The following is a 71,784-nucleotide window of genomic DNA, read 5'->3' on the forward strand; positions in this document are numbered from 1 at the left end:
CCTAGGTAGCCAAACCCTCTTTTCTGGCTATTTAGGGTCTCTGTCTCTGGGGAAACTTTAGATAACGAATGCATGAGCTCAGCCGAGTTCCTCTGCATCTCTCTCTTCACCTTCTGATAAGGAATCGACCGCTGACCGCGCTGGAAGCCTGCAAACCTGCAACATAGTAGCAAAGACGACTACTGCAACTCTGTAACGCTGATCCTGCCGCCTTCTCGACTGTTTTCCTGCTTGTGCATGCTGTGGGGGTAGTCCGCCTCCTCTCTGCACCAGAAGCTCCGAAGAAATCTCCTGTGGGTCGACGGAATCTTCCCCCTGCAACCGCAGGCACCAAAAAGCTGCATTACCGGTCCCTTGGGTCTCCACTCAGCACAACGAGCGAGGTCCCTCGAATCCAGCGACGCTGTCCAAGTGACCCGCACAGTCCAGTGACTCTTCAGCCCAAGTTTGGTGGAGGTAAGTCCTTGCCTCACCTCGCTGGGCTGCATTGCTGGGAACCGCGACTTTGCAAGCTACTCCGGCCCCTGTGCACTTCCGGCGGAAATCCTTCGTGCACAGCCAAGCCTGGGTCCACGGCACTCTAACCTGCATTGCACGACTTTCTAAGTTGGTCTCCGGCGACGTGGGACTCCTTTGTGCAACTTCGGCGAGCACCGTTTCACGCATCCTTGTAGTGCCTGTTTCTGGCACTTCTCCGGGTGCTATCTGCTTCAGTGAGGACTCTTTGTCTTGCTCGACGTCCCCTCTCTCTTCAGGTCCAATTTGCGACCTCCTGGTCCCTCCTGGGCCCCAGCAGCGTCCAAAAACGCTAAACGCACGATTTGCGTGTAGCAAGGCTTGTTGGCGTCCTTCCGGCGGGAAAACACTTCTGCACGACTCTCCAAGGCGAGAGGGATCCGTCCACCAAAGGGGAAGTCTCTAGCCCTTTTTGTTCCTGCAGAAACCTCAGCTTCTTCTGTCCAGTCGAAGCTTCTTTGCACCCGCAGCTGGCATTTCCTGGGCATCTGCCCATCTCCGACTTGCTTGTGACTTTTGGACTTGGTCCCCTTGTTCCACAGGTACCCTAGATTGGAAATCCACAGTTGTTGCATTGCTGGTTTGTGTCTTTCCTGCATTATTCCTCTAACACGACTATTTTGTCCTTAGGGGAACTTTAGTGCACTTTGCACTCACTTTTCAGGGTCTTGGGGAGGGTTATTCTCCTAACTCTCACTATTTTCTAATAGTCCCAGCGACCCTCTACAAGGTCACATAGGTTTGGGGTCCATTCGTGGTTCGCATTCCACTTTTGGAGTATATGGTTTGTGTTGCCCCTATCCCTATGTTTCCCCATTGCATCCTATTGTAACTATACATTGTTTGCACTGTTTTCTAAGACTATACTGCATATTTTTGCTATTGTGTATATATATCTTGTGTATATTTCCTATCCTCTCACTGAGGGTACACTCTAAGATACTTTGGCATATTGTCATAAAAATAAAGTACCTTTATTTTTAGTATAACTGTGTATTGTATTTTCTTATGATATTGTGCATATGACACTAAGTGGTACTGTAGTAGCTTCACACGTCTCCTAGTTCAGCCTAAGCTGCTCTGCTAAGCTACCATTATCTATCAGCCTAAGCTGCTAGACACCCTATACACTAATAAGGGATAACTGGGCCTGGTGCAAGGTGCAAGTACCCCTTGGTACTCACTACAAGCCAGTCCAGCCTCCTACATTGGTTGTGCAGTGGTGGGATAAGTGCTTGAGACTACTTACCACTCTTGTCATTGTACTTTTCATAAGAGAAAAATATACAAAACAAGGTCAGTGTATATACACATAGCCAAAAAGTTTTGCATTTCCTCTTTTCACTCTTTTCTAAGTGCTGAAAAGTACCTCTAAACTTTCACAAAGTTCTTAAAAGTTTAAAAAGTTTTTTTTCTGTCTTTCCAAAAAAAATTCTGAAAACTTTTTTCTTTTTTTTCTATCACTTTAACTCTCTCTAAAAATGTCTGGCACAGGCTAAAATGTTGAACTGTCCAAACTTGCATATGATCACCTTAGCTGGAAAGGAGCAAGGAGTCTCTGCATAGAGAGAGGTTTGAGTGTAGGGAAGAATCCTTCCTTAGAACTGTTAATTAACATGCTTAGAGTACAGGATAAGGCCATAAGTGCCCAATCTGGTGAAAAAGTAGCTAATGGTTCTCAATCTGATCCAGGGGCTCCCCCAGGAAAAGATTCAGGAAAGAAACTTCTCAGCCTGCCCATTACTAGACAGTCTAGCATAGTTGGTACAGAGGTTGAATCACACCATACTGATGGTGTGCTCTCACATTATACTGTTAGCCAAGCTGTTAGGGTGCCCTCTGTAAGGGACAGGTCTCCTTCTGTTCATTCCCATCATACCTCTGTATCTAGAAATGTCCCTCCCACCCACCCTGATGACAGATTGTTAGAAAGGGAGCTCAATAGATTGAGAGTGGAACAAACCAGACTGAAGCTCAAGAAGCAACAGCTGGATTTGGATAGACAGTCTTTAGAATTAGAGAAGGAAAGACAGAAGTTGGGTTTAGATACCCATGGTGGCAGCAGCAGTATTCCCCATAGTCATCCTGCAAAAGAGCATGATTCCAGGAATCTGCACAAGATAGTTCCCCCTTATAAGGAGGGGGATGACATTAACAAGTGGTTTGCTGCACTTGAGAGGGCCTGTGCTGTACAGGATGTCCCTCAAAAGCAGTGGGCTGCTATCCTATGGCTATCATTTAGTGGAAAAGGTAGGGATAGGCTCCTTACTGTAAAAGAAAATGATGCTAATAATTTCCAAGTTCTTAAGAATGCACTCCTGGATGGTTATGGCTTAACCACTGAACAGTACAGGATAAAGTTCAGAGAGACCAAAAAGGAGTCTTCACAAGACTGGGTTGATTTCATTGACCAGGCAGTGAAGGCCTTGGAGGGGTGGTTACATGGCAGTAAAGTTACTGATTATGACAGCCTGTATAACTTGATCCTGAGAGAGCATATTCTTAATAATTGTGTGTCTGATTTGTTGCACCAGTACTTGGTGGACTCTGATCTGACCTCTCCCCAAGAATTGGGAAAGAAGGCAGACAAATGGGTCAGAACAAGAGTGAACAGAAAAGTTCATACAGGGGGTGACAAAGATGGCAACAAAAAGAAGGATGGTATGTCTTCTGACAAGGGTGGGGACAAATCTAAAAATGAGTCTTCATCAGGCCCACAAAAACACTCTGGTGGGGGTGGTGGGTCCAAATCCTCCTTTAATCAGAACAAGGAAAAGAAACCATGGTGCTATTTATGTAAAATAAAAGGCCATTGGACAACAGATCCCAGTTGTCCAAAGAAAGGCACCGCAGCTCCTACCACTACAACCCCTACTGCTACACCTAGTGTCCCTACTAATAGCAGTGGTGGTGGGAGCAAAGCTACTAATAGCCAATCCAAGGGAGTAGCTGGGCTCACTTTTGGTAATTTAGTTGGGGTTGGTCTAATTAGGGAGACCACAGAGGCTACTTTAGTCTCTGAAGGGGCTATTGATTTAGCCACTTTGGTTGCTTGCCCCCATAACTTGGAGAAGTACAAGCAACTAACCCTAATAAATGGTGTTGAGGTCCAGGCCTACAGGGACACCGGTGCCAGTGTCACAATGGTGATTGAGAAACTGGTGCACCCTGAACAACACATACTTGGACACCAGTACCAAGTAACCGATGCTCACAACATAACACAAAGCCACCCCATGGCTGTTGTGAATCTCAACTGGGGGGGGTAACTGGTCCAAAGAAAGTTGTGGTAGCTTCAGATTTACCTGTAGACTGTCTATTAGGGAATGATTTGGAGACATCAGCTTGGTCAGATGTGGAGTTGGAGGCCCATGCAGCAATGCTGGGCATCCCAGGGCATATTTTTGCTTTGACAAGGGCTCAGGCCAAAAAGCAAAAAGGACAGGGAAGCTTGGATCCTGGAACAATGGACCAAGTGCTCCCTAAAGCTAGGGCTAGTAGAAGCAACCCACTTCCTACTATCCCTCCCTCTACAGTGGATTCTAATTCTGAGGAAGAAGAATTCCCTCCCTGTGCATAACCTACACCAGAGGAGCTGGAAGCAGACACTGCTGAGCTTTTGGGTGAAGGGGGGCCTGCCAGAGAGGAGCTGAGTGTGGCACAGCAAACCTGTCCCACATTAGAGGGTCTCAGACAGCAAGCTGTCAAACAGGCTAATGGGGATGTCAGTGACTCTCACAGAGTTTACTGGGAGGACAACCTCTTGTACACTGAGCATAGGGATCCTAAACCTGGAGCTGCCAGGAGATTAGTGATTCCTCAGGAGTACAGAAAGTTCCTCCTAACACTGGCACATGACATTCCCTTAGCTGGGCATCTAGGACAAATGAAAACTTGGGACAGGCTTGTTCCCCTGTTTCATTGGCCTAGGATGTCTGAGGACACAAAGGAATTTTGTAAGTCCTGTGAAACCTGTCAAGCCAGTGGCAAGACAGGTGGCACTCCAAAGGCACCCCTTATTCCACTGCCTGTGGTTGGGGTTCCCTTTGAAAGGGTAGGGGTTGACATAGTTGCCCCCCTTGACCCTCCTACTGCTTCAGGCAATAGGTTTATCTTGGTGGTAGTGGACCATGCCACAAGATATCCTGAAGCTATTCCTTTAAGGACCACTACAGCTCCTGCAGTGGCAAAGGCCCTCCTGGGAATATTTTCCAGGGTGGGCTTCCCAAAGGAAGTAGTATCAGACAGAGGAAGCAATTTCATGTCTGCATACTTAAAGGCCATGTGGAAGGAGTGTGGTGTAACTTACAAGTTCACAACACCCTATCATCCACAAACAAATGGACTGGTGGAGAGATTTAATAAAACTCTCAAAGGCATGATTATGGGACTCCCTGAAAAACTCCGCAGGAGATGGGATATCCTTCTACCATGCCTCCTTTTTGCCTACAGGGAGGTACCCCAGAAAGGAGTGGGCTTCAGCCCCTTTGAACTTCTTTTTGGACACCCTGTTAGGGGTCCACTCACACTTGTAAAGGAGGGTTGGGAACAACCTTTAAAAGCTCCTAAGCAGGAAATTGTGGATTATGTACTTGGCCTCAGATCAAGGATGGCTGAGTACATGAAAAAGGCCAGTAAAAACCTTCAGGCCAGCCAAGAGCTCCAGAAGCAATGGCATGATCAGAAGGCTGTTTTGGTTCAGTACCAACCAGGGCAGAAAGTGTGGGTCTTGGAGCCTGTGGCCCCAAGAGCACTCCAAGATAAATGGAGTGGACCCCACACAATTGTTGAAAAGAAGGGTGAAGTCACCTACTTGGTTGACTTAGGCACTGCCAGGAGTCCCCTTAGGGTGCTCCATGTCAACCGCCTGAAACCCTACTATGACAGGGCTGATCTCACCCTGCTCATGGCAACAGATGAGGGACAGGAAGAAGACAGTGATCCTCTACCTGATCTCTTCTCTTCCACAGAACAAGATGCTCTTGTGGAAGGGGTAGTTTTGGCTGATTGTCTTACTGCTGAGCAGAAAGATAATTGCATAAATCTCCTAGGACAATTTTCAGAACTCTTCTCTACTGTGCCAGGCACCACTTCTTGGTGTGAGCACACTATAGATACTGGAGACAGTTTACCTGTCAAAAGTAAGATCTATAGGCAGCCTGACCATGTCAGGGACTGCATAAAGCAAGAAGTTCAGAAAATGTTGGAACTAGGAGTGGTTGAGCACTCTGACAGTCCATGGGCTTCTACTGTGGTACTGGTACCAAAACCCAATTCTAAAGATGGAAAGAAGGAAATTAGGTTTTGTGTAGACTATAGAGGTCTCAACTTGGTAACCAAAACTGATGCTCACCATATTCCCAGGGCAGATGAGCTTATAGATACACTGGCATCTGCCAAGTATCTAAGCACTTTTGATTTGACTGCAGGGTATTGGCAGATCAAATTATCAGAAGATGCTAAATCTAAGACTGCATTTTCTACCATTGGAGGACATTACCAGTTTACTGTAATGCCTTTTGGTTTGAAAAATGCACCTGCCACTTTTCAGAGGTTGGTGAACACAGTCCTGCAAGGGCTGGAAGCTTTCAGTGCAGCATATTTGGACGATATAGCTGTCTTTAGCTCCAGCTGGGATGATCACCTGGTCCACCTTTGGAAAGTTTTGGAGGCCCTGCAAAAGGCAGGCCTCACTATCAAGGCTTCAAAGTGCCAGATAGGGCAGGGTAAGGTGGTTTATCTGGGACACCTTGTTGGTGGAGAACAGATTGCACCACTTCAGGGGAAAATCCAAACTATTATTGATTGGGTTCCCCCTACCACTCAGACTCAGGTGAGAGCCTTCCTAGGCCTCACTGGGTATTACAGGAGGTTCATTAAGAACTATGGCTCCATTGCAGCCCCTCTTAATGACCTCACATCCAAGAAAATGCCTAAAAAGGTATTATGGACAGCAAACTGTCAGAAAGCTTTTGAGGAGCTGAAGCAGGCCATGTGCTCTGCACCTGTCCTGAAAAGCCCTTGTTACTCTAAAAAATTCTATGTCCAAACTGATGCATCTGAATTAGGAGTAGGGGCAGTCCTATCACAACTTAATTCTGAAGGCCAGGATCAACCTGTTGCTTTTATTAGTAGAAGGTTGACCCCTAGAGAAAAGCGTTGGTCTGCCATTGAGAGGGAGGCCTTTGCTGTGGTCTGGGCTCTGAAGAAGTTGAGGCCATACCTGTTTGGCACTCACTTCATTGTTCAGACAGACCACAAACCTCTACTTTGGCTAAAACAAATGAAAGGTGAAAATCCTAAATTGTTGAGGTGGTCCATATCCCTACAGGGAATGGACTATACAGTGGAACATAGACCTGGGAGTAGCCACTCCAATGCAGATGGACTCTCCAGATATTTCCACTTAGACAATGAAGACTCATCAGGTCATGGCTAGTCTTATTGTCCGTCGTTTGGGGGGGGGTTGTGTAGGAAAGTACCATCTTGCCTGGCATGTTACCCCCATTTATCACTGTATATATGTTGTTTTAGTTGTATGGGTCACTGGGACCCTGGTAACCCAGGGCCCCAGTGCTCATAAGTGTGCCTGAATGTGTTACCTGTGTAGTGACTAACTGTCTCACTGAGGCTCTGCTAATCAGAACCTCAGTGGTTATGCTCTCTCATTTCTTTCCAAATTGTCACTAACAGGCTAGTGACCATTTTTACCAATTTACATTGGCTTACTGGAACACCCTTATAATTCCCTAGTATATGGTACTGAGGTACCCAGGGTATTGGGGTTCCAGGAGATCCCTATGGGCTGCAGCATTTCTTGTGCCACCCATAGGGAGCTCTGACAATTCTTACACAGGCCTGCCACTGCAGCCTGAGTGAAATAACGTCCACGTTATTTCACAGCCATTTTACACTGCACTTAAGTAACTTATAAGTCACCTATATGTCTAACCTTTACCTGGTAAAGGTTAGGTGCAAAGTTACTTAGTGTGAGGGCACCCTGGCACTAGCCAAGGTGCCCCCACATTGTTCAGAGCCAATTCACTGAACTTTGTGAGTGCGGGGACACCATTACACGCGTGCACTACATATAGGTCACTACCTATATGTAGCTTCACCATGGTAACTCCGAATATGGCCATGTAACATGTCTATGATCATGGAATTGCCCCCTCTATGCCATCCTGGCATTGTTGGTACAATTCCATGATCCCAGTGGTCTGTAGCACAGACCCTGGTACTGCCAGACTGCCCTTCCTGGGGTTTCACTGCAGCTGCTGCTGCTGCCAACCCCTCAGACAGGCAGCTGCCCTCCTGGGGTCCAGCCAGGCCTGGCCCAGGATGGCAGAACAAAGAACTTCCTCTGAGAGAGGGTGTGACACCCTCTCCCTTTGGAAAATGGTGTGAAGGCAGGGGAGGAGTAGCCTCCCCCAGCCTCTAGAAATGCTTTGTTGGGCACAGATGTGCCCAATTCTGCATAAGCCAGTCTACACCGGTTCAGGGACCCCTTAGCCCCTGCTCTGGCGCGAAACTGGACAAAGGAAAGGGGAGTGACCACTCCCCTGACCTGCACCTCCCCTGGGAGGTGTCCAGAGCTCCTCCAGTGTGCTCCAGACCTCTGCCATCTTGGAAACAGAGGTGCTGCTGGCACACTGGACTGCTCTGAGTGGCCAGTGCCACCAGGTGACGTCAGAGACTCCTGCTGATAGGCTCCTTCAGGTGTTAGTAGCCTTTCCTCTCTCCTAGGTAGCCAAACCCTCTTTTCTGGCTATTTAGGGTCTCTGTCTCTGGGGAAACTTTAGATAACGAATGCATGAGCTCAGCCGAGTTCCTCTGCATCTCTCTCTTCACCTTCTGATAAGGAATCGACCGCTGACCGCGCTGGAAGCCTGCAAACCTGCAACATAGTAGCAAAGACGACTACTGCAACTCTGTAACGCTGATCCTGCCGCCTTCTCGACTGTTTTCCTGCTTGTGCATGCTGTGGGGGTAGTCCGCCTCCTCTCTGCACCAGAAGCTCCGAAGAAATCTCCCGTGGGTCGACGGAATCTTCCCCCTGCAACCGCAGGCACCAAAAAGCTGCATTACCGGTCCCTTGGGTCTCCTCTCAGCACGACGAGCGAGGTCCCTCGAATCCAGCGACACTGTCCAAGTGACCCCCACAGTCCAGTGACTCTTCAGCCCAAGTTTGGTGGAGGTAAGTCCTTGCCTCACCTCGCTGGGCTGCATTGCTGGGAACCGCGACTTTGCAAGCTACTCCGGCCCCTGTGCACTTCCGGCGGAAATCCTTCGTGCACAGCCAAGCCTGGGTCCACGGCACTCTAACCTGCATTGCACGACTTTCTAAGTTGGTCTCCGGCGACGTGGGACTCCTTTGTGCAACTTCGGTGAGCACCGTTTCACGCATCCTCGTAGTGCCTGTTTCTGGCATTTGTCCGGGTGCTACCTGCTTCAGTGAGGGCTCTTTGTCTTGCTCGACGTCCCCTCTCTCTTCAGGTCCAATTTGCGACCTCCTGGTCCCTCCTGAGCCCCAGCAGCGTCCAAAAACGCCAAACGCACGATTTGCGTGTAGCAAGGTTTGTTGGCGTCCTTCCAGCGGGAAAACACTTCTGCACGACTCTCCAAGGCAAGAGGGATCCGTCCACCAAAGGGAAAGTCTCTAGCCCTTTTCGTTCCTGCAGAAACCTCAGCTTCTTCTGTCCAGTCGAAGCTTCTTTGCACCCGCAGCTGGCATTTCCTGGGCATCTGCCCATCTCCGACTTGCTTGTGACTTTTGGACTTGGTCCCCTTGTTCCACAGGTACCCTAGATTGGAAATCCACAGTTGTTGCATTGCTGGTTTGTGTCTTTCCTGCATTATTCCTCTAACACGACTATTTTGTCCTTAGGGGAACTTTAGTGCACTTTGCACTCACTTTTCAGGGTCTTGGGGAGGGTTATTCTCCTAACTCTCACTATTTTCTAATAGTCCGAGCGACCCTCTACAAGGTCACATAGGTTTGGGGTCCATTCGTGGTTCGCATTCCACTTTTGGAGTATATGGTTTGTGTTGCCCCTATCCCTATGTTTCCCCATTGCATCCTATTGTAACTATACATTGTTTGCACTGTTTTCTAAGACTATTCTGCATATTTTTGCTATTGTGTATATATATCTTGTGTATATTTCCTATCCTCTCACTGAGGGTACACTCTAAGATACTTTGGCATATTGTCATAAAAATAAAGTACCTTTATTTTTAGTATAACTGTGTATTGTGTTTTCTTATGATATTGTGCATATGACACTAAGTGGTACTGTAGTAGCTTCACACGTCTCCTAGTTCAGCCTAAGCTGCTCTGCTAAGCTACCATTATCTATCAGCCTAAGCTGCTAGACACCCTATACACTAATAAGGGATAACTGGGCCTGGTGCAAGGTGCAAGTACCCCTTGGTACTCACTACAAGCCAGTCCAGCCTCCTACAGTCACCCTACTAGGTCAGCGCCCACCAGAAGAGGGCACATTGGCATGCCATCGCCCAGGAGGTACGGACCCTGGGGGTCTACAACCGGTGGAGCACCCACTGTCGAAAGAAGGCGGAGGACCTGCGGCGCTGGGCGCAGAAGATCACTGAGGCCCAGCTGGGGAAGTCCTCCCAACTTGGAAGGGGTGCCCGTCGGGCACTGACCCCCCTCCTGCGAAGGATCCTGGCAGTGGTGTACCCAGACCTGGATGGGTGCTTGAAGGCTGCACAGCAGTCACAAGGGGGTGAGTACTCACAGCCCATACTTCAGTCTGGAAGGATGAGTGTGTGTGCGATAGGGCTCATGGTGCTTAGAGCAGGGAATTTGACTGGTGTCCAGCTACTGTCTGCTCCCCAAAGGGTGTAGGGATGTCCCTGTCAGGTTTCACCTACCGCAGCTCCAATACAATTTCAGGATATGGGTGTAGGTCAGTATACTGCTCATTAGTCAGGGTCATGGCCATGGGCATAATGCACAGTGCTTTCTGTTGGGCGTGTCTGCCTGGTAGGTGTATGTCTGGCCATTGTGTATCAGCATTCAGCTACTTACAAGTGTCTCTCCTGTTTTGTCTCCCCATCCCTGTTCTCTTGTGTTTGTCTGGTACGGCATCAACATCAGGCGAGGGAGCTGAGGCACCAGCATGTGGGGAGGCAGCAGGCCACGGATCCTCCAAGGCAGAGACAACGGACGCCCAGGGGACCAGTGGGTGGGAGGGTGAGGGGATTTCCACGGGGGAGGCTATTACCAAAGGAGGTAGTGACTCTGAGACCTCCTCCAATGGGGGTCCTCCGGCGGTGGCGGACCCTAGTGGACAAACCACTACCGTGATATCTTCTGCCACCACCCATACCACCAGCGCCCTCCCTTCTGCTTCCCACCGAGTTGCCCGTGCCCGCCCACCCAGAAAGGTGGGTGTCTCCTTCGACCCATGCACCTCCTCCTCTGCCCCAGTCAGCCCTGCTGCCCTCACAGAGGAGGCTATTGACCTACTGAGAACCATCTCTGTAGGGCAGACAACCATCGGCAATGCCATCCAGGGTCTGGCTTCTGAGGTGCAGCAGACCAATGCCTATCTGGATGGCATTCACGGTACCGTGTCTGCCCCACAGAGATCTTTTCAGGCTCTGGCCTCCTTTTGGACGGCAGCCAGTTTCCCTGGCCCAGCACCCCACTCCCTTCACCCGTCCAAAGCACACAATCAGACCCGCTTACAGGCACATCAACACACAAGAAGCACACTTCCAAACACAAGCACCACACCTCCCACCACAAGCATTCACACAGCCAACATACACCTGCACACACAACAACGTCCACTTCCCCCAGTGTGCCTGCCTCTTCCGCCTCCTTGTCTGTCCCCTCTACATGAGCACCCTCATGCACTGCACCTTCACTCACTGTTACTGCTCCTCTTCCTGCACTCACCACAATAGCAGACAGCCATACATGCACCCCATACATCACATCTGCACTCACCACCTTCACTGTAGTTGACACATGCAGCACACTCACCAGACTTGCAGACACCCACCCAACATACATCCACACTAGCTGTCTGTCTTCTCCGACTGTGTCCACCCCCACTTCCCAAAGCACTCAAACGCACCAAGACACCCACCCATCAGACATCCACCACACCACAGCATACTGAGCAGTCACCTGCACCCACTACACACACACCTACACCCCATACATCAACTCCCTCTGCCTCCACTCCCTCGTCCTCATCCACGACCACCCCAATTGACCCCAAAAAACTTTTCCTCTCCTGTGCAGACCTATTTGAACCCACTGGCCCACCCCGTCTTGTCCCGAAACGTGCCCACCCCCTTGCCCTTTCTGCTCCTTCCACATCACAGCCCACCCCGGTCCAGCCTTCCCATTCCCGTGCCCCTTCTCCGGTGAAGAAGAAGTTCCGCTCAGAGCCTAAGGCATCCAGCTCCACCCAAGCTAAACAGCCCCCACCCCCTTCAAAGGAGAAGCCCACCCCCTCATACCTCCTCACGCAAGTCTAAGTCCCACCCCCATCGGAAATCCCCACCCCCATCCCCTTCCGTGAGGTGCGTGGATCCCCATATAGTGCCCCGTTCAGTGGAGTACCCAGCACTTGGGAGGGTCAGGTGTGGCCACTTGTGGCCAAGGATAAAATACTTTTTATGGACTGGCCATTGGCCCTGTTGGCACTGTTTTGCTCACTGAGCTACATATTGCAGTTTTGGTGTGGCCTCTGTTTGGGCTGCACACAGCTGCACTCTGGTGTTTGTTTTAATTATTTGTTGGTGTGGGGCTATTGTATGTACTATGGCCAAGTTGAAGTGGCCTTCAGTCGGGTACGCCCCTCTTGGTGTGGGGTATCTGACTTGTGCTGCTCGGAAGGTTTGGGGGGCATTGCAGTGTGGGTGGAGTGGGTGGGTATGTAACTTTGCCCTTTCCTCCCTTGTGTCGTAGGTTGCGGTACTTACCGTCATTGTCTTCGTCGGCGGTCTCGGTCGTGTAGATATATGGCAAGGAGCAAGGATGGCATGATCTGCAGCTCTCTGTCCATGGCTGCCGCTGCACATTTTGTGGAACTCCGGTGAATGTTTCCTTCTATTTGTTTCTTTTCCGCCTGGCTTTGTGTGGTGGTGGTTCCCGCCCCGGAACTGGCGGCGGAATGGTGGTTCATAATTTGATGGGCGGGTTGGTCCTTTCCGACGGCCTGTGGGTGGACTCTGCCGTCGTCAGCGGGACTCCTGGCAGTGGGTGATTCGCTGGATGCATGTGTTTCGTTTGCTTCATTATTGTGCAGTCTGGCCTGCACCTCTGTTGGTGGTACGGAACGGACCGCCATGTTCATTATGAGGGCCATAATCTTTGAAAATTCATATCTTTTATGTGTATGTTGGATTTTTGTCATTCTGGTCGTTTTACTCAGATAACTATTTTCTTTTTCCTAAACTGGTGTTGTAGTGTAGCCATAGTTTAATGTAGCCTTTGCGCGTTTGCTTAAAGTATTAGGCCTCTGTGCACTTTGTCCTAGATGCATTTTATTTAGCCTCACACTGTTATTTTACAATAACCAGTTTCACGGTCTTGTTTTATTTTCTTCTGTCACACTGTTTAGCTTACTTCAGCACTGAAGTTCTCAAACAATACATTCTTGCTCGCTCTGTGCTTCAGTCAAGGATACAGTCTGGTACATTGCCGATAGATGTGGTAGAAGTTTAGTCTTTAGGGTTCGTAGAAAGTACGCATTCTTACGTAGGGACGTTTCGTAGAACATTGGCGTGTTAGTTATAAAAACACTTCCTAGTCCTGGTACACGTAAGAGGGAGATTCCGACCAGGAACCCATAACTAGACGCTGACTGCCCTGTTGCAGATGCTGATCCCGATCACAGGCCTTTGCTCAGGTATGAGGGTCGATGTCCTCCCAGGGGAACCTGAAAGGCAGGCTTAGAGCTTAACATCCTGTGCTCAAAATAGGACTTAGGAGATAGAACGTAATCTAGCTGCATTATGATAGCGTTATTCTTATGTTTCACCCTCCTCGTTACTATTTCAATCCTACTGTGTTGTATGGTTCTTGTTATTGCGGCTCACGCCTTGTTATCTAAAATGCAGTTGTTTTATTAAACCAATCTTTAAAACTCAAACTGCCTTTGTCATTTATATATGAGACCACACTGTGTATGAGAGAACTGGTTGGGATCTGAGTGACCACGACTTCCCTGGGAAGCACTAAGATGTCATGCGCTCGGCTGCCCAATTGTCTCTTCCATTTGGGAGAGAGGAGGCACTGCTAGTTAGCAGGAGCTCCACCCGGATTTGGGGTGACAAGGGTCCTTCGCCGTGGGTTAGGCTTAGTCCCCCACACTGTGAACGATCTTGCCGCCCAAAAATCCAGTTGTCTCATTAGCATAATGAGAGCCTACGTGACATGGCGCCGCCAACGTTTGGTGTGGCTCTAATTTTCGCGTCCGCCTGTCTCTCTCGGTCTCATATATGACGATGATCCCTCAGTTCCTTTAACGGAGATGTCCGTGGCACTGAGGACTTCCACCACCGCGATATAGGTAACCCTAAATATAGCGGATGGTTGTTCGAGCTTGAACCTTAAAAGGAAAGACCCCGTTTTGGTGTGCCCTATCTGAACCAGTGCTGTTTTTTTTAATGGAGAATCCCCAGGTAATACAAATAGCTCTTAATATGAGACAGCCGCTCTCAGCACATTTACTTGCACATGGTCTTACGATCCAAGGTGGTCCAGTCACGTTTGTGGTGGCTGCCCATGCAGCCTATAGAACAGAACTTATCTACTCCTGGGTTACATACCCAGCAGTTGAAGGGAATACAAATGCATTTCACACATATACGGTTGCGAACGCGCCTGGCCAGTACAGGGCGTACCCATACCTAGAGATACCTCTATCTTATCAAGAACATAATAATTGGCTTGATGGCGCCCTACCCCATACTATATTGCCAGTAAGGTTAGGTCCACTGAGTAATGATGGTCCGACCTGGCCTTTATTGGCCACATATACACCACATCCCGAGGTTGCAAATATGCCGGTGGCTGAAGTTCGTCGTTTATATACAGACTTAACGGCTACATATAGATGCTTAGTACAATTTGTGATGCAGACACTAACTACAAACCCAGCGCGTGCTGCTCCAGCAGAACAACATGCAGTAGCTCCAGGTATAAACCCGGCGACTGTACACTCTATCATGGGTAAAATACCAGCAAAACGGGAAGAGACTCAATTTTGGCTGGCACAGAAAATTAATACGCTGGAGGCGGTGTTTCCCCATACGGGACCTCAGGACAAACATAGAATATTAACTATGTGTTTACCATTTGGCATGGTTCCCACAGTGGAACATTTTAATACATGGGGCACGGTGTTTGCCGCACTCTATACAACGGCACACGGTACACCGACATTAGCGAACCTACCGGAAGTGCTTAAACAGATTCAGGATGAATACGAGGCTGCCCCAGCCTTAGATTTAGGAATGCAACTGATGGGCAACTTCGCCACGGTTTCTTCAATAATACTAAGTAATCTTAAAGGGGAGGCAGTTGCACTTGCAGTGCGTATGCATCTTCGTGACGTCCCACAACTAGATCAGGAGCGGGAACTGCCTAAAATAATAGCGGAAACATATTCCAGTATCAGTCGAGATAGCCTAGGGGCTAGACTGCAAGAAGCGCTGGGAGAAAAAACAACAGACACATAAAAAAGAAAGGGGAGAATCTCCTCATACGGAGACCCCGTAGAATAGGTATAATCTCAGAAATAGGGATACTTTGAAAACGCCTGATAGATATCAATACACTGATACACGCCAATCTCGTTCCTTTCAGGACTCATCGGAATAGAGAAATGAGAGAGGTGGGCGGTCAGAGCGGAGAACAGAGTACGTGAAACCAAGACAGGAATCACAACGCTCTTCGGAGGTTTCTGTCAAGAAGGAAGAGAAACCGATACAACAAAAACACCAGTTTAAAAAGAAAAAGGTGGCGGCAGTCTAAGTTAGACATGCCACACAGGAAGAGAGTTCTCTTGAAGAACAGGACATGGGCACTAGCACTGCTAGACAGCGCGGCAGAGGTCGCAATAGTTCGCCGGAATCTTCTAGAGCATCTGGAGGTGAAAGCAACTGATGACTTCATACAAGTAGAAACAGCAGATATGCGTGTCTCCGAACCCGATAGGGTGTATACAGTGACTTTACAATTGGAAGGAGACATTGAACGCACTATAAACGCAATCTTTTGGGATCATGTAGTCAAGATATATGACATTTTGCTGGCTGAGCATGATTGGCCGCCTGACTTTGTTCGCACTTGCACAGTTGGGGAGGAGGTTATTAAACCTTCGTTCTCACCACTTGTTCCAGGGGAACTCGCTGAGTCCTATTGCATCAAATGGGCTCTAGCACAAACACCTGCCTTATATAGAAATCACTTAGGGTGGGATAGGGATTCTCCATATCATGTAATTCCGAATAAAGGTGAACCTCAGCCACAATAGCAGTATACTATAAAACATGAAGCAAGGGCACCGGTGAGGGAAATACTTACACAACTAGAATACCAGGGAGTAATTGAACCCTGTGTCTCACCGATGAATAATCCCTTATTTCCTGTAGCTAAACCGGACCATTCATATAGAATAGTCTTAGACTACAGACATTTGAACGGACATACACGTACATATGCTATACAAAATTCACAAAGCGCCGCACTGATGAACATTGTGCGGAAAAAATGCAAAACAACTTTAGACATCTCAAATGGTTTCTTCTGCCAGAATATAGCACCCGAAAGCAGGGATTTGACAAGCTTTAGCGCGTTTGGCTCCCAGAAAAAATTGTGTTGTTTGCCTCAGGGGTATAAGAATAGCCCAGGACTGTTTGTGGCTCGTGTGACTGCAATTTTACATGAGTTGGACTCTGAAGCATTGTCATATGTAGATGATATATATCTCACGGATGACTAGTTACTGCAACATTTAAGACGGGTAGCCCGCATTGTTGTAGGGTTTGCCAAAATTGGCTACAAATTTAACTTAAAAAAATCTAAAATTGCCTTCCTCACTGTCATATTCCTGGGATATGAGCTGTCGAATGAAGGTAAGAGCCTAGCGCCACAAGTTTTAGAAAAAATTGCGCAATTGAAACCACCTAATATGCTTAAGAAAGTTCAATCATTGTTGGGCTTTCTACATTTTGGCAGAACATACATTCTTGATTATGCTACACGCATAAAACCTTTATACGAATTATTCCGTCCTGATTTTTCAAGCAAATTTTGGACAATTGAACATACGTATACTCTTCGGGAGTTACAGATAGACCTTCTTGCTGCAAAACATTTACATACACAGGACAATACGACGCATTTGGTTATCAGGGTGATAGCGGGGGCCATTGGGTTTACGTATGTCACATTTAATGAAGGTGAGACAGTCCCGATTGGATACAAGTCCCACTTGTATTCAGCTGCTGAACAACGATTCGCACCAACAGAGAAAATTCTCACTGCAGTACAGATGGCTGTTATGAAGGAACGACCTCTTGCCCAGGGTAAACGCATTATAGTCGTTTCCCTTATTCCGGCCCTGGAGGCCGTTACAAAAACGAGCGTTCCTAATGCAAAAGCACTACACCTGCGATAGATACAATGGGCTACGTCTTTAACAGCCACTGATGTAGATTACATTTTTGAACCAAAATTACAAACTCAGGAATTTCTGCAATATGAAGTCGAATATCCAGTTCCCGCTGACACGTTGCCTATTGATTAATATCAAGTAGTCATGTACACCGATGGCTCTGCGCACCCGGCAGTGGGGACAAGACACCAATATTCTACTGCATGCGCTGTAGTGAGCGGCCATATGGAGGGGGAAAAATTCTGCCCCCAACATACTTATATGCAAAGCTTAGGGGACTGTACAGCACAATTGGCTGAGCTGAAAGCTCTACTGATGGCATTAGAACATACGAATCCGACACAGTTCACACTGATTGTTTGTGATTCGTATTATTGTGTCCAGTCTTTTAAAGAATACCTACATTACTGGCACTTGAATGGGTTCAGAGATTCAAAGGGTTACACCATAAAACACAGACTGCTGTGGGGGAAGGTAGCGGACCTGAAAGAGATGCTACCCAAAGTCCATATTGTACATACTCTTGGACACCAGCGTGTTGGAATACATGTTGCTGGGAATACTTTGGCTGATGAAGCCACGAAATCGGCAGTGGCTTTGCATTTCTTTTTCGATCACGTGGGGGAGGCCCAGAGAGGCTTCAAAGGGAAAGAAATGTATTTCCTTCCCTTTGAAGTCTCTCTGAGCATTTCAAAAGCCAGATTGCTTGCAATCCGGCTTTTGAAACGCCCACTAGACACCAGGGATTTTCTTTTTTTGTGAAACTGGCATGAGGGGAGCGACCCCTTGGGCAAGGATCACTCCCAATGGGGGGCATTTTTTTGGAAGGCCTTTTCTGCCCCCAGGGGGGGACAGAAACCTCTAGGCACCAGGGATCATTATTTATTATTATTTTTCTTTTGGAGGTGGGGAGCGAACCCTTAGGCAAGGGTTGCTCCCCTAGGGGGCAAATTATATTTAGGCCATTTCTGCCCCCCTTGGGGGCAGATTGGCCTATCTTTATGAGGCCAATCTGCCCCCAAGGGGGACAGAAACCACTAGACACCAGTGAGTTTTTTTTTTTTACATGAATTTCACACAAGGGGAGCGACCACTTAGGCAAGGGTCGCTCCCCTGGGGGGAACATTTATTTTAGGCCATTTCTGCCCCCCTGGGGGGCAGATCAGCCGCCTATTTTGATTAGGCCGATCTGCCCCCCAAGGGGGGCAGAAACCACTAGGCACCGGGGATTTTTATTTTTATTTTTTTACAGATGGGGAGCAACCCCTTGGACAAGGGTCGCTCCCCTGGAAAATTTTATTTAGGCCAGATCGGCCGATTTTTGCTACGCCAATCTGCCCCCAAGAGGGGCAGACACCACTAGGCACCGGGGATATTTTTTTTTGCGCCAATGTCACGCAGGGGGAGCGACCCCGTAGGAATGGGTCGCTCCCAGGGGGAGGGTGGAGGTTGGGGGGGTGGGGGAGCAAATTGTATTTAGACCATTTCTGCCCCCCTTGGGGGCAGATCGGCCGATTTTAGGTGATTCTGTCCCCAAGGGGGTAGAAACCACTAGGCACCGGGGATTGTTTTTTTGGCGCCAATGTCATGCAAGGGGAGTGACCCCGTAGGCAAGGGTCGCTCCCGGGGGGGGTTTGAGGGGTGGGGCAAATTTATTTTAGGCCATTTCGCCCCCCCAGGGGCAGATAGGCCTATTATTAGGCCGATCTGCCCCCGGGGGGGCAGAAACCTCTAGGCAAGGGTCGCTCCCCTGGGGGGCAAATTGTATTTTATTTTAGGCCATTTCTGACCCCCCCCCGGGCCGGCTGAGCTAGAGGCCAAAATCAACAGGTAGGCACTTTGCAAAAAACACCTCTGTTTTCTGTGAAAAAATTTGGTGTCCACGTTGTGTTTTGGGCCATTTCGTTTCGTGGGCGCTAGGCTTACCCACACAAGTGAGGTACCATTTTTATTGGGAGAATTGGGGGTACGCTGGGTGGAAGGAAATTTGTGGCTCCTCTCAGATTCCAGAACTTTCTGTCACCGAAATGAGCAGAAAACGTGTTTTTTTTAGCCAAAGTTTGAGGTTTGCAAAGGATTCTGGGTAACAGAACCTGGTCAAAGCCCCACAAGTAACCCCATTTTGGATTCCGCTAGGTCTCTAGTCTTCAAAAATGCACAGGTTTGCCTAGGTGCCGGGTGAGCTAGAGGCCAAAATCTACAGGTAGGCACTTTGCAAAAAACACCTCTGTTTTCTGTCGAAAATTGTGATGTGTCCACGTTGTGTTTTGGTGAATTTCCTGTCGCAGGCGCTAGGCCTACCCACACAAGTGAGGTATCATTTGTATCGGGAGACTTGGGGGAACGCTGGATGGAAGGACATTTGTGGCTCCTCTCAGATTCCAGAACTTTCTGTCACCGAAATGTGAGGAAAATGTGTTTTTTTAGCCAAATTGTGAGGTTTGCAAAGGATTCTGGGTAACAGAACCTGGTCAGAGCCCCACAAGTCACCCCATCTTGGATTCCCCTAGGATTCTAGTTTTCAGAAAAAGGACAGGTTTGGTAGGTTTCCATAGGTGCCGGCTGAGCTAGAGGCCAAAATCTACAGGTAGGCACTTTGCAAAAAACACCTCTGTTTTCTGTCAAAAATTGTGATGTGTCCACGTTGCGTTTTGGGGCATTTCCTGTCGCGTGCGCTTAGCCTACCGACACAAGTGAGGTTACATTTTTATCGGGAGACTTGGGGGAACGCTGGGTTTTAGGAAATTTCTGGCTCCTCTCAGATTCCATAACTTTCTGTCACCGAAATCTGAGGAAAACTTGTTTTTTTAGCCAAATTTTGAGGTTTGCAAAGGATTCTGGGTAACAGAACCTGGTCAGAGACCCACAAGTCACCCCATCTTAATTTCCCCTAGGTCTCTAGTTTTCAAAAATGCACAGGTTTGGTAGGTTTCCCTAGGTGCCGGCTGAGCTAGAGGCCAAAATCTACAGGTAGGCACTTGGCAAAAAACACCTCTGTTTTCTTTAAAAAATGTGATGTGTCCATGTTTTGTTTTGGGGCATTTGTATCGGGAGACTTGGGGGAACGCTGGGTGGAAGGACATTTGTGGCTCCTCTCAGATTCCAGAACTTTCTGTCGCCGAAATGTGAGGGAAATGTGTTTTTTTAGCCAAATTGTGAGGTTTGCAAAGGATTCTGGGTAACAGAACCTGGTCAGTGCCCCACAAGTCACCCCATCTTGGATTCCCTAGGTTTCTAGTTTTCAGAAAAAGGACAGGTTTGGTAGGTTTCCCTAGGTGCTGGCTGAGCTAGAGGCCAAAATCTACAGGTAGGCACTTTGCAAAAAACACCTCTGTTTTCTGTCAAAAATTGTGATGTGTCCACGTTGCGTTTTGGGGCATTTCCTGTTGCGCGCGCAAGGCCTACCGACACAAGTGAGGTATCATTTTTATCGGGAGACTTGGGGGAACGCTGGGTGGAAGGACATTTCTGGCTCCTCTCAGATTCCATAACTTTCTGTCACCGAAATCTGAGGAAAATTTGTTTTTTTAGCCAAATTTTGAGGTTTGCAAAGGATTCTGGGTAACAGAACCTGGTCAGAGCCCCACAAGTCACCCCATCTTGGATTCCCTAGGTTTCTAGTTTTCAGAAAAAGGACAGGTTGGGTAGGTTTCCATAGGTGCTGGCTGAGCTAGAGGCCAAAATCTACAGTTAGGCACTTTGCAAAAAACACCTCTGTTTTCTGTCAAAAATTGTGATGTGTCCACGTTGCATTTTGGGGCATTTCCTGTTGCGCGCGCTAGGCCTACCGACACAAATGAGGTATCATTTTTATCTGGAGACTTGTGGGAACGCTGGGTGGAAGGAAATTTGTGGCTCCTCTCAGATTCAATAACTTTCTGTCACCGAAATCTGAGGAAAATATGTTTTTTTAGCCAAATTTTGAGGTTTGCAAAGGATTCTGGGTAACAGAACCTGGTCAGAGCCCCACAAGTCACCCCATCTTAATTTCCCCTAGGTCTCTAGTTTTAAAAAAATGCACAGGTTTGGTAGGTTTCCCTAGGTGCCGGCTGAGCTAGAGGCCAAAATCTACACGTAGGCACTTTGCAAAAAACACCTCTGTTTTCTTTAAAAAATGTGATGTGTCCACGTTTTATTTTGGGGCATTTGCATCAGGAGACTTGGGGGAACGCTGGGTGGAAGGACATTTGTGGCTCCTCTCAGATTCCAGAACTTTCTGTCACCGAAATGTGAGGAAAATGTGTTTTTTTAGCCAAATTGTGAGGTTTGCAAAGGATTCTGGGTAACAGAACCTGGTCAGAGCCCCACAAGCCACCCCATCTTGGATTCCCTAGGTTTCTAGTTTTCAGAAAAAGGACAGGTTTGGTAGGTTTCCCTAGGTGCTTGCTGAGCTAGAGGCCAAAATCTACAGGTAGGCACTTTGCAAAAAACACCTCTGTTTTCTGTCAAAAATTGTGATGTGTCCACGTTGTGTTTTTTGGGGCATTTCCTGTTGCGCGCGCAAGGCCTACCGACACAAGTGAGGTATCATTTTTATCGGGAGACTTGGGGGAACGCTGGTTGGAAGGAAATTTGTGGCTCCTCTCAGATTCAATAACTTTCTGTCACCGAAATCTGAGGAAAATGTGTTTTATTTAGCCAAATTTTGAGGTTTGCAAAGGATTCTGGGTAACAGAACCTGGTCAGAGCCCCACAAGTCACCCCATCTTAATTTCCCCTAGGTCTCTAGTTTTAAAAAATGCACAGGTTTGGTAGGTTTCCCTAGGTGCCGGCTGAGCTAGAGGCCAAAATCCACAGGTAGGCACTTTGCAAAAAACACCTCTGTTTTCTTTAAAAAATGTGATATGTCCACGTTTTGTTTTGGGGCATTTGTATCGGGAGACTTGGGGGAACGCTGGGTGGAAGGACATTTGTGGCTCCTCTCAGATTCCAGAACTTTCTGTCACCGAAATGTGAGGAAAATGTGTTTTTTTAGCCAAATTGTGAGGTTTGCAAAGGATTCTGGGTAACAGAACCTGGTCAGAGCCCCACAAGTCACCCCATCTTGGATTCCCCTAGGTTTCTAGTTTTCAGAAAAAGGACAGGTTTGGTAGGTTTCCGTAGGTGCCAGCTGAGCTAGAGGCCAAAATCTACAGGTAGGCACTTTGCAAAAAACACCTCTGTTTTCTGTCAAAAATTGTGATGTGTCCACGTTGCGTTTTGGGGCATTTCCTGTCGCGTGCGCTAGGCCTACCGACACAAGTGACTTATCATTTTTATCGGGAGACTTGGGGGAACGCTGGGTGGAAGGAAATTTCTGGCTCCTCTCAGATTCCATAACTTTCTGTCACCGAAATCTGAGGAAAACGTGTTTTTTTAGCCAAATTTTGAGGTTTGCAAAGGATTCTGGTTAACATAACCTGGTCAGAGCCCCACAAGTCACCCCATCTTAATTTCCCCTAGGTCTCCAGATTTAAAAAATGCACAGGTTTGGTAGGTTTCCCTAGGTTCCGGCTGAGCTAGAGGCCAAAATCTACAGGTAGGCACTTTGCAAAAAATACCTCTGTTTTCTTTAAAAAATGTGATGTGTCCACGTTTTGTTTTGGGGCCTTTGTATCGGGAGACTTGGGGGAACGCTGGGTGGAAGGACATTTGTGGCTCCTCTCAGATTCCAGAACTTTCTGTCACCGAAATGTGAGGAAAATGTGTTTTTTTAGCCAAATTGTGAGGTTTGCAAAGGATTCTGGGTAACAGAACCTGGTCAGAGCCCCACAAGTCACCCCATCTTGGATTCCCTAGGTTTCTAGTTTTCAGAAAAAGGACAGGTTTGGTAGGTTTCCCTAGGTGCTGGCTGAGCTAGAGGCCAAAATCTACAGTTAGGCACTTTGCAAAAAACACCTCTGTTTTCTGTCAAAAATTGTGATGTGTCCACGTTGCGTTTTGGGGCATTTCCTGTTGCGCGCGCTAGGCCTACCGACACAAGTGAGGTATCATTTGTATCGGGAGTCTTGGGGGAATGCTGGTTGGAAGGAAATTTGTGGCTCCTCTCAGATTCAATAACTTTCTGTCACCGAAATCTGAGGAAAATGTGTTTTTTTAGCCAAATTTTGAGGTTTGCAAAGGATTCTGGGTAACAGAACCTGGTCAGAGCCCCACAAGTCACCCCATCTTAATTTCCCCTGGGTCTCTAGTTTTAAAAAATGCACAGGTTTGGTAGGTTTCCCTAGGTGCCGGCTGAGCTAGAGGCCAAAATCTACAGGTAGGCACTTTGCAAAAAACACCTCTGTTTTCTGTCAAAAATTGTGATGTGTCCACGTTGCGTTTTGGGGCATTTCCTGTCGCGTGCGCTAGGCCTACCGACACAAGTGACTTATCATTTTTATCGGGAGACTTGGGGGAACGCTGGGTGGAAGGAAATTTCTGGCTCCTCTCAGATTCCATAACTTTCTGTCACCGAAATCTGAGGAAAACATGTTTTTTTAGCCAAATTTTGAGGTTTGCAAAGGATTCTGGGTAACAGAACCTGGTCAGAGCCCCACAAGTCACCCCATCTTAATTTCCCCTAGGTCTCCAGATTTAAAAAATGCACAGGTTTGGTAGGTTTCCCTAGGTGCCGGCTGAGCTAGAGGCCAAAATCTACAGGTAGGCACTTTGCAAAAAATACCTCTGTTTTCTTTAAAAAATGTGATGTGTCCACGTTTTGTTTTGGGGCCTTTGTATCGGGAGACTTGGGGGAACGCTGGGTGGAAGGACATTTGTGGCTCCTCTCAGATTCCAGAACTTTCTGTCACCGAAATGTGAGGAAAATGTGTTTTTTTAGCCAAATTGTGAGGTTTGCAAAGGATTCTGGGTAACAGAACCTGGTCAGAGCCCCACAAGTCACCCCATCTTGGATTCCCTAGGTTTCTAGTTTACAGAAAAAGGACAGGTTTGGTAGGTTTCCCTAGGTGCTGGCTGAGCTAGAGGCCAAAATCTACAGGTAGGCACTTTGCAAAAAACACCTCTGTTTTCTGTCAAAAATTGTGATGTGTCCATGTTGCGTTTTGGGGCATTTCCTGTTGCGCGCGCTAGGCCTACCGACACAAGTGAGGTATCATTTTTATCGGGAGACTTGGGGGAACGCTGGGTGGAAGGAAATTTCTGGCTCCTCTCAGATTCCATAACTTTCTGTCACCGAAATCTGAGGAAAACGTGTTTTTTTAGCCAAATTTTGAGGTTTGCAAAGGATTCTGGGTAACAGAACCTGGTCAGAGCCCCACAAGTCACACCATCTTAATTTCCCCTAGGTCTCTAGTTTTTAAAAATGCACAGGTTTGGTAGGTTTCCCTAGGTGCCGGCTGAGCTAGAGGCCAAAATCTACAGGTAGGCACTTTGCAAAAAACACCTCTGTTTTCTCTAAAAAATGTGATGTGTCAACATTTTGTTTTGGGGCATTTGTATCGGGAGACTTGGGGGAACGCTAGGTGGAAGGACATTTGTGGCTCCTGTCAGATTCCAGAACTTTCTGTCACCGAAATGTGAGGAAAATGTGTTTTTTTAGCCAAATTGTGAGGTTTGCAAAGGATTCTGGGTAACAGAACCTGGTCAGAGCCCCACAAGTCACCCCATCTTGGATTCCCTAGGTTTCTAGTTTACAGAAAAAGGACAGGTTTGGTAGGTTTCCCTAGGTGCTGGCTGAGCTAGAGGCCAAAATCTACAGTTAGGCACTTTGCAAAAAACACCTCTGTTTTCTGTCTAAAATTGTGATGTGTCCACGTTGCGTTTTGGGGCATTTCCTGTTGCGCGCGCTAAGCCTACCGACACAAATGAGGTATCATTTTTATCTGGAGACTTAGGGGAACGCTGGGTGGAAGGAAATTTGTGGCTCCTCTCAGATTCCATAACTTTCTGTCACCAAAATCTGAGGAAAATTTGTTTTTTTAGCCAAAGTTTGAGGTTTGCAAAGCATTCTGGGCAACAGAACCTGGTCAGAGCCCCACAAGTCACCCCATCTTAATTTCCCCTAGGTCTCTAGTTTTAAAAAATGCACAGGTTTGGTAGGTTTCCCTAGGTGCCGGCTGAGCTAGAGGCCAAAATCTACAGGTAGGCACTTTGCAAAAAACACCTCTGTTTTCTGTCAAAAATTGTGATGTGTCCACGTTGCATTTTGGGGTATTTCCTGTTGCGTGCGCTAGGCCTACCAACACAAGTGAGGTATCATTTTTATCGGGAGACTTGGGTGAACGCTGGATGGAAGGAAATTTCCGGCTCCTCTCAGATTCCATAACTTTCTGTCACCGAAATCTGAGGAAAACGTGTTTTTTTAGCCAAATTGTGAGGTTTTCAAAGGATTCTGGGTAACAGAACCTGGTCAGAGCCCCACAAGTCACCCCATCTTAATTTCCCCTAGGTCTCTAGTTTTCAAAAATGCACAGGTTTGGTAGGTTTCCCTAGTTGCCGGCTGAGCTAGAGGCCAAAATCTACAGGTAGGCACTTTGCAAAAAACACCTCTGTTTTCTTTAAAAAATGTGATGTGTCCACCTTTTGTTTTGGGGCATTTGTATCGGGAGACTTGGGGGAACGCTGGTTGGAAGGACATTTGTGGCTCCTCTCAGATTCCAGAACTTTCTGTCACCGAAATGTGAGGAAAATGTGTTTTTTTAGCCAAATTGTGAGGTTTGCAAAGGATTCTGGGTAACAGAACCTGGTCAGAGCCCCACAAGCCAACCCATCTTGGATTCCCTACGTTTCTAGTTTTCAGAAAAAGGACAGGTTTGGTAGGTTTCCCTAGGTGCTGGCTGAGCTAGAGGCCAAAATCTACAGGTAGGCACTTTGCAAAAAACACCTCTGTTTTCTGTCAAAAATTGTGATGTGTCCACGTTGCGTTTTTTGGGGCATTTCCTGTTGCGCGCGCAAGGCCTACCGACACAAGTGAGGTATCATTTTTATCGGGAGACTTGGGGGAACGCTGGTTGGAAGGAAATTTGTGGCTCCTCTCATATTCAGTAACTTTCTGTCACTGAAATCTGAGGAAAATGTGTTTTTTTTAGCCAAATTTTGAGGTTTGCAAAGGATTCTGGGTAACAGAACCTGGTCAGAGCCCCACAAGTCACCCCATCTTAATTTCCCCTAGGTCTCTAGTTTTAAAAAATGCACAGGTTTGGTAGGTTTCCCTAGGTGCCGGCTGAGCTAGAGGCCAAAATCCACAGGCAGGCACTTTGCAAAAAACACCTCTGTTTTCTTTAAAAAATGTGATGTGTCCACGTTTTGTTTTGGGGCATTTGTATCGGGAGACTTGGGGGAACGCTGGGTGGAAGTACATTTGTGGCTCCTCTCAGATTCCAGAACTTTCTGTCACCGAAATGTGAGGAAAATGTGTTTTTTTAGCCAAATTTTGAGGTTTGCAAAGGATTCTGGGTAACAGAACCTGGTCAGAGCCCCACAAGCCACCCCATCTTGGATTCCCTAGGTTTCTAGTTTTCAGAAAAAGGACAGGTTTGGTAGGTTTCCCTAGGTGCTGGCTGAGCTAGAGGCCAAAATCTACAGGTAGGCACTTTGCAAAAAACACCTCTGTTTTCTGTCAAAAATTGTGATGTGTCCACGTTGTGTTTTGGGGCATTTCCTGTTGCGCGCGCTAGGCCTACCGACACAAGTGAGGTATCATTTTTATCGGGAGTCTTGGGGGAACGCTGGTTGGAAGGAAATTTGTGGCTCCTCTCAGATTCAATAACTTTCTGTCACCGAAATCTGAGGAAAATGTGTTTTTTTAGCCAAATTTTGAGGTTTGCAAAGGATTCTGGGTAACAGAACCTGGTCAGAGCCCCACAAGTCACCCCATCTTAATTTCCCCTAGGTCTCTAGTTTTAAAAAAATGCACAGGTTTGGTAGGTTTCCCTAGGAGACGGCTGAGCTAGAGGCCAAAATCTACAGGTAGGCACTTTGCAAAAAACACCTCTGTTTTCTTAAAAAAATTTGGGCCCGTATTTATACTTTTTTTAGCGCCGCATTTGCGCCGCTTTTTGACGCAAAACGGCGCAAACCTACAAAATACAATGGAATTTTGCAAGTTTGCGCCGTTTTTGCGTCAAAAAACGACGCAAATGCGGCGCAAAAAAAGTATAAATACGGGCCTTGATGTGTCCACGTTTTGTTTTGGGGCATTTGTATCAGGAGACTTTGGGGAACGCTGGGTGGAAGGACATTTGTGGCTCCTCTCAGATTCCAGAACTTTCTGTCACCGAAATGTGAGGAAATGTGTTTTTTTAGCCAAATTGTGAGGTTTGCAAAGCATTCTGGGTAACAGAACATGGTCAGAGCCCCACAAGTCACCCCATCTTTATTTCCCTAGGTTTCTAGTTTTCAGAAAAAGGACAGGTTTGGTAGGTTTCCCTAGGTGCCGGCTGAGCTAGAGGCCAAAATCTACAGGTAGGCACTTTGCAAAAAACACCTCTGTTTTCTGTCACAAATTGTGATGTGTCCACGTTGCGTTTTGGGTCATTTCCTGTTGCGCGCGCTAGGCCTACCGACACAAGTGAGGTATCATTTTTATCGGGAGACTTGGGGGAACGCTGGGTGGAAGGAAATTTCTGGCTCCTCTCAGATTCCATAACTTTCTGTCACCGAAATCTGAGGAAAACTGTTTTTTTAGCCAAATTTTGAGGTTTGCAAAGGATTCTGGGTAACAGAACCTGGTCAGAGCCCCACAAGTAACACCATCTTAATTTCCCCTAGGTCTCTAGTTTTCAAAAATGCACAGGTTTGGTAGGTTTCCCTAGGTGCCGGCTGAGCTAGAGGCCAAAATCTACAGGTAGGCACTTTGCAAAAAACACCTCTGTTTTCTTTAAAAAATGTGATGTGTCAACGTTTTGTTTTGGGGCATTTGTATCGGGAGACTTGGGGGAACGCTGGGTGGAAGGACATTTGTGGCTCCTCTCAGATTCCATAACTTTCTGTCACCGAAATGTGAGGAAAATGTGTTTTTTTAGCCAAATAGTGAGGTTTGCAAAGGATTCTGGGTAACAGAACCTGGTCAGAGCCCCACAAGTCACCCCATCTTGGATTCCCTAGGTTTCTAGTTTTCTGAAAAAGGACAGGTTTGGTAGGTTTCCCTAGGTGCTGTCTGAGCTAGAGGCCAAAATCTACAGGTAGGCACTTTGCAAAAAACACCTCTGTTTTCTGTCAAAAATTGTGATGTGTCCACGTTGCGTTTTGGGGCATTTCCTGTTGCGCGCGCTAGGCCTACCGACACAAATGAGGTATCATTTTTATCTGGAGACTTGGGGGAACGCTGGGTGGAAGGAAATTTCTGGCTCCTCTCAGATTCCATAACTTTCTGTCACCGAAATCTGAGGAAAACGTGTTTTTTTAGCCAAATTTTGAGGTTTGCAAAGGATTCTGGGTAACAGAACCTGGTCAGAGCCCCACAAGTCACACCATCTTAATTTCCCCTAGGTCTCTAGTTTTTAAAAATGCACAGGTTTGGTAGGTTTCCCTAGGTGCCGGCTGAGCTAGAGGCCAAAATCTACAGGTAGGCACTTTGCAAAAAACACCTCTGTTTTCTTTAAAAAATGTGATGTGTCAACATTTTGTTTTGGGGCATTTGTATCGGGAGACTTGGGGGAACGCTGGGTGGAAGGACATTTGTGGCTCCTGTCAGATTCCAGAACTTTCTGTCACCGAAATGTGAGGAAAATGTGTTTTTTTAGCCAAATTGTGAGGTTTGCAAAGGATTCTGGGTAACAGAACCTGGTCAGAGCCCCACAAGTCACCCCATCTTGGATTCCCTAGGTTTCTAGTTTTCAGAAAAAGGACAGGTTTGGTAGGTTTCCCTAGGTGCTGGCTGAGCTAGAGGCCAAAATCTACAGTTAGGCACTTTGCAAAAAACACCTCTGTTTTCTGTCAAAAATTGTGATGTGTCCACGTTGCGTTTTGGGGCATTTCCTGTTGCGCGCTCTAAGCCTACCGACACAAATGAGGTATATTTTTTATCTGGAGACTTGGGGGAACGCTGGGTGGAAGGAAATTTGTGGCTCCTCTCAGATTCCATAACTTTCTGTCACCAAAATCTGAGGAAAATTTGTTTTTTTAGCCAAATTTTGAGGTTTGCAAAGCATTCTGGGCAACAGAACCTGGTCAGAGACCCACAAGTCACCCCATCTTAATTTCCCCTAGGTCTCTAGTTTTAAAAAATGCACAGGTTTGGTAGGTTTCCCTAGGTGCCGGCTGAGCTAGAGGCCAAAATCTACAGGTAGGCACTTTGCAAAAAACACCTCTGTTTTCTGTCAAAAATTGTGATGTGTCCACGTTGCATTTTGGGGTATTTCCTGATGCGTGCGCTAGGCCTACCAACACAAGTGAGGTATCATTTTTATCGGGAGACTTGGGTGAACGCTGGATGGAAGGAAATTTCCGGCTCCTCTCAGATTCCATAACTTTCTGTCACCGAAATCTGAGGAAAACGTGTTTTTTTAGCCAAATTGTGAGGTTTTCAAAGGATTCTGGGTAACAGAACCTGGTCAGAGCCCCACAAGTCACCCCATCTTAATTTCCCCTAGGTCTCTAGTTTTCAAAAATGCACAGGTTTGGTAGGTTTCCCTAGGTGCCGGCTGAGCTAGAGGCCAAAATCTACAGGTAGGCACTTTGCAAAAAACACCTCTGTTTTCTTTAAAAAATGTGATGTGTCCACCTTTTGTTTTGGGGCATTTGTATCGGGAGACTTGGGGGAACGCTGGTTCGAAGGACATTTGTGGCTCCTCTCAGATTCCAGAACTTTCTGTCACCGAAATGTGAGGAAAATGTGTTTTTTTAGCCAAATTGTGAGGTTTGCAAAGGATTCTGGGTAACAGAACCTGGTCAGAGCCCCACAAGCCACCCCATCTTGGATTCCCTACGTTTCTAGTTTTCAGAAAAAGGACAGGTTTGGTAGGTTTCCCTAGGTGCTGGCTGAGCTAGAGGCCAAAATCTACAGGTAGGCACTTTGCAAAAAACACCTCTGTTTTCTGTCAAAAATTGTGATGTGTCCACGTTGCGTTTTTTGGGGCATTTCCTGTTGCGCGCGCAAGGCCTACAGACACAAGTGAGGTATCATTTTTATCGGGAGACTTGGGGGAACGCTGGTTGGAAGGAAATTTGTGGCTCCTCTCATATTCAATAACTTTCTGTCACTGAAATCTGAGGAAAATGTGTTTTTTTTAGCCAAATTTTGAGGTTTGCAAAGGATTCTGGGTAACAGAACCTGGTCAGAGCCCCACAAGTCACCCCATCTTAATTTCCCCTAGGTCTCTAGTTTTAAAAAATGCACAGGTTTGGTAGGTTTCCCTAGGTGCCGGCTGAGCTAGAGGCCAAAATCCACAGGTAGGCACTTTGCAAAAAACACCTCTGTTTTCTTTAAAAAAATGTGATGTGTCCACGTTTTGTTTTGGGGCATTTGTATCGGGAGACTTGGGGGAACGCTGGGTGGAAGTACATTTGTGGCTCCTCTCAGATCCCAGAACTTTCTGTCACCGAAATGTGAGGAAAATGTGTTTTTTTAGCCAAATTTTGAGGTTTGCAAAGGATTCTGGGTAACAGAACCTGGTCAGAGCCCCACAAGTCACCCCATCTTAATTTCCCCTAGGTCTCTAGTTTTTAAAAATGCACAGGTTTGGTAGGTTTCCCTAGGTGCCGGCTGAGCTAGAGGCCAAAATCTACAGGTAGGCACTTTGCAAAAAACACCTCTGTTTTCTGTCAAAAATTGTGATATGTCCACGTTGCGTTTTGGGGCATTTCCTGTTGCGTGCGCTAGGCCTACCGACACAAGTGAGGTATCATTTTTATCGGGAGACTTGGGGGAACGCTGGGTGGATGGAAATTTCTGGCTCCTCTCAGATTCCATAACTTTCTGTCACCGAAATCTGAGGAAAACGTGTTTTTTTAGCCAAATTTTGAGGTTTGCAAAGGATTCTGGGTAACAGAACCTGGTCAGAGCCCCACAAGTCACCCCATCTTAATTTCCCCTAGGTCTCTAGTTTTAAAAAATGCACAGGTTTGGTAGGTTTCCCTAGGTGCCGGCTGAGCTAGATGCCAAAATCTACAGGTAGGCACTTTGCAAAAAACACCTCTGTTTTCTTTAAAAAATGTGATGTGTCCACCTTTTGTTTTGGGGCATTTGTATCGGGAGACTTGTGGGAACGCTGGGTGGAAGGACATTTGTGGCTCCTCTCAGATTCCAGAACTTTCTGTCACCGAAATGTGAGGAAAATGTGTTTTTTTAGCCAAATTGTGAGGTTTGCAAAGGATTCTGGGTAACAGAACCTGGTCAGAGCCCCACAAGCCACCCCATCTTGGATTCCCTAGGTTTCTAGTTTTCAGAAAAAGGACAGGTTTGGTAGGTTTCCCTAGGTGCTGGCTGAGCTAGAGGCCAAAATCTACAGGTAGGCACTTTGCAAAAAACACCTCTGTTTTCTGTCAAAAATTGTGATGTGTCCACGTTGCGTTTTTTGGGGCATTTCCTGTTGCGCGCGCAAGGCCTACCGACACAAGTGAGGTATCATTTTTATCGGGAGACTTGGGGGAACGCTGGTTGGAAGGAAATTTGTGGCTCCTCTCAGATTCAATAACTTTCTGTCACCGAAATCTGAGGAAAATGTGTTTTTTTAGCCAAATTTTGAAGTTTGCAAAGGATTCTGGGTAACAGAACCTGGTCAGAGCCCCACAAGTCACCCCATCTTAATTTCCCCTAGGTCTCTAGTTTTAGAAAATGCACAGGTTTGGTAGGTTTCCCTAGGTGCCGGCTGAGCTAGAGGCCAAAATCCACAGGTAGGCACTTTGCAAAAAACACCTCTGTTTTCTTTAAAAAATGTGATGTGTCCACGTTTTGTTTTGGGGCATTTGTATCGGGAGACTTGGGGGAACGCTGGGTGGAAGGACATTTGTGGCTCCTCTCAGATTCCAGAACTTTCTGTCACCGAAATGTGAGTAAATTCTTTTTTTTAGCCAAATTGTGAGGTTTGCAAAGGATTCTGGGTAACAGAACCTGGTCAGAGCCCCACAAGTCACCCCATCTTGGATTCCCCTAGGTTTCTAGTTTTCAGAAAAAGGACAGGTTTGGTAGGTTTCCGTAGGTGCCAGCTGAGCTAGAGGCCAAAATCTACAGGTAGGCACTTTGCAAAAAACACCTCTGTTTTCTGTCTAAAATTGTGATGTGTCCATGTTGCGTTTTGGGGCATTTCCTGTCGCGTGCGCTAGGCCTACCGACACAAGTGACTTATCATTTTTATCGGTAGACTTGAGGGAACGCTGGGTGGAAGGATATTTCTGGCTCCTCTCAGATTCCATAACTTTCTGTCACCGAAATCTGAGGAAAACGTGTTTTTTTAGCCAAATTTTGAGGTTTGCAAAGGATTCTGGGTAACAGAACCTGGTCAGAGCCCCACAAGTCACCCCATCTTAATTTCCCCTAGGTCTCTAGTTTTCAAAAATGCACAGGTTTGGTTGGTTTCCCTAGGTGCCGGCTGAGCTTGAGGCCAAAATCTACAGGTAGGCACTTTGCAAAAAACACCTCTGTTTTCTTTAAAAAATGTGATGTGTCCACGTTTTGTTTTGGGGCATTTGTATCGGGAGACTTGGGGGAACGCTGGGTGGAAGGACATTTGTGGCTCCTCTCAGATTCCAGAACTTTCTGTCACCGAAATGTGAGGAAAATGTGTTTTTTTAGCCAAATTGTGAGGTTTGCAAAGGATTCTGGGTAACAGAACCTGGTCAGAGCCCCACAAGTCACCCCATCTTGGATTCCCTAGGTTTCTAGTTTTCAGAAAAAGGACAGGTTGGATAGGTTTCCATAGGTGCTGGCTGAGCTAGAGGCCAAAATCTACAGTTAGGCACTTTGCAAAAAACACCTCTGTTTTCTGTCAAAAATTGTGATGTGTCCACATTGCATTTTGGGGCATTTCCTGTTGCGCGCGCTAGGCCTACCGACACAAATGAGGTATCATTTTTATCTGGAGACTTGTGGGAACGCTGGGTGGAAGGAAATTTGTGGCTCCTCTCAGATTCAATAACTTTCTGTCACCGAAATCTGAGGAAAATGTGTTTTTTTAGCCAAATTTTGAGGTTTGCAAAGGATTCTGGGTAACAGAACCTGGTCAGAGCCCCACAAGTCACCCCATCTTAATTTCCCCTAGGTCTCTAGTTTTAAAAAAATGCACAGGTTTGGTAGGTTTCCCTAGGTGCCGGCTGAGCTAGAGGCCAAAATCTACAGGTAGGCACTTTGCAAAAAACACCTCTGTTTTCTTTAAAAAATGTGATGTGTCCACGTTTTATTTTGGGGCATTTGCATCAGGAGACTTGGGGGAACGCTGGGTGGAAGGACATTTGTGGCTCCTCTCAGATTCCAGAACTTTCTGTCACCGAAATGTGAGGAAAATGTGTTTTTTTAGCCAAATTGTGAGGTTTGCAAAGGATTCTGGGTAACAGAACCTGGTCAGAGCCCCACAAGCCACCCCATCTTGGATTCCCTAGGTTTCTAGTTTTCAGAAAAAGGACAGGTTTGGTAGGTTTCCCTAGGTGCTGGCTGAGCTAGAGGCCAAAATCTACAGGTAGGCACTTTGCAAAAAACACCTCTGTTTTCTGTCAAAAATTGTGATGTGTCCACGTTGCGTTTTTTGGGGCATTTCCTGTTGCGCGCGCAAGGCCTACCGACACAAGTGAGGTATCATTTTTATCGGGAGACTTGGGGGAACGCTGGTTGGAAGGAAATTTGTGGCTCCTCTCAGATTCAATAACTTTCTGTCACCGAAATCTATCGGGAGACTTGAGGGAACGCTGGGTGGAAGGAAATTTCTGGCTCCTCTCAGATTCCATAACTTTCTGTCACCGAAATCTGAGGAAAATGTGTTTTTTTAGCCAAATTTTGAGGTTTGCAAAGGATTCTGGGTAACAGAACCTGGTCAGAGCCCCACAAGTCACCCCATCTTAATTTCCCCTAGGTCTCTAGTTTTAGAAAATGCACAGGTTTGGTAGGTTTCCCTAGGTGCCGGCTGAGCTAGAGGCCAAAATCCACAGGTAGGCACTTTGCAAAAAACACCTCTGTTTTCTTTAAAAAATGTGATGTGTCCACGTTTTGTTTTGGGGCATTTGTATAGGGAGACTTGGGGGAACGCTGGGTGGAAGGACATTTGTGGCTCCTCTCAGATTCCAGAACTTTCTGTCACCGAAATGTGAGTAAATTCTTTTTTTTAGCCAAATTGTGAGGTTTGCAAAGGATTCTGGGTAACAGAACCTGGTCAGAGCCCCACAAGTCACCCCATCTTGGATTCCCCTAGGTTTCTAGTTTTCAGAAAAAGGACAGGTTTGGTAGGTTTCCGTAGGTGCCAGCTGAGCTAGAGGCCAAAATCTACAGGTAGGCACTTTGCAAAAAACACCTCTGTTTTCTGTCTAAAATTGTGATGTGTCCATGTTGCGTTTTGGGGCATTTCCTGTCGCGTGCGCTAGGCCTACCGACACAAGTGACTTATCATTTTTATCGGGAGACTTGAGGGAACGCTGGGTGGAAGGAAATTTCTGGCTCCTCTCAGATTCCATAACTTTCTGTCACCGAAATCTGAGGAAAACGTGTTTTTTTAGCCAAATTTTGATGTTTGCAAAGGATTCTGGGTAACAGAACCTGGTCAGAGCCCCACAAGTCACCCCATCTTAATTTCCCCTAGGTCTCTAGTTTTAAAAAATGCACAGGTTTGGTAGGTTTCCCTAGGTGCCGGCTGAGCTTGAGGCCAAAATCTACAGGTAGGCACTTTGCAAAAAACACCTCTGTTTTCTTTAAAAAATGTGATGTGTCCACGTTTTGTTTTGGGGCATTTGTATCGGGAGTCTTGGGGGAACGCTGGGTGGAAGGACATTTGTGGCTCCTCTCAGATTCCAGAACTTTCTGTCACCGAAATGTGAGGAAAATGTGTTTTTTTAGCCAAATTGTGAGGTTTGCAAAGGATTCTGGATAACAGAACCTGGTCAGAGCCCCACAAGTCACCCCATCTTGGATTCCCTAGGTTTCTAGTTTTCAGAAAAAGGACAGGTTTGGTAGGTTTCCATAGGTGCTGGCTGAGCTAGAGGCCAAAATCTACAGTTAGGCACTTTGCAAAAAACACCTCTGTTTTCTGTCAAAAATTGTGATGTGTCCACGTTGCGTTTTGGGGCATTTCCTGTTGCGCGCGCTAGGCCTACCGACACAAATGAGGTATCATTTTTATCTGGAGACTTGTGGGACCGCTGGGTGGAAGGAAATTTGTGGCTCCTCTCAGATTCAATAACTTTCTGTCACCGAAATCTGAGGAAAATGTGTTTTTTTAGCCAAATTTTGAGGTTTGCAAAGGATTCTGGGTAACAGAACCTGGTCAGAGCCCCACAAGTCACCCCATCTTAATTTCCCCTAGGTCTCTAGTTTTAAAAAAATGCACAGGTTTGGTAGGTTTCCCTAGGTGCCGGCTGAGATAGAGGCCAAAATCTACAGGTAGGCACTTTGCAAAAAACACCTCTGTTTTCTTTAAAAAATGTGATGTGTCCACGTTTTATTTTGGGGCATTTGCATCAGGAGACTTGGGGGAACGCTGGGTGGAAGGACATTTGTGGCTCCTCTCAGATTCCAGAACTTTCTGTCACCGAAATGTGAGGAAAATGTGTTTTTTTAGCCAAATTGTGAGGTTTGCAAAGGATTCTGGGTAACAGAACCTGGTCAGAGCCCCACAAGCCACCCCATCTTGGATTCCCTAGGTTTCTAGTTTTCAGAAAAAGGACAGGTTTGGTAGGTTTCCCTAGGTGCTGGCTGAGCTAGAGGCCAAAATCTACAGGTAGGCACTTTGCAAAAAACACCTCTGTTTTCTGTCAAAAATTGTGATGTGTCCACGTTGTGTTTTGGGGCATTTCCTGTTGCGCGCGCTAGGCCTACCGACACAAGTGAGGTATCATTTTTATCGGGAGTCTTGGGGGAACGCTGGTTGGAAGGAAATTTGTGGGTCCTCTCAGATTCAATAACTTTCTGTCACCGAAATCTGAGGAAAATGTGTTTTTTTAGCCAAATTTTGAGGTTTGCAAAGGATTCTGGGTAACAGAACCTGGTCAGAGCCCCACAAGTCACCCCATCTTAATTTCCCCTAGGTCTCTAGTTTTAAAAAAATGCACAGGTTTGGTAGGTTTCCCTAGGTGCCGGCTGAGCTAGAGGCCAAAATCTACAGGTAGGCACTTTGCAAAAAACACCTCTGTTTTCTTTAAAAAATGTGATGTGTCCACGTTTTGTTTTGGGGCATTTGTATCAGGAGACTTGGGGGAACGCTGGGTGGAAGGACATTTGTGGCTCCTCTCAGATTCCAGAACTTTCTGTCACCGAAATCTGAGGAAAATGTGTTTTTTTAGCCAAATTGTGAGGTTTGCAAAGCATTCTGGGTAACAGAACCTGGTCAGAGCCCCACAAGTCACCCCATCTTGGATTCCCTAGGCTTCTAGTTTTCAGAAAAAGGACAGGTTTGGTAGGTTTCCCTAGGTGCCGGCTGAGCTAGAGGCCAAAATCTACAGGTAGGCACTTTGCAAAAAACACCTCTGTTTTCTGTCAAAAATTGTGATGTGTCCACGTTGCGTTTTGGGGCATTTCCTGTTGCGCGCGCTAGGCCTACCGACACAAATGAGGTATCATTTTTATCTGGAGACTTGGGGGAACGCTGGGTGGAAGGAAATTTGTGGCTCCTCTCAGATTCCATAACTTTCTGTCACCAAAATCTGAGGAAAATTTGTTTTTTTAGCCAAATTTTGAGGTTTGCAAAGCATTCTGGGTAACAGAACCTGGTCAGAGCCCCACAAGTCACCCCATCTTAATTTCCCCTAGTTTTCTAGTTTTCAGAAAAAGGACAGGTTTGGTAGGTTTCCCTAGGTGCTGGCTGAGCTAGAGGCCAAAATCTACAGGTAGGCACTTTGCAAAAAACACCTCTGTTTTCTGTCAAAAATTGTGATGTGTCCATGTTTCGTTTTGGGGCATTTCCTGTTGCGCGCGCTAGGCCTACCGACACAAGTGAGGTATCATTTTTATCGGGAGACTTGGGGGAACGCTGGGTGGAAGGAAATTTCTGGCTCCTCTCAGATTCCATAACTTTCTGTCACCGAAATCTGAGGAAAACGTGTTTTTTTAGCCAAATTTTTAAGTTTGCAAAGGATTCTGGGTAACAGAACCTGGTCAGAGCCCCACAAGTCACACCATCTTAATTTGCCCTAGGTCTCTAGTTTTTAAAAATGCACAGGTTTGGTAGGTTTCCCTAGGTGCCGGCTGAGCTAGAGGCCAAAATCTACAGGTAGGCACTTTGCAAAAAACACCTCTGTTTTCTTTAAAAAATGTGATGTGTCAACATTTTGTTTTGGGGCATTTGTATCGGGAGACTTGGGGGAACGCTGGGTGGAAGGACATTTGTGGCTCCTGTCAGATTCCAGAACTTTCTGTCACCGAAATGTGAGGAAAATGTGTTTTTTTAGCCAAATTGTGAGGTTTGCAAAGGATTCTGGATAACAGAACCTGGTCAGAGCCCCACAAGTCACCCCATCTTGGATTCCCTAGGTTTCTAGTTTTCAGAAAAAGGACAGGTTTGGTAGGTTTCCATAGGTGCTGGCTGAGCTAGAGGCCAAAATCTACAGTTAGGCACTTTGCAAAAAACACCTCTGTTTTCTGTCAAAAATTGTGATGTGTCCACGTTGCGTTTTGGGGCATTTCCTGTTGCGCGCGCTAGGCCTACCGACACAAATGAGGTATCATTTTTATCTGGAGACTTGTGGGACCGCTGGGTGGAAGGAAATTTGTGGCTCCTCTCAGATTCAATAACTTTCTGTCACCGAAATCTGAGGAAAATGTGTTTTTTTAGCCAAATTTTGAGGTTTGCAAAGGATTCTGGGTAACAGAACCTGGTCAGAACCCCACAAGTCACCCCATCTTAATTTCCCCTAGGTCTCTAGTTTTAAAAAAATGCACAGGTTTGGTAGGTTTCCCTAGGTGCCGGCTGAGCTAGAGGCCAAAATCTACAGGTAGGCACTTTGCAAAAAACACCTCTGTTTTCTTTAAAAAATGTGATGTGTCCACGTTTTATTTTGGGGCATTTGCATCAGGAGACTTGGGGGAACGCTGGGTGGAAGGACATTTGTGGCTCCTCTCAGATTCCAGAACTTTCTGTCACCGAAATGTGAGGAAAATGTGTTTTTTTAGCCAAATTGTGAGGTTTGCAAAGGATTCTGGGTAACAGAACCTGGTCAGAGCCCCACAAGCCACCCCATCTTGGATTCCCTAGGTTTCTAGTTTTCAGAAAAAGGACAGGTTTGGTAGGTTTCCCTAGGTGCTGGCTGAGCTAGAGGCCAAAATCTACAGGTAGGCACTTTGCAAAAAACACCTCTGTTTTCTGTCAAAAATTGTGATGTGTCCACGTTGCGTTTTTTGGGGCATTTCCTGTTGCGCGCGCAAGGCCTACCGACACAAGTGAGGTATCATTTTTATCGGGAGACTTGGGGGAACGCTGGTTGGAAGGAAATTTGTGGCTCCTCTCAGATTCAATAACTTTCTGTCACCGAAATCTATCGGGAGACTTGAGGGAACGCTGGGTGGAAGGAAATTTCTGGCTCCTCTCAGATTCCATAACTTTCTGTCACCGAAATCTGAGGAAAACGTGTTTTTTTAGCCAAATTTTGAGGTTTGCAAAGGATTCTGGGTAACAGAACCTGGTCAGAGCCCCACAAGTCACCCCATCTTAATTTCCCCTAGGTCTCTAGTTTTAGAAAATGCACAGGTTTGGTAGGTTTCCCTAGGTGCCGGCTGAGCTAGAGGCCAAAATCCACAGGTAGGCACTTTGCAAAAAACACCTCTGTTTTCTTTAAAAAATGTGATGTGTCCACGTTTTGTTTTGGGGCATTTGTATCGGGAGACTTGGGGGAACGCTGGGTGGAAGGACATTTGTGGCTCCTCTCAGATTCCAGAACTTTCTGTCACCGAAATGTGAGTAAATTCTTTTTTTTAGCCAAATTGTGAGGTTTGCAAAGGATTCTGGGTAACAGAACCTGGTCAGAGCCCCACAAGTCACCCCATCTTGGATTCCCCTAGGTTTCTAGTTTTCAGAAAAAGGACAGGTTTGGTAGGTTTCCGTAGGTGCCAGCTGAGCTAGAGGCCAAAATCTACAGGTAGGCACTTTGCAAAAAACACCTCTGTTTTCTGTCTAAAATTGTGATGTGTCCATGTTGCGTTTTGGGGCATTTCCTGTCGCGTGCGCTAGGCCTACCGACACAAGTGACTTATCATTTTTATCGGGAGACTTGAGGGAACGCTGGGTGGAAGGAAATTTCTGGCTCCTCTCAGATTCCATAACTTTCTGTCACCGAAATCTGAGGAAAACGTGTTTTTTTAGCCAAATTTTGAGGTTTGCAAAGGATTCTGGGTAACAGAACCTGGTCAGAGCCCCACAAGTCACCCCATCTTAATTTCCCCTAGGTCTCTAGTTTTAAAAAATGCACAGGTTTGGTAGGTTTCCCTAGGTGCCGGCTGAGCTTGAGGCCAAAATCTACAAGTAGGCACTTTGCAAAAAACACCTCTGTTTTCTTTAAAAAATGTGATGTGTCCACGTTTTGTTTTGGGGCATTTGTATCGGGAGACTTGGGGGAACGCTGGGTGGAAGGACATTTGTGGCTCCTCTCAGATTCCAGAACTTTCTGTCACCGAAATGTGAGGAAAATGTGTTTTTTTAGCCAAATTGTGAGGTTTGCAAAGGATTCTGGATAACAGAACCTGGTCAGAGCCCCACAAATCACCCCATCTTGGATTCCCTAGGTTTCTAGTTTTCAGAAAAAGGACAGGTTTGGTAGGTTTCCATAGGTGCTGGCTGAGCTAGAGGCCAAAATCTACAGTTAGGCACTTTGCAAAAAACACCTCTGTTTTCTGTCAAAAATTGTGATGTGTCCACGTTGCGTTTTGGGGCATTTCCTGTTGCGCGCGCTAGGCCTACCGACACAAATGAGGTATCATTTTTATCTGGAGACTTGTGGGACCGCTGGGTGGAAGGAAATTTGTGGCTCCTCTCAGATTCAATAACTTTCTGTCACCGAAATCTGAGGAAAATGTGTTTTTTTAGCCAAATTTTGAGGTTTGCAAAGGATTCTGGGTAACAGAACCTGGTCAGAGCCCCACAAGTCACCCCATCTTAATTTCCCCTAGGTCTCTAGTTTTAAAAAAATGCACAGGTTTGGTAGGTTTCCCTAGGTGCCGGCTGAGCTAGAGGCCAAAATCTACAGGTAGGCACTTTGCAAAAAACACCTCTGTTTTCTTTAAAAAATGTGATGTGTCCACGTTTTATTTTGGGGCATTTGCATCAGGAGACTTGGGGGAACGCTGGGTGGAAGGACATTTGTGGCTCCTCTCAGATTCCAGAACTTTCTGTCACCGAAATGTGAGGAAAATGTGTTTTTTTAGCCAAATTGTGAGGTTTGCAAAGGATTCTGGGTAACAGAACCTGGTCAGAGCCCCACAAGCCACCCCATCTTGGATTCCCTAGGTTTCTAGTTTTCAGAAAAAGGACAGGTTTGGTAGGTTTCCCTAGGTGCTGGCTGAGCTAGAGGCCAAAATCTACAGGTAGGCACTTTGCAAAAAACACCTGTTTTCTGTCAAAAATTGTGATGTGTCCACGTTGTGTTTTGGGGCATTTCCTGTTGCGCGCGCTAGGCCTACCGACACAAGTGAGGTATCATTTTTATCGGGAGTCTTGGGGGAACGCTGGTTGGAAGGAAATTTGTGGGTCCTCTCAGATTCAATAACTTTCTGTCACCGAAATCTGAGGAAAATGTGTTTTTTTAGCCAAATTTTGAGGTTTGCAAAGGATTCTGGGTAACAGAACCTGGTCAGAGCCCCACAAGTCACCCCATCTTAATTTCCCCTAGGTCTCTAGTTTTAAAAAAATGCACAGGTTTGGTAGGTTTCCCTAGGTGCCGGCTGAGCTAGAGGCCAAAATCTACAGGTAGGCACTTTGCAAAAAACACCTCTGTTTTCTTTAAAAAATGTGATGTGTCCACGTTTTGTTTTGGGGCATTTGTATCAGGAGACTTGGGGGAACGCTGGGTGGAAGGACATTTGTGGCTCCTCTCAGATTCCAGAACTTTCTGTCACCGAAATCTGAGGAAAATGTGTTTTTTTAGCCAAATTGTGAGGTTTGCAAAGCATTCTGGGTAACAGAACCTGGTCAGAGCCCCACAAGTCACCCCATCTTGGATTCCCTAGGCTTCTAGTTTTCAGAAAAAGGACAGGTTTGGTAGGTTTCCCTAGGTGCCGGCTGAGCTAGAGGCCAAAATCTACAGGTAGGCACTTTGCAAAAAACACCTCTGTTTTCTGTCAAAAATTGTGATGTGTCCACGTTGCGTTTTGGGGCATTTCCTGTTGCGCGCGCTAGGCCTACCGACACAAGTGAGGTATCATTTTTATCGGGAGACTTGGGGGAACGCTGGGTGGAAGGAAATTTCTGGCTCCTCTCAGATTCCATAACTTTCTGTCACCGAAATCTGAGGAAAACTGTTTTTTTAGCCAAATTTTGAGGTTTGCAAAGGATTCTGGGTAACAGAACCTGGTCAGAGCCCCACAAGTAACACCATCTTAATTTCCCCTAGGTCTCTAGTTTTCAAAAATGCACAGGTTTGGTAGGTTTCCCTAGGTGCCGGCTGAGCTAGAGGCCAAAATCTACAGGTAGGCACTTTGCAAAAAACACCTCTGTTTTCTTTAAAAAATGTGATGTGTCAACGTTTTGTTTTGGGGCATTTGTATCGGGAGACTTGGGGGAACGCTGGGTGGAAGGACATTTGTGGCTCCTCTCAGATTCCATAACTTTCTGTCACCGAAATGTGAGGAAAATGTGTTTTTTTAGCCAAATAGTGAGGTTTGCAAAGGATTCTGGGTAACAGAACCTGGTCAGAGCCCCACAAGTCACCCCATCTTGGATTCCCTAGGTTTCTAGTTTTCTGAAAAAGGACAGGTTTGGTAGGTTTCCCTAGGTGCTGGCTGAGCTAGAGGCCAAAATCTACAGTTAGGCACTTTGCAAAAAACACCTCTGTTTTCTGTCAAAAATTGTGATGTGTCCACGTTGCGTTTTGGGGCATTTCCTGTTGCGCGCGCTAGGCCTACCGACACAAATGAGGTATCATTTTTATCTGGAGACTTGGGGGAACGCTGGGTGGAAGGAAATTTGTGGCTCCTCTCAGATTCCATAACTTTCTGTCACCAAAATCTGAGGAAAATTTGTTTTTTTAGCCAAATTTTGAGGTTTGCAAAGCATTCTGGGTAACAGAACCTGGTCAGAGCCCCACAAGTCACCCCATCTTAATTTCCCCTAGTTTTCTAGTTTTCAGAAAAAGGACAGGTTTGGTAGGTTTCCCTAGGTGCTGGCTGAGCTAGAGGCCAAAATCTACAGGTAGGCACTTTGCAAAAAACACCTGTGTTTTCTGTCAAAAATTGTGATGTGTCCATGTTGCGTTTTGGGGCATTTCCTGTTGCGCGCGCTAGGCCTACCGACACAAGTGAGGTATCATTTTTATCGGGAGACTTGGGGGAACGCTGGGTGGAAGGAAATTTCTGGCTCCTCTCAGATTCCATAACTTTCTGTCACCGAAATCTGAGGAAAACGTGTTTTTTTAGCCAAATTTTTAAGTTTGCAAAGGATTCTGGGTAACAGAACCTGGTCAGAGCCCCACAAGTCACACCATCTTAATTTGCCCTAGGTCTCTAGTTTTTAAAAATGCACAGGTTTGGTAGATTTCCCTAGGTGCCGGCTGAGCTAGAGGCCAAAATCTACAGGTAGGCACTTTGCAAAAAACACCTCTGTTTTCTTTAAAAAATGTGATGTGTCAACATTTTGTTTTGGGGCATTTGTATCGGGAGACTTGGGGGAACGCTGGGTGGAAGGACATTTGTGGCTCCTGTCAGATTCCAGAACTTTCTGTCACCGAAATGTGAGGAAAATGTGTTTTTTTAGCCAAATTGTGAGGTTTGCAAAGGATTCTGGGTAACAGAACCTGGTCAGAGCCCCACAAGTCACCCCATCTTGGATTCCCTAGGTTTCTAGTTTTCAGAAAAAGGACAGGTTTGGTAGGTTTCCCTAGGTGCTGGCTGAGCTAGAGGCCAAAATCTACAGTTAGGCACTTTGCAAAAAACACCTCTGTTTTCTGTCAAAAATTGTGATGTGTCCACGTTGCGTTTTGGGGCATTTCCTGTTGCGCGCGCTAAGCCTACTGACACAAATGAGGTATCATTTTTATCTGGAGACTTGGGGGAACGCTGGGTGGAAGGAAATTTGTGGCTCCTCTCAGATTCCATAACTTTCTGTCACCAAAATCTGAGGAAAATTTGTTTTTTTAGCCAAATTTTGTGGTTTGCAAAGCATTCTGGGCAACAGAACCTGGTCAGAGCCCCACAAGTCACCCCATCTTAATTTCCCCTAGGTCTCTAGTTTTAAAAAATGCACAGGTTTGGTAGGTTTCCCTAGGTGCCGGCTGAGCTAGAGGCCAAAATCTACAGGTAGGCACTTTGCAAAAAACACCTCTGTTTTCTGTCAAAAATTGTGATGTGTCCACGTTGCATTTTGGGGTATTTCCTGTTGCGTGCGCTAGGCCTACCAACACAAGTGAGGTATCATTTTTATCGGGAGACTTGGGTGAACGCTGGATGGAAGGAAATTTCCGGCTCGTCTCAGATTCCATAACTTTCTGTCACCGAAATCTGAGGAAAACGCGTTTTTTTAGCCAAATTGAGAGGTTTTCAAAGGATTCTGGGTAACAGAACCTGGTCAGAGCTCCACAAGTCACCCCATCTTAATTTCCCCTAGGTCTCTAGTTTTCAAAAATGCACAGGTTTGGTAGGTTTCCCTAGGTGCCGGCTGAGCTAGAGGCCAAAATCTACAGGTAGGCACTTTGCAAAAAACACCTCTGTTTTCTTTAAAAAATGTGATGTGTCCACCTTTTGTTTTGGGGCATTTGTATCGGGAGACTTGGGGGAACGCTGGTTGGAAGGACATTTGTGGCTCCTCTCAGATTCCAGAACTTTCTGTCACCGAAATGTGAGGAAAATGTGTTTTTTTAGCCAAATTGTGAGGTTTGCAAAGGATTCTGGGTAACAGAAACTGGTCAGAGCCCCACAAGCCACCCCATCTTGGATTCCCTACGTTTCTAGTTTTCAGAAAAAGGACAGGTTTGGTAGGTTTCCCTAGGTGCTGGCTGAGCTAGAGGCCAAAATCTACAGGTAGGCACTTTGCAAAAAACACCTCTGTTTTCTGTCAAAAATTGTGATGTGTCCACGTTGCGTTTTTTGGGGCATTTCCTGTTGCGCGCGCAAGGCCTACCGACACAAGTGAGGTATCATTTTTATCGGGAGACTTAGGGGAACGCTGGTTAAAAGGAAATTTGTGGCTCCTCTCATATTCAATAACTTTCTGTCACTGAAATCTAAGGAAAATGTGTTTTTTTTAGCCAAATTTTGAGGTTTGCAAAGGATTCTGGGTAACAGAAACTGGTCAGAGCCCCACAAGTCACCCCATCTTAATTTCCCCTAGGTCTCTAGTTTTAAAAAATGCACAGGTTTGGTAGGTTTCCCTAGGTGCCGGCTGAGCTAGAGGCCAAAATCCACAGGTAGGCACTTTGCAAAAAACACCTCTGTTTTCTTTTAAAAATGTGATGTGTCCACGTTTTGTTTTGGGGCATTTGTATCGGGAGACTTGGGGGAACGCTGGGTGGAAGTACATTTGTGGCTCCAGAACTTTCTGTCACCGAAAAGTGAGGAAAATGTGTTTTTTTAGCCACATTTTGAGGTTTGCAAAGGATTCTGGGTAACAGAACCTGGTCAGAGCCCCACAAGTCACCCCATCTTAATTTCCCCTAGGTCTCTAGTTTTTAAAAATGCACAGGTTTGGTAGGTTTCCCTAGGTGCCGGCTGAGCTAGAGGCCAAAATCTACAGGTAGGCACTTTGCAAAAAACACCTCTGTTTTCTGTCAAAAATTGTGATGTGTCCACGTTGCGTTTTTTGGGGCATTTCCTGTTGCGCGCGCAAGGCCTACCGACACAAGTGAGGTATCATTTTTATCGGGAGACTTGGGGGAACGCTGGTTGGAAGGAAATTTGTGGGTCCTCTCAGATTCAATAACTTTCTGTCACCGAAATCTGAGGAAAATGTGTTTTTTTAGCCAAATTTTGAAGTTTGCAAAGGATTCTGGGTAACAGAACCTGGTCAGAGCCCCACAAGTCACCCCATCTTAATTTCCCCTAGGTCTCTAGTTTTAGAAAATGCACAGGTTTGGTAGGTTTCCCTAGGTGCCGGCTGAGCTAGAGGCCAAAATCCACACGTAGGCACTTTGCAAAAAACACCTCTGTTTTCTTTAAAAAATGTGATGTGTCCACGTTTTGTTTTGGGGCATTTGTATCGGGAGACTTGGGGGAACGCTGGGTGGAAGGACATTTGTGGCTCCTCTCAGATTCCAGAACTTTCTGTCACCGAAATGTGAGTAAATTCTTTTTTTTAGCCAAATTGTGAGGTTTGCAAAGGATTCTGGGTAACAGAACCTGGTCAGAGCCCCACAAGTCACCCCATCTTGGATTCCCCTAGGTTTCTAGTTTTCAGAAAAAGGACAGGTTTGGTAGGTTTCCGTAGGTGCCAGCTGAGCTAGAGGCCAAAATCTACAGGTAGGCACTTTGCAAAAAACACCTCTGTTTTCTGTCTAAAATTGTGATGTATCCACGTTGCGTTTTGGGGCATTTCCTGTCGCGTGCGCTAGGCCTACCGACACAAGTGACTTATCATTTTTATCGGGAGACTTGGGGGAACGCTGGGTGGAAGGAAATTTCTGGCTCCTCTCAGATTCCATAACTTTCTGTCACCGAAATCTGAGGAAAACGTGTTTTTTTAGCCAAATTTTGAGGTTTGCAAAGGATTCTGGGTAACAGAACCTGGTCAGAGCCCCACAAGTCACCCCATCTTAATTTCCCCTAGGTCTCTAGTTTTAAAAAATGCACAGGTTTGGTAGGTTTCCCTAGGTGCCGGCTGAGCTTGAGGCCAAAATCTACAGGTAGGCACTTTGCAAAAAACACCTCTGTTTTCTTTAAAAAATGTGATGTGTCCACGTTTTGTTTTGGGGCATTTGTATCGGGAGACTTGGGGGAACGCTGGGTGGAAGGACATTTGTGGCTCCTCTCAGATTCCAGAACTTTCTGTCACCGAAATGTGAGGAAAATGTGTTTTTTTAGCCAAATTGTGAGGTTTGCAAAGGATTCTGGGTAACAGAACCTGGTCAGAGCCCCACAAGTCACCCCATCTTGGATTCCCTAGGTTTCTAGTTTTCAGAAAAAGGACAGGTTTGGTAGGTTTCCATAGGTGCTGGCTGAGCTAGAGGCCAAAATCTACAGTTAGGCACTTTGCAAAAAACACCTCTGTTTTCTGTCAAAAATTGTGATGTGTCCACGTTGCGTTTTGGGGCATTTCCTGTTGCGCGCGCTAGGCCTACCGACACAAATGAGGTATCATTTTTATCTGGAGACTTGGGGGAACGCAGGGTGGAAGGAAATTTGTGGCTCCTCTCAGATTCAATAACTTTCTGTCACCGAAATCTGAGGAAAATGTGTTTTTTTAGCCAAATTTTGAGGTTTGCAAAGGATTCTGGGTAACAGAACCTGGTCAGAGCCCCACAAGTCACCCCATCTTAATTTCCCCTAGGTCTCTAGTTTTAAAAAAATGCACAGGTTTGGTAGTTTTCCCTAGGTGCCGGCTGAGCTAGAGGCCAAAATCTACAGGTAGGCACTTTGCAAAAAACACCTCTGTTTTCTTTAAAAAATGTGATGTGTCCACGTTTTATTTTGGGGCATTTGCATAAGGAGACTTGGGGGAACGCTGGGTGGAAGGACATTTGTGGCTCCTCTCAGATTCCAGAACTTTCTGTCACCGAAATGTGAGGAAAATTTGTTTTTTTAGCCAAATTGTGAGGTTTGCAAAGGATTCTGGGTAACAGAACCTGGTCAGAGCCCCACAAGCCACCCCATCTTGGATTCCCTAGGTTTCTAGTTTTCAGAAAAAGGACAGGTTTGGTAGGTTTCCCTAGGTGCTGGCTGAGCTAGAGGCCAAAATCTACAGGTAGGCACTTTGCAAAAAACACCTCTGTTTTCTGTCAAAAATTGTGATGTGTCCACGTTGTGTTTTGGGGCATTTCCTGTTGGGCGCGCTAGGCCTACCGACACAAGTGAGGTATCATTTTTATCGGGAGTTTTGGGGGAACGCTGGTTGGAAGGAAATTTGTGGCTCCTCTCAGATTCAATAACTTTCTGTCACCGAAATCTGAGGAAAATGTGTTTTTTTAGCCAAATTTTGAGGTTTGCAAAGGATTCTGGGTAACAGAACCTGGTCAGAGCCCCACAAGTCACCCCATCTTAATTTCCCCTAGGTCTCTAGTTTTAAAAAAATGCACAGGTTTGGTAGGTTTCCCTAGGTGCCGGCTGAGCTAGAGGCCAAAATCTACAGGTAGGCACTTTGCAAAAAACACCTCTGTTTTCTTTAAAAAATGTGATGTGTCCACGTTTTGTTTTGGGGCATTTGTATCAGGAGACTTGGGGGAACGCTGGGTGGAAGGACATTTGTGGCTCCTCTCAGATTCCAGAACTTTCTGTCACCGAAATCTGAGGAAAATGTGTTTTTTTAGCCAAATTGTGAGGTTTGCAAAGGATTCTGGGTAACAGAACCTGGTCAGAGCCCCACAAGTCACCCCATCTTGGATTCCCTAGGTTTCTAGTTTTCTGAAAAAGGACAGGTTTGGTAGGTTTCCCTAGGTGCTGGCTGAGCTAGAGGCCAAAATCTACAGTTAGGCACTTTGCAAAAAACACCTCTGTTTTCTGTCAAAAATTGTGATGTGTCCACGTTGCGTTTTGGGGCATTTCCTGTTGCGCGCGCTAGGCCTACCGACACAAATGAGGTATCATTTTTATCTGGAGACTTGGGGGAACGCTGGGTGGAAGGAAATTTGTGGCTCCTCTCAGATTCCATAACTTTCTGTCACCAAAATCTGAGGAAAATTTGTTTTTTTAGCCAAATTTTGAGGTTTGCAAAGCATTCTGGGTAACAGAACCTGGTCAGAGCCCCACAAGTCACCCCATCTTAATTTCCCCTAGTTTTCTAGTTTTCAGAAAAAGGACAGGTTTGGTAGGTTTCCCTAGGTGCTGGCTGAGCTAGAGGCCAAAATCTACAGGTAGGCACTTTGCAAAAAACACCTGTGTTTTCTGTCAAAAATTGTGATGTGTCCATGTTGCGTTTTGGGGCATTTCCTGTTGCGCGCGCTAGGCCTACCGACACAAGTGAGGTATCATTTTTATCGGGAGACTTGGGGGAACGCTGGGTGGAAGGAAATTTCTGGCTCCTCTCAGATTCCATAACTTTCTGTCACCGAAATCTGAGGAAAACGTGTTTTTTTAGCCAAATTTTTAAGTTTGCAAAGGATTCTGGGTAACAGAACCTGGTCAGAGCCCCACAAGTCACACCATCTTAATTTGCCCTAGGTCTCTAGTTTTTAAAAATGCACAGGTTTGGTAGATTTCCCTAGGTGCCGGCTGAGCTAGAGGCCAAAATCTACAGGTAGGCACTTTGCAAAAAACACCTCTGTTTTCTTTAAAATATGTGATGTGTCAACATTTTGTTTTGGGGCATTTGTATCGGGAGACTTGGGGGAACGCTGGGTGGAAGGACATTTGTGGCTCCTGTCAGATTCCAGAACTTTCTGTCACCGAAATGTGAGGAAAATGTGTTTTTTTAGCCAAATTGTGAGGTTTGCAAAGGATTCTGGGTAACAGAACCTGGTCAGAGCCCCACAAGTCACCCCATCTTGGATTCCCTAGGTTTCTAGTTTTCAGAAAAAGGACAGGTTTGGTAGGTTTCCCTAGCTGCTGGCTGAGCTAGAGGCCAAAATCTACAGTTAGGCACTTTGCAAAAAACACCTCTGTTTTCTGTCAAAAATTGTGATGTGTCCACGTTGCGTTTTGGGGCATTTCCTGTTGCGCGCGCTAAGCCTACTGACACAAATGAGGTATCATTTTTATCTGGAGACTTGGGGGAACGCTGGGTGGAAGGAAATTTGTGGCTCCTCTCAGATTCCATAACTTTCTGTCACCAAAATCTGAGGAAAATTTGTTTTTTTAGCCAAATTTTGTGGTTTGCAAAGCATTCTGGGCAACAGAACCTGGTCAGAGCCCCACAAGTCACCCCATCTTAATTTCCCCTAGGTCTCTAGTTTTAAAAAATGCACAGGTTTGGTAGGTTTCCCTAGGTGCCGGCTGAGCTAGAGGCCAAAATCTACAGGTAGGCACTTTGCAAAAAACACCTCTGTTTTCTGTCAAAAATTGTGATGTGTCCACGTTGCATTTTGGGGTATTTCCTGTTGCGTGCGCTAGGCCTACCAACACAAGTGAGGTATCATTTTTATCGGGAGACTTGGGTGAACGCTGGATGGAAGGAAATTTCCGGCTCGTCTCAGATTCCATAACTTTCTGTCACCGAAATCTGAGGAAAACGCGTTTTTTTAGCCAAATTGAGAGGTTTTCAAAGGATTCTGGGTAACAGAACCTGGTCAGAGCCCCACAAGTCACCCCATCTTAATTTCCCCTAGGTCTCTAGTTTTCAAAAATGCACAGGTTTGGTAGGTTTCCCTAGGTGCCGGCTGAGCTAGAGGCCAAAATCTACAGGTAGGCACTTTGCAAAAAACACCTCTGTTTTCTTTAAAAAATGTGATGTGTCCACCTTTTGTTTTGGGGCATTTGTATCGGGAGACTTGGGGGAACGCTGGTTGGAAGGACATTTGTGGCTCCTCTCAGATTCCAGAACTTTCTGTCACCGAAATGTGAGGAAAATGTGTTTTTTTAGCCAAATTGTGAGGTTTGCAAAGGATTCTGGGTAACAGAAACTGGTCAGAGCCCCACAAGCCACCCCATCTTGGATTCCCTACGTTTCTAGTTTTCAGAAAAAGGACAGGTTTGGTAGGTTTCCCTAGGTGCTGGCTGAGCTAGAGGCCAAAATCTACAGGTAGGCACTTTGCAAAAAACACCTCTGTTTTCTGTCAAAAATTGTGATGTGTCCACGTTGCGTTTTTTGGGGCATTTCCTGTTGCGCGCGCAAGGCCTACCGACACAAGTGAGGTATCATTTTTATCGGGAGACTTAGGGGAACGCTGGTTAAAAGGAAATTTGTGGCTCCTCTCATATTCAATAACTTTCTGTCACTGAAATCTAAGGAAAATGTGTTTTTTTTAGCCAAATTTTGAGGTTTGCAAAGGATTCTGGGTAACAGAAACTGGTCAGAGCCCCACAAGTCACCCCATCTTAATTTCCCCTAGGTCTCTAGTTTTAAAAAATGCACAGGTTTGGTAGGTTTCCCTAGGTGCCGGCTGAGCTAGAGGCCAAAATCCACAGGTAGGCACTTTGCAAAAAACACCTCTGTTTTCTTTTAAAAATGTGATGTGTCCACGTTTTGTTTTGGGGCATTTGTATCGGGAGACTTGGGGGAACGCTGGGTGGAAGTACATTTGTGGCTCCAGAACTTTCTGTCACCGAAAAGTGAGGAAAATGTGTTTTTTTAGCCACATTTTGAGGTTTGCAAAGGATTCTGGGTAACAGAACCTGGTCAGAGCCCCACAAGTCACCCCATCTTAATTTCCCCTAGGTCTCTAGTTTTTAAAAATGCACAGGTTTGGTAGGTTTCCCTAGGTGCCGGCTGAGCTAGAGGCCAAAATCTACAGGTAGGCACTTTGCAAAAAACACCTCTGTTTTCTGTCAAAAATTGTGATGTGTCCACGTTGCGTTTTTTGGGGCATTTCCTGTTGCGCGCGCAAGGCCTACCGACACAAGTGAGGTATCATTTTTATCGGGAGACTTGGGGGAACGCTGGTTGGAAGGAAATTTGTGGGTCCTCTCAGATTCAATAACTTTCTGTCACCGAAATCTGAGGAAAATGTGTTTTTTTAGCCAAATTTTGAAGTTTGCAAAGGATTCTGGGTAACAGAACCTGGTCAGAGCCCCACAAGTCACCCCATCTTAATTTCCCCTAGGTCTCTAGTTTTAGAAAATGCACAGGTTTGGTAGGTTTCCCTAGGTGCCGGCTGAGCTAGAGGCCAAAATCCACACGTAGGCACTTTGCAAAAAACACCTCTGTTTTCTTTAAAAAATGTGATGTGTCCACGTTTTGTTTTGGGGCATTTGTATCGGGAGACTTGGGGGAACGCTGGGTGGAAGGACATTTGTGGCTCCTCTCAGATTCCAGAACTTTCTGTCACCGAAATGTGAGTAAATTCTTTTTTTTAGCCAAATTGTGAGGTTTGCAAAGGATTCTGGGTAACAGAACCTGGTCAGAGCCCCACAAGTCACCCCATCTTGGATTCCCCTAGGTTTCTAGTTTTCAGAAAAAGGACAGGTTTGGTAGGTTTCCGTAGGTGCCAGCTGAGCTAGAGGCCAAAATCTACAGGTAGGCACTTTGCAAAAAACACCTCTGTTTTCTGTCTAAAATTGTGATGTATCCACGTTGCGTTTTGGGGCATTTCCTGTCGCGTGCGCTAGGCCTACCGACACAAGTGACTTATCATTTTTATCGGGAGACTTGGGGGAACGCTGGGTGGAAGGAAATTTCTGGCTCCTCTCAGATTCCATAACTTTCTGTCACCGAAATCTGAGGAAAACGTGTTTTTTTAGCCAAATTTTGAGGTTTGCAAAGGATTCTGGGTAACAGAACCTGGTCAGAGCCCCACAAGTCACCCCATCTTAATTTCCCCTAGGTCTCTAGTTTTAAAAAATGCACAGGTTTGGTAGGTTTCCCTAGGTGCCGGCTGAGCTTGAGGCCAAAATCTACAGGTAGGCACTTTGCAAAAAACACCTCTGTTTTCTTTAAAAAATGTGATGTGTCCACGTTTTGTTTTGGGGCATTTGTATCGGGAGACTTGGGGGAACGCTGGGTGGAAGGACATTTGTGGCTCCTCTCAGATTCCAGAACTTTCTGTCACCGAAATGTGAGGAAAATGTGTTTTTTTAGCCAAATTGTGAGGTTTGCAAAGGATTCTGGGTAACAGAACCTGGTCAGAGCCCCACAAGTCACCCCATCTTGGATTCCCTAGGTTTCTAGTTTTCAGAAAAAGGACAGGTTTGGTAGGTTTCCATAGGTGCTGGCTGAGCTAGAGGCCAAAATCTACAGTTAGGCACTTTGCAAAAAACACCTCTGTTTTCTGTCAAAAATTGTGATGTGTCCACGTTGCGTTTTGGGGCATTTCCTGTTGCGCGCGCTAGGCCTACCGACACAAATGAGGTATCATTTTTATCTGGAGACTTGGGGGAACGCAGGGTGGAAGGAAATTTGTGGCTCCTCTCAGATTCAATAACTTTCTGTCACCGAAATCTGAGGAAAATGTGTTTTTTTAGCCAAATTTTGAGGTTTGCAAAGGATTCTGGGTAACAGAACCTGGTCAGAGCCCCACAAGTCACCCCATCTTAATTTCCCCTAGGTCTCTAGTTTTAAAAAAATGCACAGGTTTGGTAGTTTTCCCTAGGTGCCGGCTGAGCTAGAGGCCAAAATCTACAGGTAGGCACTTTGCAAAAAACACCTCTGTTTTCTTTAAAAAATGTGATGTGTCCACGTTTTATTTTGGGGCATTTGCATAAGGAGACTTGGGGGAACGCTGGGTGGAAGGACATTTGTGGCTCCTCTCAGATTCCAGAACTTTCTGTCACCGAAATGTGAGGAAAATTTGTTTTTTTAGCCAAATTGTGAGGTTTGCAAAGGATTCTGGGTAACAGAACCTGGTCAGAGCCCCACAAGCCACCCCATCTTGGATTCCCTAGGTTTCTAGTTTTCAGAAAAAGGACAGGTTTGGTAGGTTTCCCTAGGTGCTGGCTGAGCTAGAGGCCAAAATCTACAGGTAGGCACTTTGCAAAAAACACCTCTGTTTTCTGTCAAAAATTGTGATGTGTCCACGTTGTGTTTTGGGGCATTTCCTGTTGGGCGCGCTAGGCCTACCGACACAAGTGAGGTATCATTTTTATCGGGAGTTTTGGGGGAACGCTGGTTGGAAGGAAATTTGTGGCTCCTCTCAGATTCAATAACTTTCTGTCACCGAAATCTGAGGAAAATGTGTTTTTTTAGCCAAATTTTGAGGTTTGCAAAGGATTCTGGGTAACAGAACCTGGTCAGAGCCCCACAAGTCACCCCATCTTAATTTCCCCTAGGTCTCTAGTTTTAAAAAAATGCACAGGTTTGGTAGGTTTCCCTAGGTGCCGGCTGAGCTAGAGGCCAAAATCTACAGGTAGGCACTTTGCAAAAAACACCTCTGTTTTCTTTAAAAAATGTGATGTGTCCACGTTTTGTTTTGGGGCATTTGTATCAGGAGACTTGGGGGAACGCTGGGTGGAAGGACATTTGTGGCTCCTCTCAGATTCCAGAACTTTCTGTCACCGAAATCTGAGGAAAATGTGTTTTTTTAGCCAAATTGTGAGGTTTGCAAAGCATTCTGGGTAACAGAACCTGGTCAGAGCCCCACAAGTCACCCCATCTTGGATTCCCTAGGTTTCTAGTTTTCAGAAAAAGGACAGGTTTGGTAGGTTTCCCTAGGTGCCGGCTGAGCTAGAGGCCAAAATCTACAGGTAGGCACTTTGCAAAAAACACCTCTGTTTTCTGTCAAAAATTGTGATGTATTCACGTTGCGTTTTGGGGCATTTCCTGTTGCGCGCGCTAGGCCTACCGACACAAGTGAGGTATCATTTTTATCGGGAGACTTGGGGGAACGCTGGGTGGAAGGAAATTTCTGGCTCCTCTCAGATTCCATAACTTTCTGTCACCGAAATCTGAGGAAAACTGTTTTTTAAGCCAAATTTTGAGGTTTGCAAAGGATTCTGGGTAACAGAACCTGGTCAGAGCCCCACAAGTCACACCATCTTAATTTCCCCTAGGTCTCTAGTTTTCAAAAATGCACAGGTTTGGTAGGTTTCCCTAGGTGCCGGCTGAGCTAGAGGCCAAAATCTACAGGTAGGCACTTTGCAAAAAACACCTCTGTTTTCTTTAAAAAATGTGATGTGTCAACGTTTTGTTTTGGGGCATTTGTATCGGGAGACTTGGGGGAACGCTGGGTGGAAGGACATTTGTGGCTCCTCTCAGATTCCATAACTTTCTGTCACCGAAATGTGAGGAAAATGTGTTTTTTTAGCCAAATAGTGAGGTTTGCAAAGGATTCTGGGTAACAGAACCTGGTCAGAGCCCCACAAGTCACCCCATCTTGGATTTCCTAGGTTTCTAGTTTTCTGAAAAAGGACAGGTTTGGTAGGTTTCCCTAGGTGCTGGCTGAGCTAGAGGCCAAAATCTACAGTTAGGCACTTTGCAAAAAACACCTCTGTTTTCTGTCAAAAATTGTGATGTGTCCACGTTGCGTTTTGGGGCATTTCCTGTTGCGCGCGCTAGGCCTACCGACACAAATGAGGTATCATTTTTATCTGGAGACTTGGGGGAACGCTGGGTGGAAGGAAATTTGTGGCTCCTCTCAGATTCCATAACTTTCTGTCACCAAAATCTGAGGAAAATTTGTTTTTTTAGCCAAATTTTGAGGTTTGCAAAGCATTCTAGGTAACAGAACCTGGTCAGAGCCCCACAAGTCACCCCATCTTAATTTCCCCTAGTTTTCTAGTTTTCAGAAAAAGGACAGGTTTGGTAGGATTCCCTAGGTGCTGGCTGAGCTAGAGGCCAAAATCTACAGGTAGGCACTTTGCAGAAAAAACCTCTGTTTCCTGTCAAAAATTGTGATGTGTCCACGTTGCGTTTTTTGGGGCATTTCCTGTTGCGTGCGCAAGGCCTACCGACACAAGTGAGGTATCATTTTTATCGGGAGACTTGGGGGAACGCTGGTTGGAAGGAAATTTGTGGCTCCTCTCGTATTCAATAACTTTCTGTCACCGAAATCTGAGGAAAATTTGTTTTTTTTTTGCCAAATTTTGAGGTTTGCAAAGGATTCTGGGTAACAGAACCTGGTCAGAGCCCCACAAGTCACCCCATATTAATTTCCCCTAGGTCTCTAATTTTAAAAAATGCACAGGTTTGGTAGGTTTCCCTAGGTGCCGGCTGACCTAGAGGCCAAAATCCACAGGTAGGCACTTTGCAAAAAACACCTCTGTTTTCTTTAAAAAATGTGAAGTGTCCACGTTTTGTTTTGGGGCATTTGTATCGGGAGACTTGGGGGAACGCTGGGTGGAAGGACATTTGTGGCTCCTCTCAGATTCCAGAACTTTCTGTCACCGAAATGTGAGGAAAATGTGTTTTTTTAGCCAAATTTTGAGGTTTGCAAAGGATTCTGGGTAACAGAACCTGGTCAGAGCCCCACAAGTCACCCCATCTTAATTTCCCCTAGGTCTCTAGTTTAAAAAAATGCACAGGTTTGGTAGGTTTCCCTAGGTGCCGGCTGAGCTAGAGGCCAAAATCTACAGGTAGGCACTTTGCAAAAAACACCTCTGTTTTCTTTAAAAAATGTGATGTGTCCACGTTTTGTTTTGGGGCATTTGTATCGGGAGACTTGGGGGAACGCTGGGTGGAAGGACATTTGTGGCTCCTCTCAGATTCCAGAACTTTCTGTCACCGAAATCTGAGGAAAATATGTTTTATTTAGCCAAATTGTGAGGTTTGCAAAGGATTCTGGGTAACAGAACCTGGTCAGAGCCCCACAAGTCACCCCATCTTGGATTCCCTAGGTTTCTAGGTTTCAGAAAAAGGACAGGTTTGGTAGGTTTCCCTAGGTGCTGGCTGAGCTAGAGGCCAAAATCTACAGGTAGGCACTTTGCAAAAAACACCTCTGTTTTCTGTCAAAAATTGTGATGTGTCCACGTTGCGTTTTGGGGCATTTCCTGTTGCGCGTGCTAGGCCTACCGACACAAATGAGATCTGGAGACTTGGGGGAACGCTGGGTGGAAGGAAATTTGTGGCTCCTCTCAGATTCCATAACTTTCTGTCACCAAAATCTGAGGAAAATTTGTTTTTTTAGCCAAATTTTGAGGTTTGCAAACCATTCTGGGTAACAGAACCTGGTCAGAGCCCCACAAGTCACCCCATCTTAATTTCCCCTAGGTCTCTATTTTTCAAAAATGCAGAGGTTTGGTAGGTTTCCCTAGGTGCCGGCTGAGCTAGAGGCCAAAATCTACAGGTAGGCACTTTGCAAAAAACACCTTTGTTTTCTGTCAAAAATTGTGATGTGTCCACGTTGCGTTTTGGGGCATTTCCTGTTGCGTGCGCTAGGCCTACCGACACAAGTGAGGTATCATTTTTACCGGGAGACTTGGGGGAACGCTGGGTGGAAGGAAATTTCTGGCTCCTCTCTGATTCCATAATTTTCTGTCACCGAAATCTGAGGAAAACTTGTTTTTTTAGCCAAATTTTGAGGTTTGCGAAAGGATTCTGGGTAACAGAACCTGGTCAGAGCCCCACAAGTTACCCCATCTTAATTTCCCCTAGGTCTCTAGTTTTCAAAAATTACAGATTTGGTAGGTTTCCCTAGGTGCCGGCTGAGCTAGAGGCCAAAATATACAGGTAGGCACTTTGCAAAAAACACCTCTGTTTTCTTTAAAAAATGTGATGTGTCCACATTTTGTTTTGGGGCATTTCTATCGGGAGACTTGGGGGAACGCTGGGTGGAAGGACATTTGTGGCTCCTCTCAGAGTCCAGAACTTTCTGTCACCGAAATCTGAGGAAAATGTGTTTTATTTAGCCAAATTGTGAGGTTTGCAAAGGATTCTGGGTAACAGAACCTGGTCAGAGCCCCACAAGTCACCCATCTTGGATTCCCTAGGTTTCTAGTTTTCAGAAAAAGGACAGGTTTGGTAGGTTTTCCTAGGTGCTGGCTGAGCTAGAGGCCAAAATCTACAGGTAGGCACTTTGCAAAAAACACCTCTGTTTTCTGTCAAAAATTGTGATGTGTCCACGTTGCGTTTTGGGGCATTTCCTGTTGCGCGTGCTAGGCCTACCGACACAAATGAGATCTGGAGACTTGGGGGAACGCTGGGTGGAAGGAAATTTGTGGCTCCTCTCAGATTCCATAACTTTCTGTCACCAAAATCTGAGGAAAATTAGTTTTTTTAGCCAAATTTTGAGGTTTGCAAACCATTCTGGGTAGCAGAACCTGGTCAGAGCCCCACAAGTCACCCCATCTTAATTTCCCCTAGGTCTCTAGTTTTAAAAAATGCAGAGGTTTGGTAGGTTTCCCTAGGTGCCGGCTGAGCTAGAGGCCAAAATCTACAGGTAGGCTCTTTGCAAAAAACACCTATGTTTTCTGTCAAAAATTGTGATGTGTCCACGTTGCGTTTTGGGGCATTTCCTGTTGCGTGCGCTAGGCCTACCGACACAAGTGAGATATCATTTTTATCGGGAGACTTGGGGGAACGCTGGGTGGAAGGAAATTTCTGGCTCCTCTCTGATTCCATAACTTTCTGTCACCGAAATCTGAGGAAAACTTGTTTTTTTAGCCAAATTTTGAGGTTTGCAAAGGATTCTGGGTAACAGAACCTGGTCAGAGCCCCACAAGTCACCCCATCTTAATTTCCCCTAGGTCTCTAGTTTTCAAAAATTACAGGTTTGGTAGGTTTCCCTAGGTGCCGGCTGAGCTAGAGGCCAAAATATACAGGTAGGCACTTTGCAAAAAACACCTCTGTTTTCTTTAAAAAATGTGATGTGTCCACGTTTTGTTTTGGGGCATTTCTATCGGGAGACTTGTGGGAACGCTGGGTGGAAGGACATTTGTGGCTCCTCTCAGATTCCAGAACTTTCTGTCACCGAAATATGAGGAAAATGTGTTTTTTTTAGCCAAATTGTGAGGTTTGCAAAGGATTCTGGGTAACAGAACCTTGTCAGAGCCCCACAAGTCACCCCATCTTGGATTCCCTAGGTTTCTAGTTTTCAGAAAAAGGACAGGTTTGGTAGGTTTCCCTAGGTGCTGGCTGAGCTAGAGGCCAAAATCTACAGGTAGGCACTTTGCAAAAAACACCTCTGTTTTCTGTCAAAAATTGTGATGTGTCCACGTTGCGTTTTGGGGCATTTCCTGTTGCGCGCGCTAGGCCTACCGACACAAGTGAGGTATCATTTTTATCTGGAGACTTGGGGGAACGCTGGGTGGAAGGAAATTTGTGGCTCCTCTCAGATTCCATAACTTTCTGTCACCGAAATCTGAGGAAAATTTGTTTTTTTAGCCAAAGTTTGTGGTTTGCAAAGGATTCTGGGTAACAGAACCTGGTCAGAGCCCCACAAGTCACCCCATCTTAATTTCCCCTAGGTCTCTAGTTTTAAAAAATGCACAGGTTTGGTAGGTTTCCCTAGGTGCCGGCTGAGCTAGAGGCCAAAATCTACAGGTAGGCACTTTTCAAAAAACACCTCTGTTTTCTTTAAAAAATGTAATGTGTCCACGTTTTGTTTTGGGGCATTTGTATCGGGAGACTTGGGGGAACGCTGGGTGGAAGGACATTTGTGGCTCCTCTCAGATTCCAGAACTTTCTGTCACCGAAATGTAAGGAAAATGTGTTTTTTTAGCCAAATTGTGAGGTTTGCAAAGCATTCTGGGTAACAGAACCTGGTCAGAGCCCCACAAGTCACCCCATCTTGGATTCCCTAGGTTTCTAGTTTTTAGAAAAAGGACAGGTTTGGTAGGTTTCCCTAGGTGCTGGCTAAGCTAGAGGCCAAAATCTACATGTAGGCACTTTGCAAAAAACACCTCTGTTTTCTGTCAAAAATTGTGATGTGTCCACGTTGCGTTTGGGGGCATTTCCTGTTGCGCGCGCTAGGCCTACCGACACAAGTGAGGTATCATTTTTATCTGGAGACTTGGGGGAACGCTGCGTGGAAGGAAATTTGTGGCTCCTCTCAGATTCCATAACTTTCTGTCACCGAAATCTGAGGAAAATGTGTTTTTATAGCCACATTTTGAGGTTTGCAAAGCATTCTGGGTAACAGAACCTGGTCAGAGCCCCACAAGTCACCCCATCTTAATTTCCCCTAGGTCTCTAATTTTCAAAAATGCACAGGTTTGGTAGGTTTCCCTAGGTGCCGGCTGAGCTAGAGGCCAAAATCTACACGTAGGCACTTTGCAAAAAACACCTCTGTTTTCTGTCAAAAATTGTGATGTGTCCACGTTGCGTTTTGGGGCATTTCCTGTCGCGTGCGCTAGGCCCACTGACACAAGTGAGGTATCATTTTTATCGGGAGACTTGGGGGAACGCTGGGTGGAAGGAAACTTCTGGCTCCTCTCAGATTCCATAACTTTCTGTCATCGATATCTGAGGAAAACGTGTTTTTTTAGCCAAATTTTGAGGTTTGCAAAGGATTCTGGGTAACAGAACCTGGTCAGGGCCCCACAAGTCACACCATCTTAATTTCCCCTGGGTCTCTAGTTTTAAAAAATGCACAGGTTTGGTCGGTTTCCCTAGGTGCCGGCTGAGCTAGAGGCCAAAATCTACAGGTAGGCACTTTGCAAAAAACACCTCTGTTTTCTTTAAAAAATGTGATGTGTCCACGTTTTGTTTTGGGGCATTTGTACCGGGAGACTTGGGGGAACGCTGGGTGGAAGGACATTCGTAGCTCCTCTCAGATTCCAGAACTTTCTGTCACCGAAATGTGAGGAAATTTTTTTTTTTTAGCCAAATTGTGAGGTTTGCAAAGGATTCTGGGTAACAGAACCTGGTCAGAGCTCCACAAGTCACCCCATCTTTGATTCCCTAGGTTTCTAGTTTTCAGAAAAAGGACAGGTTTGGTAGGTTTCCCTAGGTGCTGGCTGAGCTAGAGGCCAAAATCTACAGGTAGGCACTTTGCAAAAAACACCTCTGTTTTCTGTCAAAAATTGTGATGTGTCCACGTTGCGTTTTGGGGCATATCCTGTTGGGCGCGCTAGGCCTACCGACACAAGTGAGGTATCATTTTTATCGGGAGACTTGGGGGAACGCTGGGTGGAAGGAAATTTCTGGCTCCTCTCAGATTCCATAACTTTCTGTCACCGAAATCTGAGGAAAACGTGTTTTTTTAGCCAAATTATGAGGTTTGCAAAGGATTCTGGGTAACAGAACCTGGTCAGAGCCCCACAAATCACCCCATCTTAATTTCCCCTAGGTCTCTAGTTTTCAAAAATGCACAGGTTTGGTAGGTTTCCCTAGGTGCCGGCTAAGCTAGAGGCCAAAATCTACAGGTAGGCACTTTACAAAAAACACCTCTGTTTTCTTTAAAAAATGTGATGTGTCCACGTTTTGTTTTGGGGCATTTGTATCGGGAGACTTGGGGGAACGCTGGGTGGAAGGAATTTTGTGGCTCCTCTCTGATTCCAGAACTTTCTGTCACCAAAATGTGAGGAAAATGTGTTTTTTTAGCCAAATTTTGAGGTTTGCAAAGGATTCTGGGTAACAGAACCTGGTCAGAGCCCCACAAGTCACCCCATCTTAATTTCCCCTAGGTCTCTAGTTTTAAAAAATGCACAGGTTTGGTAGGTTTCCCTAGGTGCCGGCTGAGCTAGAGGCCAAAATCTACAGGTAGGCACTTTGCAAAAAACACCTCTGTTTTCTTTAAAAAATGTGATGTGTCCACGTTTTGTTTTGGGGCATTTGTATCGGGAGACTTGTGGGAACGCTGGGTGTAAGGACATTTGTGGCTCCTCTCAGATTCCAGAACTTTCTGTCACCGAAATGTGAGGAAAATGTGTTTTTTTATCCAAATTGTGAGGTTTGCAAAGGATTCTGGGTAACAGAACCTGGTCAGAGCCCCACAAATCACCCCATCTTAATTTCCCCTAGGTCTCTAGTTTTCAAAAATGCACAGGTTTGGTAGGTTTCCCTAGGTGCCGGCTAAGCTAGAGGCCAAAATCTACAGGTAGGCACTTTACAAAAAACACCTCTGTTTTCTTTAAAAAATGTGATGTGTCCACGTTTTGTTTTGGGGCATTTGTATCGGGAGACTTGGGGGAACGCTGGGTGGAAGGAATTTTGTGGCTCCTCTCTGATTCCAGAACTTTCTGTCACCAAAATGTGAGGAAAATGTGTTTTTTTAGCCAAATTTTGAGGTTTGCAAAGGATTCTGGGTAACAGAACCTGGTCAGAGCCCCACAAGTCACCCCATCTTAATTTCCCCTAGGTCTCTAGTTTTAAAAAATGCACAGGTTTGGTAGGTTTCCCTAGGTGCCGGCTGAGCTAGAGGCCAAAATCTACAGGTAGGCACTTTGCAAAAAACACCTCTGTTTTCTTTAAAAAATTTGATGTGTCCACGTTTTGTTTTGGGGCATTTGTATCGGGAGACTTGGGGGAACGCTGGGTGGAAGGACATTTGTGGCTCCTCTCAGATTCCAGAACTTTCTGTCACCGAAATGTGAGGAAAATGTGTTTTTTTAGCCAAATTGTGAGGTTTGCAAAGGATTCTGGGTAACAGAACCTGGTCAGAGCCCCACAAGTCACCCCATCTTGGATTCCCTAGGTTTCTAGTTTTCAGAAAAAGGACAGGTTTGGTAGGTTTCCCTAGGTGCTGGCTGAGCTAGAGGCCAAAATCTACAGGTAGTCACTTTGCAAAAAACACCTCTGTTTTCTGTCAAAATTTGTGATGTGTCCACGTTGCGTTTTGGGGCATTTCCTGTTGCGCGCGCTAGGCCTACCGACACAAGTGAGGTATCATTTTTATCTGGAGACTTGGGGGAACGCTGGGTGGAAGGAAATTTGTGGCTCCTCTCAGATTCCATAACTTTCTGTCACCGAAATCTGAGGAAAATGTGTTTTTTTAGACACATTTTGAGGTTTGCAAAGGATTCTGGGTAACAGAACCTGGTCAGAGCCCCACAAGTCACCCCATCTTGGATTCCCCTAGGTTTCTAGTTTTCAGAAAAAGGATTGGTTTGGTAGGTTTCCCTAGGTGCCGGCTGAGCTAGAGGCCAAAATCTACAGGTAGGCACTTTGCAAAAAACACCTCTGTTTTCTTTAAAAAATGTGATGTGTCCACGTTTTGTTTTGGGGCATTTGTATCGGGAGACTTGTGGGAACGCTGGGTGTAAGGACATTTGTGGCTCCTCTCAGATTCCAGAACTTTCTGTCACCGAAATGTGAGGAAAATGTGTTTTTTTATCCAAATTGTGAGGTTTGCAAAGGATTCTGGGTAACAGAACCTGGTCAGAGTCCCACAAGTCACACCATCTTAATTTCCCCTAGGTCTCTAGTTTTCAAAAATGCACAGGTTTGGTAGGTTTCCCTAGGTGCCGGCTGAGCTAGAGGCCAAAATCTACAGGTAGGCACTTTGCAAAAAACACCTCTGTTTTCTGTCAAAAATTGTGATGTGTCCACGTTGCGTTTTGGGGCATTTCCTGTAGCGTACGCTAGGCCTGCCGACACAAGTGAGGTATCATTTTTATTGGGAGAGTTGGGGGAACGCTGGGTGGAAGGAAATTTCTGGCTCCTCTCAGATTCCATAACTTTCTGTCACCGAAATCTGAGGAAAACGTGTTTTTTTTGCCAAATTTTGAGGTTTGCAAAGGATTCTGGGTAACAGAACCTGGTCAGAGCCCCACAAGTCACCCCATCTTAATTTCCCCTAGGTCTCTAGTTTTCAAAAATGCACAGGTTTGGTAGGTTTCCGTAGGTGCCGGCTGAGCTAGAGGCCAAAATCTACAGGTAGGCACTTTGCAAAAAACACCTCTGTTTTCTTTAAAAAATGTGATGTGCCCACGTTTTGTTTTGGGGCATTTGTATCGGGAGACTTGTGGGAACGCTGGGTGGAAGGACATTTGTGGCTCCTCTCAGATTCCAGAACTTTCTGTCACCGAAATGTGAGGAAAATGTGTTTTTTTATCCAAATTGTGAGGTTTGCAAAGTATTCTGGGTAACAGAACCTGGTCAGAGCCCCACAAGCCACCCCATCTTGGATTCCCTAGGTTTCTAGTTTTCAGAAAAAGGACAGGTTTGGTAGGTTTCCCTAGGTGCTGGCTGAGCTAGAGGCCAAAATCTACAGGTAGGCCCTTTGCAAAAAACACCTCTGTTTTCTGTCAAAAATTGTGATGTGTCCACGTTGCGTTTTGGGGCAATTCCTGTTGCGCGCGCTAGGCCTACCGACACAAGTGAGGTATCATTTTTATCTGGAGACTTGGGGGAACGCTGGGTGGAAGGAAATTTGTGGCTCCTCTCAGATTCCATAACTTTCTGTCACCGAAATCTGAGGAAAATGTGTTTTTTTAGCCAAATTTTGAGGTTTGCAAAGGATTCTGGGTAACAGAACCTGGTCAGAGACCCACAAGTCACCCCATCTTAATTTCCCCTAGGTCTCTAGTTTTCAAAAATGTGCAGGTTTGGTAGGTTTCCCTAGGTGCCGGCTGAGCTAGAGGCCAAAATCTACAGGTAGGCACTTTGCAAAAAACACCTCTGTTTTCTTTAAAAAATGTGATGTGTCCAAGTTTTGTTTTGGGGCATTTGTATCGGGAGACTTGGGGGAACGCTGGGTGGAAGGAAATTTGTGGCTCCTCTCAGATTCCATAACTTTCTGTCACCAAAATCTGAGGAAAATGTGTTTTTTTAGCCAAATTTTGAGGTTTGCAAAGGATCCTGGGTAACAGAACCTGGTCAGAGCCCCACAAGTCACCCCATCTTAATTTCCCCTAGGTCTCTAGTTTTAAAAAATGCACAGGTTTGGTAAGTTTCCCTAGGTGCCGGCTGAGCTAGAGGCCAAAATCTACAGGTAGGCACTTTGCACAAAACACCTCTGTTTTCTTAAAAAAAATGTGATGTGTCCACGTTTTGTTTTGGGGCATTTCCTGTCGCGGGCGCTAGGCCTACCCACACAAGTGAGGTATCATTTTTATCGGGAGACTTGGGGGAACATAGAATAGCAAAACAATTGTTATTGCCCCTTGTCTTTCCCTACATTTTTTCCTTCCAAATAAAGGGGAGAGTGTGTAAAAAAGACGTCTATTTGAGAAATGCCCTGTAATTCTCATGCTAGTATGGTCACCCCTGAATTCAGAAATGTGCAAATAACCACTGCTCCTCAACACCTTATCTTGTGCCCATTTTGGAAATACAAAGGTTTTCTTGATAGCTATTTTTCACTCTTTATATTTCAGCAAATTAATTGCTGTATACCCGGTATAGAATGAAAACGCACTGCAGGGTGCAGCTCATTTATTGGCTCTAGGTACCTAGGGTTGTTCATGAACCTACAAGCCCTATATATCCCCGCAACCAGAAGAGTCCAGCAGATGTAACGGTATATTGCTTTAAAAAATCTGACATTGCAGGGAAAAGTTACAGAGTAAAACGTAGAGAAGAATTGCCATTATTTTCACCTCAATTTCAATATTTTTCTTTTTCAGTTGTTATTTTCTGTAGGAAACCCTTGTAGGATCTACACAAATGACCCCTTGCTGAATTCAGAATTTTGTCTACTTTTCAGAAATGTTTAGGTTTCTGGGATCCAGCATTGCTTTCACACCCATTTCTGTCACTGACTGGAAGGAGGCTGAAAGCACAAAAAATTGTAAAAATGGGGTATGTCCCAGTAAAATGCCAAATGTGTTGAAAAATTGGGTTTTCTGATTCAAGACTGCCTGTTCCTGAAAGCTGGGAAGCTGGTGATTTTAGCACCACAAACCCTTTGTTGATGCCATTTTCAGGGAAAAAACCACAAGCCTTCTTCTGCAGCCACTTTTTCCCATTTTCTTGAAAAAAACAAAATTTTCACTGTATTTTGGCTAATTTCTTGGCCTCCTTCAGGGGAACCCACAAAGTCTGGGTACCTCTAGAATCCCTAGGATGTTGGAAAAAAAGGACGCACATTTGGCATGGCTAGCTTATGTGGACAAAAAGTTATGAGGGCCTAAGCGCGAACTGCCCCAAATAGCCAAAAAAAGGTGTGGCACATAAGGGGGAAAAGGCCTGGCAGCGAAGGGGTTAATATCCAACAGACCATTACAATGTGTGTACTTGGATCATTGCGGTCCACTCACACCGGATAGTGCATACAAATATATACTAGTAGCTGTTGATTTCTGCTCCAGATTTGTGTGGGTGTGGCCACAGCGCTCGGCTGATGCTCGAACTGCTATTAAAGATTTGCGTATCTTTGTCGGTACATATGAAGTTGCGGCATTCCATTCGGACCAGGGCCCTGCTTTTGCCTCAAGGGCATTCAGGGACGCCATGGCTTTGTTGGGGGTCCAGCTCCAGTTCTCGTCTCCATTTCATCCTGAGGGAAATTCTGTTGTGGAGTGATTAAACCGCGATTTAAAGTAATCCTTAACAGCGAGAGTATTAGGTACGGGTCGTAGTTGGCTAACCCACCTGTATGGAGTTCAGAGAGCACTCAATAACCTGCCTAGAAGTTCCTTGGAGGGGACGTACTTCATATGAGTGCCTGTCGGAACACGAATGTTTGTTCCAGATCTTGATGGTCCTGGTGTTTAGGCGGCGGAAATGCCCTTTGACATAAATTATCGTGTCACTGTTTTGCAGGAATTACAACAGTTCTGTGAAGATAATTCTTCTTAAAGTGCTGCCTCCACAGGAATTAAAGATGTGCCAGTAACACCTACTGGTTGGATTCCCAGAGTCAGGGATCTTGTGCGTGAAAAGGTCTCAGTGAAAAAAGAATTTGGCCCTTCTTATCGAGCACCTGTCCCTGTGTTGGGAATACACGGAACGAAAACTGTTGTTTTACCACCGTTGCCGGGGGGCAAAGAAAATCGCTTTGTTTCTATTGATAATGTCAAGTTACAACATGTGGCCGATTCTGCACAGCAGACCAAGAGGAACGTCCAGTAGTTCCTGAATCCCTCTCACTACTGGGGAAGAAGTTCAGCTTCAAGTTATCTATACCAACACTGTTGCCTCTCCGAGCTTGGGGAGGGTGGACGATGATCTCGCTTTAGTTCCACTGACAAAAAATAACTTAGAAACATTTGATCGAGTCACTATGACTACTGATGTGGCGGGTGGTGCTATCTACAGTGTGCCACCGTGAGAAACACCAACTCCTCCATTGAATACGACGACACCTTTTGCACGTTTGCCTCTTCTACTACTTACCCAGGTCCACATAAGCTGATATCTTAGCTTAAAGATACGTATTTTGTTTTCTCTTGGAACTATCTGTGGCTCTTATTGACTATGTCAGCATTCTTTCTTTGGATAGGGTTTGTTATTACCTTTTTTCTGTTGATACATGGTCATTTTCTTCCTGAGAGATCAGCGGTTGAACAGGTGATAGAGGTGTTGAAGCCACATTTTTCATCACATAAGGTTCGAAGGGACTTGTCCTTTGTGAACATTTCTGCAGTACCAATTCCTGATGGGATTGTGTGGGATAAAGTAATGTTTGATATATACGGTCCCACTGAGATAATTCAAATACCGTATGCCCTGAAGTTATCTATGAATGATATCGTTATACCAGGCATTGTATCTGATGATTGAGATGTGAAGACAGTTGATTCTATGATGACTGAATTACAATACTATACTGTCTATGAAAATGAAGATGTTTACCAGTTTAAAGAAAATTATGGTCACATGTTTTGTTATAATTATTATGAGCACCGTTTTATACATAAAGCAAGTAGTCCAAAAACAATATTTGACTATACACAATGGGAGCATTGCCCAACTCCCCCGCAAGGGAGTTCAAAAACTTATTATGACAAATTTCCGTATTTTTCTGGCCAAATCAAATGAATGCTAAGTCATATTATTTTAAGTTAACCCCGTCTTAAGATAAGCAAATGTTGTTGACTAATATGAAATTCATATATTCAGATTCTTTTTTTTCCCGACTGTCGATTGAAGGTTATGAATATTAGTCAATTAATGTTGATTTGAAAAGTGCTTGGGGAACAAAACATTGGCAGACACAGGGTAGAGAAACATTGTTTAGAGCATGTCTCATTCCCGTCCAAATGATTTTTTTAAATGAAACAGTACAACAGACTAGCTGTTTGGGCTTAGCAACAATTAGAGAATTGAACGTGCCTAGTATACCAGTCCCTGCAAAAATTAATAACTGGCAAAAATACATAAATGCCACTTTTGGTGAACTTACAGACTGGCTGCAGAATGGTACATTTAACACTTCATTGACACATCCGGGCGGGTGGTTATTGTGGCCTATAGACACCAATGGATGTCATCAACGTTTTGTCACCTCCTCGGGGGTTCTCAGGGTGAATCGGGTAGACCCTCTCTCTATATCACCAGAACATGCTGAAATTGTTACTACATATAGGGCCAGATGTAGGAAGGCATTAGCGCCTCGCAAACAGCAAAAAATGCCGTTTGCGAGGCGCTAATGCCCTCACGCGATGCTGAAACACATATTGCCAGTCGGTACCGACTTGCAAAATGTGTTTCAGACTCGCAAATAGGAAGGGGCGTTCCCTACCTATTTGAAAGTCACACCGCGATGTAGGGTTGATTTGTGACCGCGAAAGCGGTCGCAAATCAACCCGCAGTTACCATCCACTTGAAGTGGATGGTAGCTCATTCTCAAACGGGAAGGGGTCCCCATGGGAACCCTTCCCCTTTGTGAATGCTCACAACAATGTTTTTTCAGAGCAGGCAGTGGTCCTATGGACCACTGCCTACTCTGAAAAAAAAAGAAAAAAAAAAAGGTTTCGGTATTTTTTTCTATTTGCAGCTCGTTTTCCTTTAAGGAAAATGGGCTGCAAAGAGAAAAAAAAAATGCTTTATTGAAAAGCAGTCACGGACATGGTGGTCTGCTGTCTCCAGCAGGCCACCATCCCCGTGAGTGCCTAGACTCGCTATGGGGTCGCAAACTGCGACCCACCTCATAAATATTTATGAGGTGGGTCTTTGCCACCCGATAGCGAGTCGCAGAAGGTGTCTGAGACACCTTTCTGCATACCAATTTGCTACTCGCAAATTGGTTTCTACCTACATCTGGCCCATAGTGTGGGAAAATTGTGCCAACAGTGGTTAACATCATCCTCACTAGATGCAGTCAAGACACATCTCACACTCCTGTCTAATAACACTGACTTGCAAGATTTTTTGTCAGGCCCGAAGACACCACTTAGGAAGCGTTTCTTGTACGAAGTATACAATGAAATATGGAAACTTTCCCAGCAGAAGGCTGCAGCCCGGTTAAGGCAGATAGATCAGGAAAATTTGAAAAAGGGATTAGCTGTTGTGGATGATGGAATTCACACCTTGTCCGACCGAATATATACGATTAACAACATAGTTTCTTCTGCTATAGACATTATACGATCTGATATGTCTACTTTATATCATAGACAAAGTCAGACCCGGTCCATTATGCGGTTGGGTTTGACGCTTCAGACTTTGAAGGAGGGTCGCGTTCCGTGGCAGCACATCAGTGCCAGGGAGATATTTTTTCCTTTAATTTGACGCAACAACAAAAAATAATGGCTAAGAAGGAGGCGACTTATGTCATGCTCAACATTGAAAAATTAGAAAGATTGCCTTTTACTGTGGCCGAAATACCATCTGCAGAGTGGTTGATACACGGGGTTATTAATCTGCCTATTTCTACGTTACAATTCACATCTTGTTTGAAACATGTTCCAGTAGGCAGATATGAAAAGCTGGGAGATAGTTACATCCATGAGGTGTGGGAGCTTCCCTTCTTTTACAAATGTCTCAATGGCATGAAAGAAGTCTTTCTTAGCGGTAGTGAATGTGAGACTTCAGTCAGCCATTCGATGATTTGTAAGCAGCTGTCCTTGCATGGGGCATGTAATGCCTCGGTTGCAAATTTAGCCTGCTATCTGAAGGGAGTTCCAGTTCCCTTGATTAACCGCACGTTCCAGGTGCTTTCAAAAGGCAGCTACGTCCTCCTCAATAGTGAAGACTGTTGTGGTATGCGGGCCGGAATAGTTTACGTTGTTTCGGTCACTAAGGTTGTTACTTGCTGCGGGAATGTGTTGTTTCCCCCCACTAAATTAAGGGAGGTAGCGGATATTTGGCCTCACATTGCTACTTCCAAGGTGAATTTCGACAAGTTAAGTAGACTAAAGGCTTTATTGTTTCAGAAGCATGTGGCCCTTACATCTGCACGCGAGACCTACATACTTCTAAGGGCAAGGTCTTCAGCAGAAATACAGTCCCTGTTAAATATCAACTTTCCGAGCCACTTTGGTGAACTCATGGGACGTATATTTAATGCGTCCATCACAGCTGGATTAGCACATTTTTTCAAAGTCATTGGTGTTGGTTTTGTTCATACCTTCTCTTCCATATTTGGTTTGATACCTTCGGCTATTCATTTGATTTTCGGAAGCATTTTTGGGGGATTTCCGATAACTTTGGCTTTATTAGCCGGCATTTTGCTGTTGTTCTTCCGCAATAGCTGTCCCGCCGCAACAAGGCCGAATGTGGGCGCTCCCATCGTGAACGCATGATGCAGCACTTTGGAGCAACACTCCTGGAACATTTGGGGTGTGGCTGGTCTCTGTCATTCAGACCGGTTTTGGATTGTGTGCAGCCCGTGTTTCAGTGCCGTTGGTGCTCTTTTGAACATGCACTAGTTGTCTATCTCTCACAGCAACCCCCCCCAGTGGTTGATGCTGATCTGTTGATGTTCCCGATGAGGGCTCATTCCCAGACTTGCGCACTGCGGCTGCGTTTGCTTCGTGAGGCTGATTACGAGATACCCTTCCTGGAGGAAGTTGATATTAACTCGTTCACAGGCTATGTACGGGATGCCGCCTTGGTTGATTCTGGGGCTTTGGAACACACCTGCTCCTTGATGGTCTTTGGCGTGGATTTTCCGGTTTTATCAACTGCCGAAGTGGAGAACCTCCTGCTTTCCATGACCACTAATTGACTGGGATCTCCTCTAAATTTACACTGTTACATGAATTTGGCTCTTGCCGCATGCTTCATTTTAAATTGAGGATTAATGTGCCTTGGTGTCCTCATGACTTGTTGAAATTCTAGAGGGTTTTATTATTTTTTTAGTTTAGGGCATTTTTAGCTTCGGCTTAAACCACTTTCTACCGACAAGGGGAGGGTGTAGTGTAGCCATATTTTAATGTAGCCTTTGCTTAAAGTATTAGGCCTCTGTGCACTTTGTCCTAGATGCATTTTATTTAGCCTCGCACTGTTATTTTACAATAACCAGTTTCACGGTCTTGTTTTATTTTCTTCTATCACACTGTTTAGCTTACTTCAGCACTGAAGTTCCCAAACAATACATTCTTGCTCGCTCTGTGCTTCAGTCAATGATACAGTCTGGTACATTGCCGATAGACGTGGTAGAAGTTTAGTCTTTAGGGTTCGTACAAAGTACACATTCTTACGTAGGGACGTTTCGTAGAACATTGGTGTGTTAGTTATAAAAACACTTCCTAGTCCTGGTAAATGTAAGAGGGAGATTCCGACCAGGAACCCACAACTAGACGCTGACTGCCCTGTTGCAGATGCTGATCCCGATCACAGGCCTTTGCTCAGGTATGAGGGTTGATGTCCTCCCAGGGGAACCTGAAAGGAAGGCTTAGAGCTTAACATGCTGTGCTCAAAATAGGACTAAGGAGAGAGAACGTAATCTAGTTGCATTATGATAGCGTTATTCTTATGTTTCACCCTCCTCGTTACTATTTCAATCCTACTGTGTTGTATAGTTCTGGTTATTGCGGCTCACCCCTTGTTATCTAAAATGCAGTCGTTTTATTAAACCAATCATTAAAACTCAAACTGCCTTTGTCATTTATATATGAGACCACACTGTGTATGAGAGAACTGGTTGGGATCTGAGTGACCACGACTTCCCTGGGAAGCACTAAGATGTCATACGCTCGGCTGCCCAATTGTCTCTTCCCTTTGGGAGAGATGAGGCACTGCTAGTTAGCCGGAGCTCCACCCGGATGTGGGGTGACAAGGGTCCTTCGCCGTGGGTTAGACTTAGTCCCCCACACTGTGAACGATCTTGCCGCCGAAAAATCCAGTAGGCTCATTAGGATAATGAGAGCCTACGCGACAGTGTGGTGTGGAGTACTTTTGTGGGGTTTTCACTGTGTTACTGTGTGTATGTACAAATACTTTGCATATTGTCTCTGCGATAAGCCTGACTGTTTGAGCCAAGCTACCAAGGGGGTGAGCAGAGGTTATCATAGCTATGTGACTCCCTTACCCTGACTAGAATGAGGGCCCCTGCTTGACAAGGCTGGAAGCCACTGCCAATAAGAAACCCCATTTCTAACAAAATCAAACAACTCTGATCATAATCTTGTAATTGTCCCAGATCAGTGCACCTGTATGGATGTTGCAGTTTACACTTCATTTGCTAATATGCAAAATATTATTTTCAGACCTGTCAAATTGTGAACATGTTTCACTGAGTGAGTAACTGGGGCATTGTGGGGAGGGCTTTTCACTGAGTGCAAGCTACCTCCACCTCCTCCTCCAACAACAAAAAAAACCAAAGTTTCTGAGGCTGTTGCCGATGTCCTAGAGAAGCGTTCACACCCACTATTGATTGTTCAGAGCCTCCAAACAATTAATTGGAAACATACATTCTGAACGGGTTTCCACCTAATTACCAGGTATCCAGCTAATTATGCATACACCCTGTAATATCACTTCATCACTGGATGACCATTTGACGGCAGCCTATATCATGTGACACACTG

The sequence above is a fragment of the Pleurodeles waltl genome, chromosome 2_2 (genome assembly GCF_031143425.1).
Source record: "Pleurodeles waltl isolate 20211129_DDA chromosome 2_2, aPleWal1.hap1.20221129, whole genome shotgun sequence".
Classification (NCBI taxonomy): domain Eukaryota; kingdom Metazoa; phylum Chordata; class Amphibia; order Caudata; family Salamandridae; genus Pleurodeles; species Pleurodeles waltl.